The 72089-nt window shown below is 39.7% G+C and overlaps 3 protein-coding genes across 3 annotated transcripts; 2 read left to right on the top strand and 1 right to left on the bottom strand.

Annotated features, from left to right (window-relative positions):
* Window positions 1-1256: 1256 nt before the first annotated feature.
* On the bottom strand, window positions 1257-2924 carry LOC123989035 (jerky protein homolog-like). The gene is made up of 3 exons (XM_046289753.1): window positions 2583-2924; window positions 1584-2406; window positions 1257-1529 (listed from the first exon to the last, which is right to left on the bottom strand). Exons 1-3 carry the CDS (start codon window positions 2922-2924, stop codon window positions 1459-1461), a joined length of 1236 nt encoding a protein of 411 aa, XP_046145709.1. The 3' UTR covers window positions 1257-1458.
* A 32972-nt stretch (window positions 2925-35896) lies between these two features.
* Window positions 35897-63694, top strand: LOC114882243. Its single transcript, XM_046289752.1, has 5 exons — window positions 35897-35927; window positions 56931-57048; window positions 57265-58918; window positions 59009-62358; window positions 63223-63694. The coding sequence occupies exons 1-5, from the start codon at window positions 35897-35899 to the stop codon at window positions 63692-63694; spliced, it is 5625 nt and encodes a 1874-aa protein (XP_046145708.1).
* Window positions 63695-66743: 3049 nt separating this feature from the next.
* On the top strand, window positions 66744-67370 carry LOC114882311. The gene has a single exon (XM_029199202.2). The coding sequence runs from the start codon at window positions 66744-66746 to the stop codon at window positions 67368-67370; it is 627 nt and encodes a 208-aa protein (XP_029055035.2).
* Window positions 67371-72089: the final 4719 nt, after the last annotated feature.

Genomic DNA, 72089 nt, shown 5'->3' with positions numbered 1-72089 from the left:
CTCTGCTTCGAAATAAGCAACTCGCTATCGCCTCTTCTTTGTTTGAAGTCGCCCGCAAAGTGAGAGGTACGAGAAATGAGTGAGAGGTCCATGAAAGCGCGAAACCGATGTTTAGGGTAATAAATTTCACGCTTGACTGAGCATTGACATCGGTTAGTAAAAGAAGGATGAAATATATACATATAATGCTTTCTCAGTCTGGTATATTTGTTTGGAAATAAGCAACTCGCTCCGAATGATACTGACATAGTAGGATATGTATTTACTGTGAGTGACAACAATATACAAAATATACAAAACTCCTTGTCGACGCGCTAGTAAAAAAGAGTTTTACAATATATTTCAATTTTCTTTGTTTCTTCAAGAGTGGCATTTAAAACATCTTTTCGTATATTATATATCCAATTATATATATCAATAATTTAGGGAACATTTTGAATATTTGTAATTACATGTCCTGTGAATTATTTAAAACCTATTAATTGGAACAGCAATAATTATATAACATTCGTACACAGATATGTACTAATATTAAAATATGTAATCGTCAAAAGAAATAAGTTACCTCTTAGGCGGATAACCAATCGGCTGTCACTTTTAAACTATTCAACTACAAACGAAAGGAAACTCACTACAAACTACTACAAACGATTCCCTATTACATGGAAAAGACGGATTTTAAAAATATTAAAAATTGACGAAGTTACCTCTGAGGAGCATAAACAATACCCTATAACTTTTAAACTATTCAACTACAAATGAAACTTTTTTTACTACAATCAACTACAAACGATTCTCTATCACATGGAACAAACCGATTTGAAATATCTCAATGTCGGGTGCGGGTCAATTTTTCAATTTTGTTTATTTATTAATTGATCCAACTACAAACGAAAATATTTTTACTACAATCAAGTACAAACGATATACTACCATTTTCCGTACAAAAAAGTTAATTTTTTTAAAGTCGGGTGCCAGGCTCACATGGCCTAAACACTGAGGCAGTTTTTGCCGTACCTAAGTACTTAGAACTGCTTGGAATAATCCAAGGTTGTAACGGACATTCCAATCGGGATTACAGTGAAAACTCGATAAATGCTCACTTGAGTCTATTCGATAAATGATACATTTTTATCCCCACCACTAGGGGGATCCCCCTTCGACCAGCGAGTCGAAGTGTAATCGGAGACGTAGCGGCTTCCTTTAGAGATCTGTGTTGCCTTCGTCGCCTTCATTTAAATACCCCGTGTCAGTGTGACCACACTAATGCATATAAAAAAGTTTTTTATTTTATACTTTTTGTTAATAAAAATTTTACTATCATGTGGGGGAGATTTTGCTGATTAAAATGAAGCTAAACACGATATAAATCGGTTTATATTTAGGTTGTAAGATTGAGTGAAAATTAAGAAATAAGAAACATTGCAATTTCACCCTTACCTTAATATGTATGTTTTCCTATGAAGAAGTAAGATCTTGTAATTCTGTTGTTAAACAGCTTGCTCGCATGATGTGGTATTTTAAACACTGTAACTTATATTTTATTTGTTCTTGTGGTGATTGTATGTTCTGTTCGTCTTCATTATCACTGTCCTGTTCACTTTCATTGTTACTGTCTTGATTATCTGCGTCACTTTGTGGAACTTCTTCTTCCTCTATACGGCATGTATTTAAAAAGATAGCCGCTTGTTGTTGCGAAATTTGTCCATCACTAATCACCGATATTGCATCTTCCAAACCATCGTCCTCACTCTCATTTCTAAAATAACTTTGAATGTGCACAGGAGCTGGAATTATTTTATGCCAACTGTGCCGTATATTTTCAGGCGTAACTTCTCCCCATGCCTGTATCAAAATATCAATGCAATCTTTTATATTGTAATTGGCATAAAATTCATTAACCCCTCCTTCATACGTTAAAATGGAGCGGCACATTTCTTTTTGGAAGACTCTTTTAGTTTTAAGGATCACTCCTTGATCCATTGGTTGTAGGAGGGCTGTGGTGTTTGGTGGAAGATATTGAATTGAAAATGTATCATCGTCCTCAGATAATGGAACTTGATGACTTGCGCAATTATCAAGTAATAATATTACCTTCCCGGTGATGCCTTTCCTTAATTGATATTCACGGACGCTAGGCTTGAAGTGCTGTTCATACCAATCCTGAAATATTTCACGGTCTACCCAAGCATTTTTTTGCGATTTATAGCAGACTGGAAGTCTGTGCAACGAGTGCTTCAACGCTCTTGGTTTTTTATATTTGTGCACTACTAACGGTTTTATTTTATTGGTCCCGGTAACATTGGCACATAACCCGAAGGTAATTCTGTCCTTCTTCATTTTGAATCCAGCTACATTTTTTCCGTCGACAATGTCTTTATTGGAAGCGCCTTCCAAACTAATCCACTTTCGTCCATATTATACACATTCTCTATATCAATACCTTCCTGTTCTATATGTCGTTGAAAATATTGAATAAATGATTCTGCTGCATTTGTATCAGCACTTGCTTTTTCACCACACACACTCACCAGACGTATGTTATGGCGCCGTTTAAAATTTGACACCCACGACATGCTCACTTTGCACCTCGAAGACGTTGCACTACTTTGCTGTAATTCTACAGCTTTCTCCTGTAACAGCAAATCGCTTATGCGGTCGCCAAGAGCTGTTCTTTCACAGAACCACGTGTACAATTGTTCTTCTAATTCAGGGTACACTGGTTTCTTCATTCGTTGCTGCTTTTGCCCCGTTTTGCCCCTCGCAGCAAATTCGCGAATATAAATTTCTTTTTTTTGAATTCTGCGAACTGTTTGCGGATGTATACGATATTTGGCAGCAACGATCCGCACAGGTAAAGTTTTTAAATCCTCCAGCACTTGGATGCGTTGTTGCATATTCAACGTCACTTTCTTACTCGACATTGTAGCTTATACTAACTCCACAAATCTTTGTACGTCACAGGCAGATTTCAATACTTCGGCGGTCAAGAACTTTCTGCCCTCTTCTACATGTAACTTATTCCACGAGCCCTTTCTACAGACGACAAATTTTCCTACCCTAGGTCGGAACGCTGGTCTTCGCCAATCCGATGGCTTGTTACATTTTTATTACCAGCTGTTCCTTACGCCCTTGGCTTTTTCGGAATGGTAATACGCTTCGGTGGGGGTGTACTTGTTGATCGACGTTTTGGCAATGCTACGGGTTTCCCACCGGGCCCAAGGCTCGCGTCGTCCCTCGACTCTCTGTGGGTCGCCTGACCCGGCCTTGCAAGGCTGAGGAAATCCCTGGTTTATGGCGTGTACTATTTACCCTGCTATGGTCATACATAAAACTCTACGGGAAAAAAACGTGCTACAGAAATAAAACGGAATACAGCTGTCGAAAATAACTTTGCTGACCTGCGTATCATAAACCCTACTAACCGTTTCCACACCAAAACTTTCTTTTGCACGTGCGAGGTAGGCACTACACTTCAAATTTTGAAAAATATTTAAAGGGTATAGCCGGATTGGGGTACCGTTACGATTGTCGATCGTCCAAATACATATCGATTGTCGACTTACAAATAGCTTTTCCAGTGAAATGTCTCAGTGGACTAAGGGAATCGAAATAGGTATTAATGGCAGCTCCAAAAAGTTCGCTCGTATCCTTGCAAGGTCAGCGGTGGTACATTTATCGGATAGAGGTAGCTAACGAAACCTCCTATCTTATAAGTGTTGCCGTTTGTGATCATTTATGGAACAGTGGAAGCGTCCCGTTTGAGAATTAGCTACCTCCTATTCGATAAATGTACCAGTAACTCGAATCCGTCGTTCTTTGATGTTTCCGAACATAGAAAAGGATAGCGCAAGAAGGATAAAGAAAGAGAGAAAGACTCGCAAGTACAAGATTTAACTCAATATTATACCACTAAATGTTGACCGATTTATATCGTGTTTAGCTTCATTTTAATCAAGAAAATCTCTCTCACATGATAGTGAAATTTTTATTAACAAAAAATATAAAATAAACAATTTTATTCTGTGCATTAGTATGGTCACACTGACACGGGACATTTAAACGAAGGCAATAAATTCCGGTCTCAGTCCCTCTTTCGTTTTTAGCTACTGACTCTTTCTACGTTCGACGGTGTCGGCAAACTATAATCAAATTCGCGAAACGATTCTCCTATCCCATAAGAGTTGCGGAGCGGACCCGTAATAGTTACACTTATCGAGTTTTTACTGTATCTCGTCAGATATAATGTTAATAAATGTGTAACGTCCCAGCGGATCCCCAATTAAGAAAATCAGTCGTAATCTTAAATCAAGTCGATAAACGTTCAGACGATAAAACAGATCATCGATAAATTATCGACGTACGACCGCGTGTGCGCTAGCAACCCCGATGATCTCGCGGTGGGGTAACAACCCAGAGTAGGGAGGCCGCGTAAGTTGGGGAGTAGGGATGCTCGACCATCGCGTGATGGGGAATCCCAGCTACCCCAAAGAATTCTATGTTGAAAAAAGGTGCCGACTCAGCAAAGTCTGAGTATAAATAGAGGCGTGCAGCGCGAAGAAAAATCAGTTTGGTTTCGACCATCCTCAGCTCGACTTCGACTTAGGTCGAGGGCAGCTACCACTCTATCATTAGAGGAAAAGCTGCGGTTGCTCGGCGCTAATCCACTTAGGTAGGAATATAGCGACAGAGTAGCCGACGCTAAATTAAATTCCTTTCAGTAACAAATACAGGTTACTTCAGATCTGCAGACAGACTACTCGTGGTGCGCAACGTGTTAACCAGGTGTTTTTGCTAAGCCATACTCAAGTATAAAGAGCTAGCGAGGAGCAGAGCTCCTTGAACGGCCTGTATTTAACACAGCTCTGGCCAGTCCAGAAACCGATTGCGACCTGTAGTCAAAGTCTGCTCATATCTGAAAGTACTGTACAAGTTGCTTTTGATAATAATTTCCAGTACTTAGTGTACTTCCAACTTCTAGCCGCACTTATTGTGAAACTAGCGATTTTGTTTTATGTTACATTTCAATTAATTTTCACTTACCTTAGTTTTCTTGAATAAACAATTTCCATTAGCTTCTAGCACATTAGTGTTTGGATTTCACTCCTTAACCGCACACCACACGAACCTATAATCCCTAACACATAGAATACGAGTCGCCTTCTAAGGGAACCGCTCTCCCTACAAGTCGGTGCAGTGACGTACTCACTCTGGGTCGTTACAAATGTATTAACGTATGTTGATATTTTCAATAAGAAGCAGAACTGAAATAGATTTCTTGGGCCCGGATGATTGATAAACATGGTTCAGGAATTGAGATTTATTCTAGATAAAGATAAATCAAATTAAATAACATAAAGGAGGGGCAACAGTAAGGAAAAGATTGTTCAATATTTATTAACATAGTAAATGGTAGGTTAAAAACACAGCTTTTCAAATGTTTCCGCTTAGCAACCCCCTACATTAACTAGGAATACGAATTGAAACATTTAAAGCTAATAAATCAGAAAGAAAATTTATAAATGATAATTTAGTTTATTTAATCCCCCTTAGATTTCTCCTTAATGCAACGCTAATAAGAAGCTTGTGTGGAAAGAATGAATGCTTATTTACCGCTATTATTACATAATTATCCGACTTCGAAAAGGAGGAGGATACTCAATTCGATGTGTATATTTTTAACCGACTTCGAAAACGAGGAGGTTACTCAATTCCATCAGTATGTATTTTTTTTTTTTTGTGTGTGTTCACCGATTGCTCCGAGATGGATGGACCAATCGGAACGAAACCTTTTGCATCTTGTAGGGTATGTCTTCCGATTGATCCCATTGAAAAAAGATTTTTCATTTTTTCATTGTTATTGCAAAATACAGGAAGTTTTTAATGTCAAGATTGGACGATTTCAATGACCTTTTAATATGTTATCGCGGACATGATTCTGAACAACTTTTTCATTATGCATAATTAACGGAAAGTTTTAGTTTCCGAGATATTCGTGAAAAACTATTGTTACTACTACATTGAATCCTACGTATGCCTACGTGTCTCTACCGGTGCATGAGTCAGCATGCAGTCGCCGATTCTCTACTGTTTCTTATATACATGTGTACTCTTCAAGGCATGTACCGATTGCGATGAAAACTTTCACATCTAATGGGAGATATTTCCGCGATATCGCACTTGCAAAAATTTATGCAATTTGTTATTGTTAATAACTATTGTGATAACTTGTATGGAACTTGTTATCGTTAAAAACTATCGTTATTGCAATTAACCAATAAGAACGGTAAACCACCTTACGGCATCGTACAAATACTGCTCGTTCCACTAAAAAGTGTGAAATAAAATAATTTTTAACAAAAAATACAACCGACTTCGAAATACACTAAAAAGTATGAAATAATTTCTACTTCATTTATACAAATACCCAACAGCTATTAATAAAACCTCTTTACTCGTTAAATAGTATACTAAATACATTTCAACCTTTTCGGAGGCGGCGTAAAATTAAAAACTTTTCTTCTACTAGGAAGATTCAGGCGTCGATAACCTATCAAATCATTATTGGCAGCATCATATATTCGGGTATTTGTAATTTTGCACCGCCTCCGAAAAGGTTGAAATGTATTTAGTATACTGTTTAACGAGTAAATAGGTTTTATTAATAGCTGTTGGGTATTTGTATAAATGAAGCAGAAATTATTTCATGCTTTTTGGTGCATTTCGAAGTCGGTTATATTTTTTGTTAAAAATTATTTTATTTTTTTTTTAATGTATGTTCACCGATTACGCCGAGACGGATGGACCAATCGGAACGAAACCTTTTGCGTCTTATAGAGTATAACTCTCCATTGGTCCCATTAAAAAAATATTTTGCATTTTTTCATTCCTAACGACTTTTTTCTCTAAATGTATGTTCGCCGATTATTCCGAGACGGATGAACTAATCTTAACGAAACCTTTTGGATCTTCTAAAATATGTGTCCCCATTGGTCCCGTTAAAAAAACATTTTATATTTTTTCATTCCGAGCGCTTTTTATTGCAGAAAAACGTACTATTTCATGTATGTGCGCCGTACGTTCGCCGATTATTCCGGGACGGATAGACCAATCGTAACGAAACTTTTTGCATCTTGTAGAGTATATCTCCCACTTGGTCCCGTCGGAAAGGCATTTTGCATTTTTTCATTGCTAACGATTTTTTTTGCAAGAACGTAATGCTTGATTTACATTTTTCACCGATCACCGCGAGACGGATGGACCAGTCTAGTCGGATCGAAAATTTTGCATCATGTAGAGTATATCCCCCGATTGGTCCCGCAAAAAAATTTTTGTATCTTTTCATTCCTAACTACTTTTATCGCAAAATACGTAATACTTCATTTATATCTTCCTGCGTTCATGCTGCAGAGAATGTACCGATAGCGATGAAACCTTTCACATTTAGTAGGAGGTATATCCGCGATGATCCCACTTGCAAAAATTTATGGAATTTGTTAATAACTACTGTTATAGCAAAAAATCCATTTCTTCATGTTACTCTGCAAGGAATGTATCGCTCGTGGTGAAATCTTTCATATTTAGTAGTGTAACGACCCAGAGATAGGCACGTCACTTCACCGACGTATAGGGAGAGCGATTCCCCAAAAAGGCGACTCGTATGAATGTATCAGGGATTATAGGTTCGTGTGGTGTGCGGTTGAGGAGTAAAATCCAAACATTAATGTGCTAGACTAAAGATATTATATATTCAAGTAGGTAAGTAATTGATAATTTAATATGCTAGATCTGAGTATAATAACGTTAGTATAACAAACAATAAGAAATTATAATTAGTACGCCATAGATAATAAAATACAGTGAAAAATATATGATTAGTAATTAATATTAGAAATTAGAATTAGTAATTAGAAATAGTACGCGCCTTAATCTATGGATACAGCCAACACTCTGTACAATCACCAACTACGCTAAGTATTGGAAATTATATTTCAGTGGCTTGTACGGTACCCCCAGACACGAGCGGACTTTGCCTACAGGTCGCAATTGATTTCTAGTCTAGCCAGAGATATGCTAATACAGGCCTGCTCAAAGAGCTCCGCTCGTCGCTGGCTCTTTACACTTGAGTATGATTATTATTTATTTTATTCCCATTGCGGGGTACAAACGCGGACCTCCGCTCTGGTTACAAATTACGCTATCCCTTATTTCTAGCTTAAATCTAAATCTCTGTTGAGAGAGAGAGAGAGAGAGCACTCACTCCATTCACTCCTCACCCATTCAATTCTGGACCCCCGTTTCCGCTGCTCGCCCTTTCTCTCATCTCTTCCACTCTTCTCATCCATACCTCCCCTTCTCCTTCCTCCCCTAACACCTCCGCCACCATTTCCTGCCACCCTTTATCTTTCCCCCCTTTCCGCTGCTCGCCCTTTCTCTCATCTCTTCCACTCTTCTCATCCATACCTCCCCTTCTCCTTCCTCCCCTAACACCTCCGCCACCATTTCCTGCCACCCTTTATCTTTCCCCCATTCTGTGCATTCCTCCCATATATGCTCCCACGACTCTACCCCTCTCCCACATATCCTACATCTCCTTTTTTCCTCCTGCTCCCAATACCTTCCCCCCTTCATTCTACTACCTAACCTAAAACCCGCTATCAATTGTTTTTACTCAGGTACGCTGGCACACCTTTCCCTTTTACTATCTTGTACCACCTATTGTACCTCGATTCCCTAATCCTTTCCCACCTTTCCTCTTCTTGGATACTCTTCTCCTTTCTTATCAGCTCTTCCCCCCTCAACCGCCCTTCTTCTCTCATCTCCTCTACTTCCTCTACTATCCACCCTTTTCTCTCATAAAACTTTCTCCTTTCCTCCTCCCACCCCTCTAACGCCCTACCTTTTTTTGCTCTTTCTCTTACCTCCATCCAGCATCTCCTCGCTAGATACCCCCCTTTACCTTCACTCAACTTCCTCTCATATCCCCATGCCCTCATTCCAGCCCTTCCTGCTAATAGCTCCCTCTGTAATTCCTCTCTTACCATATACCCTGGCACAGATCTTTCTACTCCCAACACCCATCTTAAATACCTCTCTTGTATCCTCTCCATTTTCTCCCTCTCTTTCCATCCCCATATTTCCACCCCATAACTCATTACTGCCCACACTAATCTATCAAATAGCCATATTCTTCTACCCCAGTCTTTCGCAAATTTCCTTTTTTCTATCCCCCACACTTGTCTCATAGCCACCGCACCTTTCCTCATTCTCTCCTCCACATGCTCTTCTTGCTTCCCGTTCGCCGTCGCCACGTACCCTAAATACTTTTTCCCACATTCACCTGTAGCTTTTTCTCCTCTATATACCTTTCCAGTCTCGCCATTAACCCTTTCATCCCATCTTCGTCTTCTGCCATCACCGCTACGTCATCCGCATACGCCAGCGTGTAGATCTTTTCGCCTCCCAACCTCAAATCACCATCTCCCTTTCTTCATTTCCTCCTCCATGTCTGCTAGCAACAATGTAAACAAGATTGGGCTCAAAGGACAACCCTGCCTTACCCCTTTACTCGTCCAGAAGCTCTCCCCTTCCTTCTCCCCCACCCTCACTTTACTCTTCGTTTCCCTCAAAACCTCCACGCATCTCTTCACTAGCCCTTCTCTTACCCCTGCCTTCCTCACTGACCTTGCTAACACCTCTCTATCTACTGAATCGAACGCTGCCTTCATATCCACAAATAGCACCAGCATCTTCCCTCCCTTTTTAGCTAACTGTCTATTTATCAAATAATTCAGTACATAGATGTTATCCATTGTCCCCATTCCCTTCCTAAATCCTGTCTGGTTTGGGGGAAGTGCCCCTTTCTCCTCTATCTCTTTTCTTAGCCTTTCTGCCAAAACTGCTGCATATATTTTATACGCCGTTTGCGTCAACGTCACCCCTCTATAATCCTCTACCTTTTCTCCTTCTCCTTTCTTAACTATGGGCACTACAATCCTCTCCGACCAGCCTTCTGGCTAACCCTTTCCTCTCCATACCCTATTACAAATTTCCCATATTCTCTATCTTACTATTTCCCCTCCATACTTCCATACTTCATTCGGAATCCCGTCCCCTCCTGTTGCTTTCCCCTCTTTCAACCTTTTTATTACAACCTATACTTCCTCTCTACTCAATTCCTCCTCTTCATCCTCCTCTCCCCCTCTTCCCTCCTCACCTCTAACCATCCAATTAACTCCCCCTAATACACGTAGTTGTACAATAAAAGTAGTTTTCCCACACCTCTATCTCAATCTCCTCATTCACTCTCTTCCTACGTTTTCTTCCTCCATTGACAATCTTCCATACCTCTCCCTCTGTTCTTACCCCTTCTATCTCTTTCTCCCATCTCTCTTTTTCCCTTCTCTTCTTCTCTTTGCACAACGCGCCTAGTTTATTTCTCGCCCTCCTAAATTTTTCCCCACTTCCCCCTTCTCTTTTCCATGTTATCAATTCCTCTTCAACCTCTTTCTTCATCTCCCTACATTCCTCATCCCACCACCCTTTCCCTTCCTTTTTCTCCTTCTTCTTCTCCATCCTTTCTAACACCCCTATTATTTTTCTCTTTATATCTCCCCATTCTTCAACTGTTTCCTTTCCCTCACCCTCCCCATCCCCATACTTCTTCGCAAATTCCTCCCTTCTTTCTTCTGTCCACCACCCTTTTCTCCTTCTCCCCCCTCTTCCCTTCCCCTTATTCTTTCTTTCTTCCCTTTTTCCTCCTTCTATCCATACCACCACTGGTTGGTGATCCGAATCCACTTTCTCCTCTACTACCACCCTATCCACTTTTTCCCTCGCCTCCCCATTACCTATTACATAATCTATCACCGATTCCCCGTTTCCTGTGTACGTAAATTCTCCTTCTTCGTCGCCTTTTATGTCCCCATTCATTATCTGCCACCCCAGCTCTCCCAAAAACTCACACAATCTCTTTCCCTCTCCATTCACTTTCTTGTCCTTCGATCTTCTAAACTCTTCTTCTCTTTCCCCCTCTTCTTGTATTCTACCTCCTTGTCCACCCGTCCTAGCATTAAAATCTTCACCTATTATGACCCTTACCCCCCTCTCCTTTTCCTCCATCCATTCCCTCAGCCTTCCTATCTTCCTCTCCAGATCTTTATTCACATACACTCCTATTATTTTCCATACATCCTTCCCTAGCCATATTTTTCGTGCTACTATTCCCTCTTCCTCCCCTTCCTTTTCATCCTTCTCCATTCTAATTCCTTCCTTCACTCCGATGATCATCCCTCCCATCGCGCTTCCCTTCTTTCCTCTCCTCTCTGCATATTGTACTTCCCAAACATACCCTTTCGTCGCCCTTCCTTTCACTATCTCCCATTCCCTTCTGCCCATCCACGTTTCACACATAATCACTACATCCCATTCTCTGATTCCCTCCCAAAACCCCCTGTCTTTATTCTTCAAACCAGCCACATTCCAAAAAGCCACCTTGTACAAGCTCCTATTCTCTCCTATTCTTCCTTCTACTCTTCTTTTCACACACTCCCCCTCCTCTCCTCTCTGTTTTGTACCCCTCTTTACTCGTTTCCCTGATCCTCTATCCATTTCTCCTCTATTTCATCCCATCTTCTCACTCTATTGTTTAGCCACATCCTCATATATCCTATTTGTACTCTCTTTCCCTCCCTCCTCTCCCTTTCAGCTTCCCGCTCTATCTTCCATCTCGCCCTTCTCTGCTCCGTCGTCAGATCATCTTCTATTCTTTCGTGTCTCCCTTTTAATTCCCTCTTTGCCATCATTACTTTCCTCTTCGCCATCATTACTTTCCTCTTCCCCTCCAGTCCCTCTATCTTCACTAGCATCATACTTCTTCCTTCCCTATTCACCCTGCCCACCCTCTTTACTTCTTCTATTCTTTCTTTCACCCCTATTATCTCCTATATCTCTTCTGTAACTTTTTTATCCTCTCTTCCTTCCACCTTCACTCCATTTACTATAATATTCCTTCTTCTCTCTACCCTCTCCTTTTTGTCTAATCTTATTACTAATTCCCTCACTTTCTTCTCCATCTCTTTCCTCCCCTACTCGTTTCCCCCCATTCCTTGACTCTCTTTCTCCTTTCGTTCCAGCCTTTCCATTTTCTTTTCTAGCACTTCTATTCTCCCCAGTAGTTCCACTCTTTCTCTTTCTCAACTCTTCCTCATCTCACTTACCATAGCTGTTTTACCAGTTCCTTTCTCCCTTCCTCCATTTCCTTCCCTAATTTCTTTATATCTTCTCCAATATCTTTTCTTATCCCCTCTCTCATCTCTCTTAACATTCTCTCTAATTCCAATTTCTCTATTCCCAACATTTCTGGAGTTCTCTCCACTTTTCTACTTCTTTTAAAAATCTCCTCTTCCATACCCCTCTCTTTTCTTTTTCCTTTAATCAACATATCTTCTATATTCCCGAAACTCCTCTTCCTCCCCCTACTCAACCACTCCGCCTTCGTCTGTCTTCCTCTTCTTTTACCGTCCTCCACTTTGCTCCCCTCCGTTTTTTCATTCCCTGCCCTACCTGTCTCGATTAATTCTCTCTCCATCTTCTTCCCCAAAATTCCTTACTGCCGAGACTTTACCAAACTACTTTAAACTTTCGCGCGCCCTACGTATTTCCCGCGCTCTCCACCACACGCCGCCACTGTCGCTCAGCGCCACTCACCCGCCACCTATCCTTCCTACCCACGTGCACGCTGCTAACCCTAACCCTACTATACTCCCACTTAATTTTCTTCCTCAACTGCTTACTCCCTTCACTACTTTTCCTACTCACTCAACAGCACCTTGCAAACTCTATCCACTACTCTTCCTCACCACCTTTTCACTTCTATAATTCCGCTACTCAACACTGAAAACCTCTGCACAACTTTCACACTGACCATGCATACAGTCACCGGAAACGGAAGTCTCTTTACATTTGAGTATGTGACTTAGTATAAGCACGTGATCAACACGTTGCGTACCATGAGTAGGGTGTCCAAAGATCCGAAGTCTCGCACGTCACCACCGAAAGAGAAGGACCAAGCTTACTCTTGCGCTCTATAGTTGCCTAAGCAATTCAGCGCAGAGCTTTCCTCTACTACCAGAGTGCTGTCTGTATTCGACCGAAGTCGGAGAAGATCTGGTCTGATACTGCGTGGAACGCCTCTATTCATAGTCAGATTCTGTTGACTTTCGAGCATCCCTGCTCCCTAATCTACTCGGTCTCCCTATTCTAGGTTCTCACCCCACCGTGAGATCATCGGGGTTGCGCTGGCGCATATGCATTAGCATGTCGATCATTTATCGATGATTTAACTTACCGACTAACTTACCGACTATTTCATTAGTCGTCCATTAGTCATCATTAGTTATCCATTAATGAAAACTATTTATTACAAAAATATAATAATACAAATTACACTAAATATTTCATCTTGTTCAAAACTTAAACTAAAAATTAATTATAATAACAAAAATAAAAATGGAAAAAATGCTGGCTCTTCTTAGCGGGACGTTACAGTAGGATATACAGGGTGTTAATAGGTGTTAATAACAAAAAACACCGACCAATCCGTGCGCGTATAGCGCGCAGTCCCAGGGACTGCACTGATTGGTACGAAAACCGGGTCTGACGTAGATCGCGAACGAACGGCTTGGCACCCCGTTGGCATAGCACAATAAAAAAACTGAACTGGTAGAACATCTTTAGTCCTTTAAAATACGAAACCTAATCTCTTGTCGCCTGTCATAATGTAAAAATGGAAATTCTAAGCATTCTAAACAACAAATAGAAATGATTGAAATGGAATAATTAATAAACGTTTGTATTGGAGGCTACGTTAATGATGAAAAGTTTCATAACAATTTAAATGAAACTTACCCATTTGTTTCTAAATTAACCTGCTACACTGAAAGCAAATAATTCCCACTAGGTCACTGCATCGATTCTGAACATTCGACGAGGAAACACCTCGCCTATTATTCATACCTAAGTGCAATAAATGAGGGGAGTTCACTGGCCCGATCATGAAAACAGCTGTTCTACCGAACGTGTTTCCTCGTTTCCCAGTGACAATTATCTGCTTTCAGCGTAGCAGGTTAATTTAGAAACGAATGGGCAAGTTTCATTTAAATTGTTTTCAAATTTGCAGTACAGTCAAACTTATCCACTGTATCCATTTACAAAGGAAAAAAGGCACTTTCTGAATGTAGCAGACGGGAAAAAATAAGAAGAGCTCGATCGCTAGCTGATAATTTTTCGTTGGACGAATTATTGAATGCAACTAAACTGAAGTTCTGGAAACGCGGCATGCATCGAAGAGCACTTGCACTTCGTTTACAAAATTGTGAATTAAATAGTAATAAGAATATAAAAAAACAGAAGATGTTTATAGCAGAGAAAGCATTAAGTATTTTTATTATGGCAAAGGGTCTAGCCGTATAAGAATAGTGAATCGACTCCAGCAACAATTTCGGTTGATATTTATACCACATAATGCCTTTTGCTTAAACAACAATTGTGTGCAATTTCAACCCCCTACCCCCTCTGATAAGGGAGATATGAGGGTAAAACCCCAAAACTTTACTATTTGTTTTCTCGGAAACTATTTAAGATATTTGAACACATTAAAGTGAAAATAGTAGGTATTCATTAGCTGTATTTCATTTTTTTTTTCAAAATTTTTATCCGATGATTAAGGGTTGAAAATTAATAAATAAATTTTTGGAAGTGATTTTTATAAACAATCCGTTGAGTGACACCCACCTAAAAACTTAAGAATAATTCTTCACTATTTAACTATTATCTGTAATAGTTTCAAAAGTGTCCGATTGGTACATCATAGTTAAAAAAAAATAAAACCAATGCAATGCCCTTTCATAAGGCAAAGCCAGGCTGAACGTTAGAGGCGCTCAACCTAACCGACCTATAGGGGAATACGTTGCGCCGCGCCGCGCCGAACCGCCACGTTTCTCATACCAGAAACAGCTCTCAGAAAAGTATGAACTCTTCTTTCCCTAAACTGTGTGTTAGTTAACAGTTATTTATTTAAATAATATATTAACAATTTAAATTTTTTAATTAAATTGTCTGATCTTAACTTTTAACGTCCGTGTTTTCACGGTGTTCCTCGTTTTAAGTACATATGTGGGAGCCCTAAAAAGAGCTGATTGTGTTGTACGTTACAAATGGCCCCTTTATATAAATGCAACTAAGGTGTTTCTCGTTTTTAAGCCCTAAAAAGAGCTGATTGTGTTATGTATCGCCAGGTTGAAGTAGATGATTTGAAAATGAATACTCGTAAACTTAAAAAAAAAAACACGCTTGTAAATAAGTTTTAATCTTCGTCGCTATTTTCATCAATAACTGGAATAATGTTAGTTTTATCAAATAAGTGAGTTAAAATTTATAACATAATTAACCCTTTTCAGGGCGCCCATATACTTAAAACGAGGAAGACCTTAGTTACAACTATTCACAGGTGCCAACTATAATTTAATTAAAAGTAATACGTACGTGAAAAGGTAAAGACGGTAATAGTTATAGAAGTCTATGTTCTTTACAACGTTGAATAGAATGATATTGCAGTTATTATCTGTGATACCTTCTTCGACTATTAAACGGACAACTAATGGCATCTAACATAGTGCCATTGTTCAAGACATGATATAAATCTGTGATTTAGGGCTCTCACATATTTAAAACGAGGAACGCCGTGAAAACACGGACGCTAAAAGTTAAGATCAAAAAATTTAATTAAAAAATTTAAATTGTTAATATATTATTTAAATAAATAACTATTAACTAACACACAGTTTTGGGAAAGAAGAGTTCATACTTTTCCGACAGCTGTTTCTGGTATGAGAAACGTGGCGGTTCGGCGCGGCGCGACGCAACGTATTCCCCTATAGGTCGGTTAGGTTGAGCGCCTCTAACGTTCAGCCTGGCTTTGCCTTATGAAAGGGCGTTGCATTGGTTTTATTTTTTTTTAACTATGATGTACCAATCGGACACTTTTGAAACTATTACAGATAATAGTTAAATAGTGAAGAATTATTCTTAAGTTTTTAGGTGGGTGTCACTCAACGGATTGTTTATAAAAATGTAACGTCCCGAAATTATTCGCGAGCACGTTACTGCACCGACGCGTAGGGAGAGCGGTTCCCTATGAGAAGGCGACTCGTATTTATATATATTAATTATAGGAAGGGATTATAGGTTCGGGTGGCACGCGGTAAAGGAGTAAAATCCAACGCTAGATTCCTTTCTCAAAATGATAATAAGTGAGTGTTTATTCAAGAAATTAAATGTGGTGTCTTGTGTATAATATAAAAATAAAAAAAGAAAGTAGGTAAGTAATATAAAAGAATATTGAACGTAATTAAATATTGAATTTAAATAATGAATTTAAGTAATTAAATATTGAATTGAATTAATGTAACAAATGTTGCGCCCTGTGTTTGAAATACAAAAGAAAATAATGGTATTAGTAATGTACAATGAGTACGCCCTGGATTGAAAAATACAAAGAAATTAACAATCGTGTTTGTGCCTAAATCGGAATACAATAAAAGAAAATTAGATTATTACAAAAATAATTCAACCTAAAATACAAAATACAGTAAAACCTGGATAAATGCAACCAACATTGGGACCCAGTGGTTGCATTTATCCAAGCGAGGTGTCGAATCTCGGGTTACACGCGACGACCAGCCAAGCGTGAACGTAGAAAGGGACAGACAGTGGCTGAAAGAGAGAGGTCCGATGATCAAAGGAAAGAGCCGAAACGTATCGGTGTGACTAATACTAATTGAAGTATAAAACTTTTTTATTTTTGACTTTTTTTTATTGAAACTTTTACTAACACATTGGTGAAATTTTTCTGATTAAAATGGTACCAAACACGATATAGTTTCAATTATAATTACTTGCTAAAATTGATGTTAAAGGTTGGCGAAAAGCAACAGAGATCGAAATCAAAACCAGTCGCGGTGTCGGCTCTGGTTTCAAAGGTTTCATTTATCCAGGCACGGTGGCGATTCTGGGCATTTAATGTTGCATTTATCCAAGCGAGGTGTCGATTCTGGGCATTTAATGTTGCATTTATCCAAGCGAGGTGTCGATTCTGGGCATTTAATGTTTCATTTATCCAAGCGAGGTGTCGAATCTGCGTCTGTACACATGTTTTCTATTCAGCCGACATGCCGACTCTGTGTCCGTACATATGTTTTCTATTCAGCCGACATGCCGATTCTGTGTCCGTACACATCTTTTGTATTCAGCCAACATCATTTATATTCAGTCGTGGTGTCAATTCTATATTGTTTATTCTATTACTATTGTTTATAAATATAATTCAAACTATATCGTGTTTGGTGTCATTTTAATCAGAAAAAACTCAGAAATGCGTTAGTAAAAGTTTCATTAAGAAAAAGTTAAAAATAAAAATGTTTTATCGTTCAATTAGTATTAGTCACACCGATATTACGGTCGGATCATATTACACGGTTTCCTCGTCGAGCGGCTCGGTTCGCCTAGGGGGATCCCCCCAAGTGGAGGGGATAGCGATGTTGCACTTATCCAAGCATTCTTTCGTTGCATTTATCCAGGTTTTACTGTACAGAGTAAATAAATCGATTAGTAAATGCGGTTCTAGATACGATTATAAAACTTGAATTTATAATTTAATATAATTTAATATAATTTAATACAATATAAATGATTCGAAAGAATTGTCGGGAAATTGGCCAAGATCCGTTCCGACGCTGTAGGAGTTGGCTCGTTCGGCCGCAGTTCGGTTTCTGGGCAACTTAGCCGTCAATGAACAGGCCGCTTCCAAGGAGCTTCTGCATTCGCTCGCTCATTAAGCTTGGTAGCGAACTCTGCAAAACGGTATCGTCGCTCTAGAGCCAGTGTACTGATAGGCCGCATCCAAGGAGCTTCGGCTTTCGCTCGCTCGTTAAGCTTGGGTGCCAACCTGACACGTAGGAGAACCGCTGCGAACCGATAGTTGAGCGCCCCGGGTCTGACGCGGAACCTTTGCCGCTTTGCCGACAAAAGAGTCTAAGATTACTGAATTCTATATAAATCGTATCATAGACCCGTCTCGGACTACGATCAGAATCGAAGTGAAAAATCTTTGCGCGGCACGCTCGTATTTATACCGGAGAACTGCTGACGTAGCAGTTTTTTCTACCTGTGTTTTCGATACCGGAAGTGTTCGGACTTTGACCGGTGCGTACGTGACTCCGTGCGTATCGCTATCTCTGTCTACGCGCTATTGCCGTCTCTTTCTACTCTGCGCTTGTTCCTATCTCTTTCTATTCGCTATTGCTATCTCTCTCTATTTATTTCGCGCGCTGTGTCGATCTTTTATCGACGCGGTAGAATTATCGACGCGGTAGAATTATCAACGCGGTAGAATTATCGACGCGGTAGAATTATCGACGTATATTCTGAAGTATATAAAATATTTGTTAAGCGTAAATATTAATAAATATAAGATATAATTATTTAAATCAATGTCGTACAAAATAAATAAAGATGAACTGTTACATGTTTGTAATTATAAAAAAAAACGAAAAATGAACAAATATTTTAATAAATATTAATTATTGAACTTTTTCTTATTTATTCCTCTTCCTGCTGGATGTTACAGCCTTCCCCCTGTGTTAGTCTCTTGTCCTCAAGAGACTCTTTGGTTGTCGATCGTTTTTCGGAGCAGAATTTGCATAAACACCTTTCTTCGTCGTTTCTGGGGGATGCTGCCAGATTTCCAAAATATTTGAGGATCCTTGCATGTTTTCGTCTTGGATCCTTTTTATCTGTCTTCTTATAGGTTTTCCAGTTTATTTCCGGGATTTCGATGAGGGTTAACCTCCATGGTGTGTCTGCTTCTTGTTTTTGCTGTGTTGGAGTCTTTGGAGAATTTTAAGAATAGTTAGTAAAGATTATTGAATAAATAAAAGGATACTTGTACCTCGTTTAGTTTTTTCAATGCTTTTCTTAAGCGTTTCAACTGTTGTCTTTTACCAGCACGTCGTGTCATTTTTGTAGTTGGAAATTTTTAAAATCAAATATGGCGTTCGCGTAGGTGGCGCTTTATGCCTTCTTTCTTTCTTTAACCTATTTTTTCTGTCTTTTCTCTTGTGGGAAGGACCATAATGGCGATTGAGGTTTGAATGATAAAAAAAACTTTTATAGGATAAATGGTTATAATTTTAATTATATGCATTGTTATTTTACATTATTATTGTTGATGGAACAGTTCTTTCAAATAGATTATTCTTGGTTCTTCGGATGGGAGTAACGTTCCTTCAAAAAATGCATCTTTGTCATCATTGTCCATATTCCTGATGGACAATTGGCATGTGTTGCACGCTATTGCTGGCTGGAAGTCTGCAAATTCCCATTTGCAGGACATGCAGTACGTTTGTTTGATGACGAATTCTTTGACGATAAAATGGTGGGTTCCGAGATGGATCCACTGCTCGCGAGCTTCTGGTCGAACATGTCTAGCACAGTGGAAGCATAGTCTTCCAGAATGTAGGGTGTAGAGGTGTTGGAAGGCTGGTGTGCTATCAGTTATGCACAACGCATCAATAACTATGGCTGGTGCACGCATGTTTCTTTTCCTATAAATATTATCGTATTTAATATTTATTTTTCCTGAATTTTAATTATCTAATGCTTACTTCTTTATTCTTTTTCACTTTCTTCACAATTTCCTTCTTTAGCACTTTTCTTTTTTTTTTTCTTTGCTGTCAAAACTCGTCACTCCGTTTTACTCGGTGGTTGCTTCAATACAATATGTACAGTGGCGTTCTTTTTGGAGTGCTTCCACTTGCTTCCAACGGTTTTTTAGATTTTCGTTAGTGCGCATGCGCGTGTTCATGAATCTAGTTGATTTTTGCATCGATTTTCACGTTTGATCTATGTTGCTGATTGGTAGATAGGCCCTCTTTAGCCTATCTTTATGAACGATGCGCTTTTTATTGGGTCCTATTGTCAATTCTATGTTATTTGGTTCTATGTTTCGAAGTATAGTGTATGGTCCAGTGTATTCTTTTTCAAATTTGTTTCTTCTAGGCGGGTTTAATAGCATAACTTTTTCACCTGTTTCGTAATTTATTGGTCGAATTTTCCTGTCGTAGTAGTGTTTTTGTCTGTGTTTTTCTTTTTCCAAATTCGATTTTGCTATTTCGCGTAAATTGTACAGTGTTTGAATTAGTTTTTCAATATATTCGGGGTATGTTTTTAAACTATCAATCGGTTTGACACTTGATGGTTGTCGAGCTTTCTTTCCGAAAATTAATTCATGTGGTGTAAATTTCGTTCCTTCGTGGATGCTGGTGTTATAGGAGAACATTGCTTGTGGTAACCATTCATCCCACTGTTTTTCCTTTGAAATATAATGTTTTAAATATTCTATTAAAACGTGATGACTTCTTTCGAGTGACCCATTTGATTGAGGGTAGAATGAAGATGTTCTGTATGTTTTGATCTGGAATGTTTTGGCTAATTTCTTCATTAATGAACCAGTAAAACATGTACCCTGGTCTGTAAGTATGGCTTTTGGACTACCAAATTTGCATATAAAGTTTTCTGTAAAAGCTTTTGCTACTTCTTCAGATGTGGTTGATATTAAAGGTATTGCAGCTGAATATTTGGTTAAATTATCCTGGATGGTGAGTATATAACTATTTCCTGATGTAGTAATTGGTAGTGGTCCTAATATGTCTAAAGATACTTTGTCAAATGCATCAATAGGGGTGTCAGTGATGACCATAGGTTCTTTGTTTTTCATCCTTACTAATTTTACTTTTTGACAACTGATGCAGGTTCTAATATAATCAGTGATTTCTTTTTTCATGTTCTTCCAATAATAATTATTTCTTATTCTATGGTAAGTCTTTTTTATTCCTTTATGTCCTCCTACTGGGCTTTCATGGTTTTCTTTAATGATCTGTATTCTTTCTTCTTTAGGTGGTGTGATAATGGTTCCTTTACATAATGTGATGGAAATGTTTGATTCTGCAAAAATTACTTGTAGGAGTTTATGTAATCCTTTTAATTCAGGTATAGAGCATTCTTGAATTTGTCTTTTATGGAATTCTTGATAAAGTATTTTTAGTGTTTTAGGTAGGTCTTCTCTTGATTGTGTTACTAGGCCAAATATTTCTTTATTCTTCTTTTTTAAATGTATGATAATTTCTTCCTGTTGAGGTATGTGTATTTTTATTTTTTCTTTTTGTAAAAATTCTCTTGATTGATTGTCTATTGGTTTTCCCTCTTCATTTAGGAATACAATTACAATCCCTTTCTTCATCCAGAGGTGGTCAGTTGTCTCTACTATTTTTGATGTGACTGGTAGGTTGCTGATCACTTTTGGTGGTGTTATTTTATGTGTGGTAAGTTGGTCTTCTTCTTTAATAATTTTAATGGGAGTTATAGGTGCTGTAGATGTACTTGCTGAATCAGTTTTTTCTTCTTTTTTCAGCTCTGAAAATTCTTCTCTGGTTCCTAAAGATGCTCTTTTTGTTCCTGAAGATGCCTTTTTTATTTCTGATAATGATTTTTTATTTCTGAGGATGCTTTTTAGTTTCTGAAGATGAATCTATTTTGGGTGGCTCTCTATATATATGTTTGGGTAGAGTTATTCCCTCTTCAAAATCTTCAATTTCATCACCAATTATTATTGGTTCATGTCTCCTTTTAAGTGGTTTAGGAGGTTCAGAAATTAGTTGTTTTTTAGGTAATTGGTGAATTTCTACTGTGATTTTTTTCTCGTTCGGTCTTCTCTTTTTATATTGTTTGTTTGTAGAGCTTGATGTTTCCTTTTTCCTCTTCCTGTGTTGTTGATCTTGGAATTCATCAGTATCGCAATATTCTGATTCACTGGAAGTAGTATCTTCTTTTGGACGTTTTTGATGTTGACCGCTGCTTGTTTTATGTGGTCTTTTGTGGTGTTGTGTAATTTTTCCCTTTTTTATTTCTCTCTCAGAATCAGATGAAGTATCTCGCTGGCGAGTAGAATATTGGTGTGTTGTTTTCTTTCTTACAATACTTCTTTCGGATTCGGAGGAAGTATCTCTTTGTCGTGTGGCATGTTGATACGATTGTTTTTTCTTTTTTGTCTGTCTGTTTTGTTCTGAAGATGTGTCTCGGCGTCTTGTTGGATATTGATGCGTTTCTTTCTTCTTTTTGACTTCTCTGGAGCTTGATGATGTTGTTGGTCTCGGTCTTGTAGGGTGTTGATGCGTTTCCTTTTTTTCTTGTGTTCCCTAGAATCGGATGTCGTCGATGGTCTAGGACGTGTAGGGTATTGGTGGGTTTCCTTTTTCTTTTTGTACTCCCTAGAATCGGATGTCGTCGATGGTCTAGGACGTGTTGGGTATTGATGCCATTGTTTTTTCTTCTTAATTTCTCTTGATTCGGTAGTTGAAGTAGTTGCTCTAGGTCTCGTAGCATACTGGTGCCATTGTTTCTTCTTTTTTACTTCTTTTGAATCTGTAGTAGAGTGTTTCCGTTTTGCTTGAATTGGTAGTGTTACAATAGGATTTCGGGATAATGCGTCGGCGTTTATGTTTTGTTTTCCTGGTTTATATTTAATTTCGTAATCGTATTCGCTTAGTTTTAGTTTCCAACGCATTAATCTTGATGCGGGATCTGTTAGATTATGCAGCCACGTTAATGGTTTGTGGTCTGTTATTAGATAAAATTTTCTTCCATAAATATAGGGCCTAAAATGAGTTACGGCATATATGACTGCTAGTAATTCACGTTCTGTAGCAGAGTATTGGGTTTCTGCCTTGTTTAAAACTCTTGAAGTATATGATACTGGTTGATCTTTTCCGATTTCGCCTTGGCTTAGTACTGCTCCAACGGCGATTCCAGATGCGTCCGTAGTGATGTTGAATGGTTTTGTGAAATCTGGATACTGAAGAATTGGTTCCTCGCATAATTTATCTCTGAGGATGATGAAGGCTTGTTGTTGCTGTTGCGTCCATTCGAATTTTTGTTCTTTCTTTGTTAAATCGGACAAGGGTTTAGCTATTTTTGAAAAATTCTTGATAAATCTTCTGTAATATCCGCATAAACCAAGGAATTGCCTAATATTTTTAACTGTTTTTGGAACTGGAAACTCTTTGACCGCTTCTATTTTCTTCGGGTCAGGCTTCACTCCATTTTCTGTGATAATGTGTCCCAAATAGGCTACTTCCTTCTTTAGTAGCTCACATTTTTCCGGCTGGAGATATAGGTTTGCTTCTCTCAGTCTTGCCATAAGTCTATTAAATTTTGTTTCGTGTTCTTCTATTGAACTAGCATATATTACTATGTCGTCAATATACACGAATGCTTCAACCCCTTGTAGTCCATCCAGAACGTTGTTCATAAGCCTTTGGAATGAACCTGCAGCATTCTTTAAACCAAATGGCATTCTCTTAAATTGGAAGTGTCCAAATGGTGTCGAAAATGCTGTTTTGTGTTTATCGTCTGGATGCATGGGTATTTGATGGAAGCTAGACTTTAAGTCGAATATTGAGAAATATTTTGCGCTTCCCAATTGATCTAAAATATCGACTATATTTGGCAATGGATATGCGTCGCTAATGGTTTTTTCGTTTAATTTTCTGAAATCGATAACTAATCCCCATGATTTATTTCCTTGTGTATCTTCTTTTTTTGGTACTATCCAAATTGAAGAATTGTAAGGTGATGATGAATGTTCGATGATATCTTTCTCTAATAATTCATTGACTTGTTTATTTACTTCTTCTTTCAGTGCTTGCGGGTATCTATATTGCTTTATATTAACTGGAGCTTCGTCGGTTGTAATTATTCGATGAAAAATTTTGTTTGTAGCTCCAAGTTCATCTTCGTTTAAATAGAATCGATCAGCGTTGTTTGAAATTAAATTTTTTATGCTTGATTTTTCTTCTTTATTTAGATGTTCCAGGCGAAGTGATGTAAATAGTGTGGTTATGCGTTTAGTAGAGTCTGATAGTGTTTCTTCTTCTTCTTCTATTTTGATTTCTTCGTATGGTTCCAATTGTACGGTAGGCATTTCAATTTTAATTTCTTCAGAAGAGACATTTGTTGCATGAAGGAAGGCTATTCCAGTTCTGTTTGTTACGACTGCGTTTCCCATGTATAATTGTGGATGTATATCAATTTTTGGTATAAAGCCCGTTGTTTCTTTGTATTTTCTATTTGATAGGTATTGTTGTCCTAGTTCTTGATGGTATGGTGATTAAAGGTTCTTGGAATGGTATAATATAATTGTTGACTATGAGCATAGATTTGGCATAGTCAATGTTCGCTCCGCTATTCTTGAAGAATTCCGTTCCTAGTATTCCATCGTGCGCTATTGGAAGGTCCTCCACGACGTGGAATATGGACTCTGTATCCAGCGCTTTTACTTCGATGTAGCCTAGGGTTGAAAGATATCCTTCGGTTATTCCATTTAATTCGAAGATAATATTTGTATTAATTATCGCTTTATTTGATATAATATGTTTTTTTATAATATTTATATCTGATCCAGTATCGATCATTAGTGTTGCTACTCCTTGATGAAAATTTTCACTTATGAGTTTGATGCTTGGAGGCTTTTCTGCGTAATTTGCTTTTAAGCACAGGTTTGTTTCTTTACGTACCTGTGGTTCTTGAGTTGTAGTTTGTTGTTGTGGTTGATTTTTGATTTTTTCTTGATATGCTTTTTTCCTGCATTGTTCAATGGTATGGCCAATGTTTTGGCAATAAGCGGATATTGGAGGTTGTTGTCTTCTCCAGTTTGCGGTGCCTTGGTACCAGTTATTAGGAGGTTGATTTCCCGGGGTTTTATTTGTCGGATTTGCCAAAGGTTGGTTTGCCGGATGTTGAAAAGCCGGTGGTTGTCCCAGTTCCTTGGCGTTGATATGAAGGATTACGACCCATATTTTGAAGCTGGTTTACCGGGGTTTGGTTTTGTGGAACCCGGTTTGGTTGCATCCATTGATTTCTTGGCTGATTGTAATTATTGTAGTTGTTGTAGTTGCTGTTGAAGTTGTTGTTATTATTGTTGTTGAAGTTGTTATTGTTGAACCAGCAATTTTGAATCGTATGTCCCGGGCGCTGGCAATGCTGGCAATATTTTGGCTGCCACTGGATTGATGATACCTGCTGCCTTTGGAATGAACGGCTACTGCAGGTGTTGGTGCTGTGGCCGTATCCAAAACAATTGCTGCATTGAACGGCCTGGGTATATCCCTCAGTTATCTTCGTTCTCATCATGTTTTCTTTGTATTCCGCTTCGCCTTTGATAGCTGCGCTAATTGCATCGTCTAAGGTGTCGAATTCGCAATTTCGCAATCGACTGAAGATTTCTGGTTTCATCCCAGTCAGAAATGCTTTGACAGCATTGGCTTCTGCAGATACATTATATTGCTGCGTATGATCAGGAACTTCGATTTCATTACAGTTCTGAATTTGCAGCAGGATACTGGAGACTCGGCTGCTATAATCGACGACTGCTTCGTTCGCCATTTGAGCCATCTTCGACATGTCTCCGTATAGTTGTATCGATGAGTACAAAGGAGCAAATCGTGATTTTAACACCGTAATTAGCTGTTCGATTGTATTGTAGTCTCCGCTCAATACTACTCTCGAAGCTTGTCCATATAATTTGTTTTTAATTAACTGGACTAGGCCGTATTCGGCGTTTGGTGAAATCATTCCTCTAGCATTAAGGCAATTCTTCGTGAATTGATATACGGATATGTTGTGGCCATCGAAAGGTGGCACTATGTCCGCTGCATCCCTTATGCTAATTGGTCGGTTGCCCTCGACTGGTACATTGGCTTCGTTAGCCATCTTATAACTATTTATTAATGTGTATATATATATACATGTGAATATTTTTTTTTTTTTTTATTTCTATGTATGTATCCTTTTTTTTTTATTTATATATATTTTTTTCTTTTTCTTGCTTATTTATATATATATTTTTTTTGTTTATTATATATATATTTATTTATTATTATTATTTTTTTTTCCCTGTTTTTTTTTCTTTAATTTATTAATATGTACTTATATAATTAATTATTTCTATGCTTATCTTCTAATTTGTTTTAAGAAAGGTTCCAACGTCCGCTAAGAATTGTATTCTATTGCCACACTGTCGAACAGAAAATTTATATGAACCGAACTGACTCGACGGATTCTACCTGTTTCAATGACTCGACCAATCCCACCGCTGTCACCAAATTTTTTATCTAATATACTACGTGTAACGTCCCGAAATTATTCGCGAGCACGTTACTGCACCGACGCGTAGGGAGAGCGGTTCCCTATGAGAAGGCGACTCGTATTTTTTTTATATTATATATTTAATGGAAGGGATAATAGGTTCGGGTGGCACGCGGTAAAGGAGTAAAATCCAACGCTAGAATTCCTTTCTCAAAAATAATAATAGTGAGTGTTTATTCAAGAAATTAAATGTGGTGTCTTGTGTATAATATAAAAATAAAATAAAAAAAAGTAGGTAAGTAATATAAAAGAATATTATTGAACGTAATTAAATATTGAATTTAAATAATGAATTTAAGTAATTAAATATTGAATTGAATTAATGTAACAAATGTTGCGCCCTGTGTTTGAAATACAAAAGAAAATAATGGTATTAGTAATGTACAATGAGTACGCCCTGGATTGAAAAATACAAAGAAACTAACAATCGTGTTTGTGCCTAAATTGGAATACAATAAAAGAAAATTAGATTATTACAAAAATAATTCAACCTAAAATAAAAATACAGAGTAAATAAATCGATTAGTAAATGCGGTTCTAGATACGATTATAAAACTTGAATTTATAATTTAATATAATTTAATATAATTTAATACAATATAAATGATTCGAAAGAATTGTCGGGAAATTGGCCACGATCCGTTCCGACGCTGTAGGAGTTGGCTCCTTCGGCCGCAGTTCGGTTTCTGGGCAACTTAGCCGTCAATGAACAGGCCGCATCCAAGGAGCTTCTGCTTTCGCTCGCTCGTTAAGCTTGGTAGCGAACTCTGCAAAACGGTATCGTCGCTCTAGAGCCAGTGTACTGATAGGCCGCATCCAAGGAGCTTCGGCTTTCGCTCGCTCGTTAAGCTTGGGTGCCAACCTGACACGTACGGAGAACCGCTGCGAACCGATAGTTGAGCGCCCCGGGTCTGACGCGGTACCTTTGCCGCTCTGCCGACAAAAGAGTCTAAGATTACTGAATTCTATATAAATCGTATCATAGACCCGTCTCGGACTACGATCAGAATCGAAGTGAAAATTCTTTGCGCGGCACGCTCGTATTTATACCGGAGAACTGCTGACGTAGCAGTTTTTTTCTACCTGTGTTTTCGATACCGGAAGTGTTCGGACTTTGACCGGTGCGTACGTGACTCCGTGCGTATCGCTATCTCTGTCTACGCTCTATTGCCGTCTCTTTCTACTCTGCGCTTGTTTCTATCTCTTTCTATTCGCTATTGCTATCTCTCTCTATTTATTTCGCGCGCTGTGTCGATCTTTTATCGACACGGTAGAATTATCGACGTAAATTCTGAAGTATATAAAATTTTTGTCAAACGTAAATATTAATAAATATAAGATTCTGTTTAGTTATTAAATACAAATATAATTATTTAAATCAATGTAGTACAATAAATAAAAATGAACTGTTACATGTTTATAATTATATAAAAAAAAACGAAAAATGAATAAATATTTTAATAAATATTAATTATTGAATTTCTTCTTATTTACTCCTCTTCCTGCTGGATGTTACAAAAATCACTTCCAAAAATTTATTTATTAATTTTCAACCCTTAATCATCGGATAAAAATTTTGAAAAAAAAAATGAAATACAGCTAATGAATACCTACTATTTTCACTTTAATGTGTTCAAATATCTTAAATAGTTTCCGAGAAAAAAAATAATAAAGTTATGTGGTTTTACCCTCATATCTCCCTTATCAGACGGGGTAGGTGGTTGAAATTGCACACAATTGTTGTTTATGTAAAAAGCATTATGTGGTATAAATATCAACTGAAATTGTTGCTGGGCTGATTCACTATGCTTATACGGCTAGACCAGGCATGGGCACGAATCCGGCTCAAAGAGCGCGTCTGACAGCGACACTGTTTGGGAGCGTGCGTCACTCTACTGATTCGCTCTTCCGAGATGGTGGGGCAGCATTGTAGGGGAAATCGAGCTGCGGCGGTGAGGTTATACGAATGTGTGGCGTTCGCCAGAGAACGGAGATACTACGGAGTGGGGATATTTCTCCGCCGCTCGGTTCGGTTCACGCTCCGCTTTGATCTCGCCGACAAGCTCCGGAGCGCCGGCGAGCGCCCCATTTACTACTAGCTGCCCATGCCTGGGCTAGACCCTTTATCCAAATTCCAATACATCACAATTCGGAACAAAGCTATAAAATGTAACAATAATCAGTCGCCATCCTATTATAAGTTGCTTCAAGAAAAAGATAACTGTTATCTGTTGTGGGATTGAAGAATTTTATCAAACACTTTATTATATGTAATATCATTTATTATACGTAATAAGAGAAAAAAATTAATGTAGAACAAAACTTATACCGAACTCTTTACAAATAATTAAAATAAAAAATGTAAGTCGCATTATGCTCATGAAAAACTAAGACGTAATAAAACATAGTTTTAATGCAAAGAAAAAGTTAATACGTAAAAGCCTTTCGCTTTAGCGGGAAAACCCCAACGTTCCTCCCTCTTCATTCGTTCAGGCTTGCCAACCTCTCCATCACCAAAATCGCTAGCTATCGGGGCATGAATTTGCTACGCGACATTCCCATCATTATCCGCCAACAAATGAAATAGAAGTTTCCGAAACATACGCCAGAATAAAATTACAAAGTTTATTAAATCATACAATTTCTCGCATATTAAAAAGTTTAAATAAAATAATTGAAAATGCAGAATTAGAATTAATATGTAAGTGGGGGTGCGATGTAGCAGCAGCCCTACCGAGGTATAAGCAATGTCAATGCGTAGATGACAATGCTATTTTCGTTTCGAGCTTGGTACCTCTAAGACTGCAAACAAAATTAAATCGTGATGTAATATGGGAAAATTCCACCCCATCTTCTCTGTGGTTTTGTCGATCAATCCGATTTGAATATATTAAAGAAAATGAAGAAATGATTGAAAAAGAAATTAATAGCATCCGCATCGAAATAGATAATTTGACACCGTTTAATGTAAACAAGGTTACAATAGAACATACTATGGCATTGACTATGGTCGACAATAAAGTCTGCAATGCAATAACAAACACAGCCTTTTCAATGAGGTGTTATATTTGTCAAGCAACTCCAACCCAGATGAACAACTTGGAACTGATGAATTGTAGAATCTGTAATAGCTACAACTTTAATTTTGGAAATTCAACTTTAGATGCATGGATTCGATGCCTAGAATGCTTACTCCACATATCATACAATTTATCATTTAAAAAATGGAGTGCGAATACCGAGGATCAAAAAAAAGAACAAATTCAAAATGAATTTAAAGAAAAGATAGGTTTGTACATCGATCATGTGAAGCAAGGATGAGGTTCATCCAACGGTGGTAATACGGCTCGTCGATTTTTTTTCTAATGTACAATTTTATCATCACAAATAACTGGAATTGATGCAAAATTAATTAAAAAATTCCATATTATATTACAGGTATTGATTTTCTAAAAAACTTGCAAATTTTTAATATTATACGCAGAATACTGCCAAATATTTTATGATAATCATAATATTGACTTGTAATAAATTAATGCAATATTAATTTAGAAAATCGATATTTTATTGTAGGTAATTTCATCATTGCATAAAATAGATATAGAAAAATTTCGACAATATACGCAAGAAACGGCAAAATACTATGTGGAAAAGTATAGCTGGTACTATATGCCACGTTCCGTTCATAAATTGTTAATGCATGGAGCAGATATAATTCAGCATGCGTTAGTACCAATAGGACAACTTTCTGAGGAGGCTCTTGAAGCACGTCACAAAGATTTTAAACAAATTAGAACAAGAAACACTCAAAAATGTTCCAGAATAGAAACAAACAAAGATATATTATATCGCCTTCTTTTGAATTCGGATCCATACATGACCACTATTAGAATTAAATCAAGTACTAAAAAAAGTAAAGAATTAGATTCAGAAGCCTTAGAATTAATAATTAAATGACAGGAAATATAATAATATTGATAATAGGTACTAATAATAATTGTAACAATAATGGCGATAATAATAATTGTAACAATAATGGCGATAATAATAATAATAATAATAATAATAGTCCTTAATCTGACATTACTACATTGTCCAGCTTAAATTTCGCATCCATAATTTTTACGAATTAAAAATTATGAGGCAATGTCACACCTTACGTCAATCCGGACCACTGTGCGGCGGCCTGATATTGGAGATTCCCGGCGAAAGCCGAACGGAGAGAGCAGCGGCTTTGGCCGGCCGCCTTCAAAAAGTCTTTGGGGGCACTGAAGTCCAGGTCTCTCGCCCTGTCAAAATGGGCGAGTTGAGGGTCTCCGGACTCGATGATTCGGTGTCCCCGGCGGAAGTTGCGGCGGCTTTGGCAGCCGTAGGGAGGTGCTCCCCAGCCAAGATTAAGGTCGGGGAAATTCGGATCTCCCCGGCCAGGCTGAGGACTGTGTGGGCAAAGTGCCCCTTGACGGCGCTTGGCAAAATTGTTGCCTCCGGGAGGATCCTGGTCGGATGGTCTTCCGCCAGGTTCGAGGCGCGGCCGCTGCAGAGCTACCGCTGCCTTGAAAAAGGTCATGTGAGGCAGCGGTGCACTTGTGAGATCGATCGGTCCGACCGCTGCACGGTCTCCCATGCGGTGGCGATGTGTCTGGCGGGTCTTGTCCCCTTCAGGTACAAAGCGGAGGCCTGCGCCACTATACTTTGGCGCTTGCGCGGCCTCCGCGACGCGGAGGAGGATCCGCCGGACGCGACGGTCGATAAGGAGTGGAGACACCAGGCCCCGTAAGATGCCCTGGACCGGTGGCGGTGCGATATTATCCAGAGCGGTGCCGCCGGCCAGCGAGTGGTCGGGGCGATCCTGCCACTCATTCAGCAATGGCCGGACCGCGGCTTTGGACGGGTCATCTTCAGGATCACGCAGATACTCACCGGGCACGGTTGCTTCGGTGATTACCTGTGCCGGATTAGTCGCGAGGCGACAGACTTTTGCCACCACTGCGGGGCGGGGCGGCGCGGGGCACCGCGCAACACACGCTGGAGCACTGTATAGTGTTTGCGCGGGCCCGTCACGCCCTGCAGTGTGAGTTGGGAGTGGATCTCTTCTGTGAGGAGGTCATCACCTTGAAGGAGGAGGACGGGGCGATGGGCCTTGATAATTCTGCCCACCGCCCCCAACAGGACGAGGGAGAGGAGCTTCGGCTTCCTCCCAAGGTAGATGTAGTGGGGGGAGGCCTCGGCCTCGGCCTCTCCCAGGGGGATAGGACGAAGGGAGGGTCTTGCTCTTCTCCCCCATCGCGGATCGGCGGCTCCACCAAGGAGCCGTAGGTGGCCGGGGCTGGGGCCTCGTTCGCCATTGCACGCGGCCCGGGGAGTGGCCGGCGTCGGGTGTGGTCCCCGGGGTCGGTGGAGTTGGCACACAGGGGGAGGGTCAAAGGTTTGACAGAGGTCCCGGCGTCCTCCCTAACGCCTAGTGCAGGTCACCGTGGGGGGTTTAGCCGGTAAAAATCCGGCACTCCCCCCAGCCCCTCCCCAGGGGGACTGGGGCCATCTTTGGAAGATTTCCCCCTCGAAAAAAAAGGTTAGTTAGGTTAGATTAGTTTTTGACAGCATCGATGGCTATATCTGGAAATGGCTTGGAAAAGGTAGTGTACGCAAACAAAAGATGAAATATTGTCGTAATTTGATTAGTATTCGGACCAAAACATTCTTCGCCAAATTACATCTGAAACTATGGCAAATTCTTGGGTTTGTTAATCTCTGGGTACATAACGTCCCATTGTTTGTCATAGGAAAGCAATGTGAGATAAGTGTGCCAACAGTAACAGATTGAGCATCATTTTGTCGAGAAGTGGTATATGAGGCAATGATTATCAAGAAAGAGAAGATTGGAGAACCAGGTAAAACTGGTAAGTATTACTCGAGAAAATATCGTGTTTTTATGGTAAATTTTTTCAGTTGAAATAGACGAGTCGAAATTCGGTAAACGTAAGTATTACCGAGGTCATCCTGTTGAAGGTTAGTGGATGTTTGGGGGCATAGAGCGCAAATCTGACAACGTTTTTATGATTTTAGTGGAGGACAGGAAAAGCCAGACATTGATAGCCATAATAAACGAATGAATTGAAAAAGGAACGACCATAATATCTCATTTCTGGAAATTCCTCTTATTCGTGAAAATATCGTATTTTTATTTATTTTTGTATTTTTATCAACTTTAATATTTTTGTTGATTTAGGAGCTCATACAAATGCAATTGAAAGTTCTTCGAGGTACGCGAAGGGTACAATGGGGCCAGGAACTCGAAAAAAGGCCATGTTTCCATCACATCTAGCGAAGTACATTTTCATGAAAATGTGCCGTTATCAAGAGATGAACCAATGTGAAACTTTTTATCGAATGGCGGGTGAACTCTATTCCCCACTAAAGTCTGAAGTGGAAAGGAGCGATGAAGAGCGGTCCATTGAAATTGATGACACTGATGAAAACTTTGCCTAAAAACTAATGTTGTATATGTTTCCGCGGATTAGTTTTTTGATTAAAATTCATTTTGAATCTAGTTTTATTGGCGAAATTCCCCAACTCTACGCCGAACGGCGAAGTTGGCAACGAAAATACTTCGTTGGTGCGTCGTTACCGATAGCGGCAGCACCTCTCGGGCCCACTTTGTCCACGCTGTCTCCTCTCCACGCGGAACCGGTACGATTGACGCCATGATCGATTCTTGTTCTTCTTGTCCGATCACTTGGCGTGAGAACACGTGTTTTGCAGTCCACGCTATTTTGTGCAAGTACGCAGTTTTTCTTTCGGCCCAGGCGACGCTGATAGTTCAGCCTGCGCATTTAGTTGCCTTTTACTTATTGATTAGTTTAGTTTACTGTTAGCCTTTCGCCCACGCAATGTTGTGTACCTTAAGTGGTTTTTCGGTCCTCGCAAACCATTGGTGTAACGCCTTGTAAATACTTTGACTCGTATTTTCTGTAAATATTTCTGACCATTGTAATACTCTTGTCGTTGTAAATACATTTATTATGATCGTTACGCAGGTGTGTGTTATTTCTGACCGCACTGACCACGCTAAACACGCAAACTAGTTTTATTAATTTTATTCATAAAAATTGCCATTTTTTTGTGGGGGATACACTTAAGTTATTCCCAATTTCTTATCAATTAACCCAATTATTGAATATTAATGATAATAACCATATTTCACAATAGAGGAAGAACAAATATTTTACTTTTTTGATGTACCTCATCTATTAAAAGCAACTAGAAATAATTTATATCGACACAGTTACCTATATGACGGAGATAAAATTGCTTCATGGAAACATATCGAAGATTTTTATATAATAGATAAAAAAGCCCAATTTAGAGCGGCTTCTAGATTGACAGATAGTCATATTAATCCAAATAATTTCGAAAAAATGAAAGTTAAAGATGCAACACAAGTATTAAGCCATTATATGTCGGCTGGTATAAACAGATTTGTTAGTACAAATTCCTTGTCTGCAGCGGCTATTTTTACAGCAAAATTCCTAGAAATATTTGATAAATTATTCGATATTTTGAATTCTTCGAAACTGTCCAGCAGCAATTGTAATAAACAAGCATACACAAATGCAAATGGGCAAGTTACATTTCTGAATGAAACAATTCAGTTTTTGCAATGCTTAATGGGGTAGACACGGGTGATAGTAGCGCGTTGACATTACGGGCAAAAATGGGGCTAAACATGGGTTTACGCGCTTCCGCTATTCGTCCTTGTATGAGAACATTTGGGGCTGGGTGAAGGCTTATTCGAAAGAGGAAGGTCCAATGCACATCGCTCAACTCATGTTTCAGTGGGATTATGTTGATGTTTAGTAATATAAGCGTCCAAAGTAGAGGTAACAAATCGACAAAATGCATTCGCGGAATCGAAGCATTTTTAGGCCACTAAAAGAGTGCTGTGATTGAAATCATGAGTTGAGCGGTCTAACCATAACCCTTACCTGTAAATTAAGATCTATTTTGTCTTCATTTGTTGCGAAATAAGGACGAATAACGGATGCCCATAAAAGCATTCTCACAGACCAATTCCGCCATTTTGTGGATAATACAGAGCAAGTCATGTGACAAATTCAGTTCAGCTAGTTGTTAAAAGGTGGCGTATAAGGAGAACGTCTGCTAACGTTTTATCATGGCAAAAGACAAGCGTTAGCTTCATGTAAAAGTATTAATTCTGTTTATGCCTACATTTCTTCGTGAATACGTTTACTAATTTGGTTAGTAAAGCAAGCAAGGAATGTAACTTGTAACCTATGTTCTTTTATACATAAAAACAACCAATTTAAAAAAAAATTTGTTTTCAATATGCTTTTATTTTACTTATTTTACTTTATGTTTTTTATTAGTTTTTGTTTTTTAAATACACCTATATATTGTACTGATAATATTTATTTTCTTATATTCTAATTAAGGTATGGGTAGAAAACAATAAACAAATCATAGTACTCTTTTTTTATCTTTTTTATTTAAAAATGATAATCGGAGCATTATTTTTTATTCCCACCCCCTCCCCCATCTCCGTTTCCCACCCCTTTCTCCTCCAAAGTCCTGTCCTCCCCTCCTTCTTTAATTATGCGATCTGTAACATGAAACATAATCATAATTATTATAGTACTCATATGGGTGTTGATTCCACGCTTAGAAATCGCAATTATACGTGTTTACTTACTTCTTTTTTATATTCTTGTTCTCTTTTCTCTACTGGTTCTATACTTTTCTCCTTGCTGCTTTCTCCTCCTCCTCCTCTGTTTATTTGTTCCTAAATATACGTATAGTAAATTAACTTCTTATTTCATACAGTAAGGAAGACACGAATGTGCAGTGATTGAATTCACTAAAATATGTATTTCTATCGTTTTAAAAAATAACAATTTGCCGAAATCGTGAAAAAAAATTGTGAATGGTAATTTTTCAACTTTTTTATGTGAGTGTATAATGAAAATTTAAAATATGTCTTTCGTAAATTCAGATAAGTTATGTGTATGCTAAAAATTTCATCGAGATCGGTAAGTAATTAAAATTTCCAAAAATCGCGACTTTTCATCTAACAATAAGAATATAACTAATCGCAATTCACACAATACATAGAAGAATAAAAGTGATGGAGATAGTGAGCGTGAAGGTACTTACGTTATTATCTCCCATTTCTCCTTCTTTATCATTTTGTTTTTCGGATGGTGAACATTCCATTTTATCCTAAAAATATGCACAGTAAATAATAAAAACTTCTTATTTGATAAAATAAGGAAGACACGAATGTATGTGTGTCTTGAAGGTACTTACCATCTTGGATTTCTGATGCTCTCTCTGATTTTCTTTTTTTTCCGCATAACGGTGAACACGTGCAAGAAAGCAATAGAGTTTTCAATAGAGTTTTCATTTGTTGTGTATACATATTTATAACTTTTGAACTATTTCATTTTTATACATTATTGTGCTAATTGTGTGAATATGGAACGAAAAGAAGAAATTGAAAATGCAAGAAGCAGAACGCATTTGAAAGGGAATAAGAAAAATCGGAGTTATACCATATTTGCAAAGCATGTATCTAAAACTAAAAAGTGGCAAGAAAGGTAAGTTACGTTTTATATTATAGATTTGCATGAAGTCATTAGTTTGCGATGCGGTAATATCATGGTATTTTATAATATGTAATGCAATATTACATATTCCCTTCTCTCATTCTCTCCCTTCTTTCATTTTTTATATTGGAGCTCTCCTTTGCGCGTTCGGCGCCTACCACGATGGCGCGTACCATCGACTCCATTCCTCGGGCCCCTCACCGCTATTTGTCGCCCATTCACATGTTTTCAAAATAATTATTAGTATTGTAGCGACTCTCCAGCGAAATTTCGCGTTGATCGTGCGTACGAGAACGTTCGCGACAAAAGACGATCTCGCCGTTTTATTTATAGTAATAAAAATCATTTCTCTAATATTGACCATTTTATTTTTATTTTCAATATTGTACCATGAAATTACTAGATCAATTCTAATTAAACTGTAAATTTACGCATTATAACTTGAGCTTCGCTCTTGTCCGCCGTCCCGCGATGCCCACATTTTTTTTATCATTGTTACGGTTACAATGTCTGTTATAAATTATCGTTTCTTATAAACTTGGATTGTTATAAATCAGAGCTGGGCAAGATTTTCACTTTTCAGCTGATTTTTAGCTTGCTCCGCCAACCGCTATTCCCCTTGCCAAGCCGGAAAGCATACCTGCTTCTGTTGTAAATCGGTCAAGCAGATTTGAAAACCGTTTTCGGCAATCAAAAATCTATAACTTCGGTTCTATTGGAAATATTTTAATTAATTTTTGGGAAGTTTTTGCCTATATTATGGTACTTAAGTTGTACCAATATAAATCATATTGAACTACAGGGTGTCAAAATATTCACGTATAAAGTGCAACGCGTTCAATATCTTTCACTTGTTAGACATATTTTATGTCATTTAACAAAAATTTGACTCAAAACTGTTAATAAGTTGTGACCCTTTCGCGGATTCACTCTATAAAGTGGGGGGTGTCGCGATATACAAATATGTTGGGCGCCAGCCACTTATCGTGGCAACCAAAATCGAAAAGGGAAAGGGGTATGGGGCGTTCACAATGGAGGTGTCTCGGGCACTTACGTCCGCACAGTTTCGCGGGGGAATACGCGAGGAGGAAATAGTGCGGGACGGGAAGGTGCAGGGCTGGGATGGGTCCGCACGGGGTTCTTTACGTTACTCGTAGCTTTACAAAAGGACACGGGGGTCGATACAGAAGGGGTGGCCATTGCCAATACTCCGACAATACAAGAATTAATAGTCGAAGGGCTTACTGAAAACGCCTCATACTCAACTCTCACAACTCGCTTTGCCAAACTCGCTATTACAATCACCACTCGCTTCTACTCGTTTCAAGATCTTTATACTCGCTTCTAGGACTCGTAATACAATGCTAGCCTTAGGCTCATTGACGGCTCGTCGCGCAGCGCGATGGTCGTGATTTGTTTGTCGAGCTTATAAAATTGTTGAAATATAAATAAACCGGTGATTTATATGCAATTCAAAAAATTATATCGCCTTTCCTTGCTTATTTCGTTCATTCTGTTCTGGTTAGTTTGGGTTCTTGGTTGGTTTGGTTTGGTTTGGTTGGTTTGGTAGGTTGGTTGGTTGGTTTGGAATGATTTGGATGGTTTCTAGCGACTGCTGCTGTTCATCTCGCTAGTAATCATCGGCTGAATTGCCATCCCCCCTGTATATAAGGGTGTTTCCATTAGAACTGGCACATTTTCATGACTGTTTGTGCACTAAACAGCGACAGAACTAATGAAACAGCTATCTCGAGAACCAGAAGTTTCCGCACTTCCGGAATCACTTTTTTGCATGCAGCAGACCAAGCGGAAGCTATTAGTATGAAAACGGAAGTACTCCCATAAAAATATAATAGTAACAAGCTCAAAATCAGGAAGACTTACAAAAGAATTATATAAATCATTTTTAAAATCAGTATTACAACCGTATATAAAGGAAGAACAATTTTTGTTGTTAGTTGACTCATAGGGAGGACAAACTAATTTAGAAATTTATGACGAGTTTTATGTGTCTGATGAAGGAATCTGTACAGCTACAATTAAAATTATTCCACCCAAACCCACACCGCTAGTTCAACCGTGTGACGTGTATTTTTAGCGCCAAATAAAGAATTTTTTGAAAAAAATTAAAAACTGCACTTATCTGTTAGAAAATGACAAAGAAATTTCAAGTAGGGAAGATGCATTGAAGATACACTCCCTTATTCATCACCAATTAAGTGCACCAATTTTTGTGCCCATGCTAAAAATGCATGGTTCGCATCTGGACTGACGACAGAAAGGGAAATTTTTGAAAATATCAATCAGGTCCGTTTTCCAATAGAAATACAGGAAAGCAAATGTGCATGCAATGAAACTACACTTACGAGATGTGCAAGATGTTTTTCTCATTTATGTTTTGTTTGCTTTTACGATAAGTATCACTGTTGTAATTAATAATAATTGTGAGTACTACATCTTATTGTTATTCTTAACCCATTCTATTTCGTATGTATCGCATGGCATTTTTATCTTATGCTTTTTTTGTTTTCAGGCGCAGTCAACGAGGTATGCTTTGATTTAATTATTTATTATATTACTTTTTGACACAATTTTTATTTCTTGTTTGTCATCAATAGTATCATTGCATATATATTTGAAATTCAATTAATTGCAGTAAATGAATCGAAAAAAAAAATTAGATGCCACGAGGGGATTCGAACCCAAGCCTTCTGAGTATGTGTCAGGTACGTTGCCACTTCGCCAGTTCGTTTCTTGTCGAAACATTTCACTAAATCTATATTTCTCTGTATAATGAAACTTCAAATACAAATATCTAAAAAACTATTGAGAATCTACGCGTATAATGGTATATATTCGTAAACAGGAGAACGAGATCTATAAGTGTACGAAGTTTCAACTAAATCTGAGACCCGAAGTGCTTGCCTACTCCTTGTTAGATACAGTCGGTGAATTTCCTCTTTAAGGCCCAACATGAACGAAAGATGAGTTACGAATAGCTAAGAAATTATATGATACAGTTAGAAGCAGGGAGATCGGCTGGATGCCCAAGCCAACCGACGCGACGGCCCTGGCGGCTGGCGAGCCGTTTAGGAAGCCTGTGCGGTGTTTCAACTGCGGCGACATTGACCACATAGGACGCAAAACAATATCGTTTTCTTCCAATTCATAAGGAAGAAATACAAAAACAAATCACTTCAATGTTAGAAAATCATGTAATTCAATCATCTGCCTCTCCTTATAATTCACCGGTTTGGGTGGTTCCAAAAAACCTGGTCCTTCAGGTAAACCACGTTGGCGTATGGTCATAGATTATCGTAAGTTAAATGAAAAAACAATTAGTGACGCTTATCCGCTTCCCAACATCACTGATATATTAGATTAACTTGGAGCAGGTAAGTATTTCAGTATTCTTTATCTGGCATCTGGCTTTCATCAGATCCCCATGGATCCCAAATCTAAGCAAAAAACCGCTTTTTCAACTCCTTATGGGCATTATGAATTTAATAAAATGCCTTTTGGTCTTAAAAATGCCCCAACTTCAAAATTCGATTATAATTGGACAGGATCGTTTAAAATAACAAGAATTTATGATGATCAAAATGCAAAATTAGCAGTTGCAGCAAATAAATTTGAAATAGTTCACACAAGCGTTGCTAACAATAATTTATTTAACGATCAGTAACTATATATATATAGGAAATCCTTCCAGAAACTTTGTCCTTTGTTCATTCATTCATTATATGGAAGTATCATGAATCAGTTATAGGTGGACATCAAGGTGCTCGTAAACTCTTTAAAAGACTTAAGTCAGATTATTTTGGGCCAGGAATGCTTGGGGATGTTAGTGAATTCACGCGTACTTGCTCCAGTGAAATTTGATCCCTGATCCGTATGAATTGCACGAGGGCAACCAAACCTACTTATGAATTGAAGAGCTCCGAACAAGAAACGGTCAACTCGATTTTCATTTAACTATATGTTTGGCTTGTTGTGCGATTCGGGGCAAGAAACAGTCGAATACATCGACATCATTCGGAGCAACAATCAGTCACAGACAACTTGACCCTCTGTTGCACGGAACGTGGTTTAATGGAATCATAGAAGACAAACAGTCAAGTTCCACGTGTGTTTTGTGCTTTCACATTCCTTATTAGGAATTATTATTATTAGTAATTAATTAATAATTAATTAATTATTGACCTCATCTAATATTACTCCCACATCTTATTACAATTAAGGGTGTAGACACGGGTAATGCAACGAGGTGACATTACCGGCAAAAATGGGCCTATTAATGGGTTTACGGGAATCGGTTATTTGTCCTTATATGAGAACACTTATGGCTGGGTGAGCGCTCATTCGAAAGAGGAAGGTCCAATGCAGGGGGTTCACCGATGGTTTAACGAGATTGTGTTGATATCTAATAATATGAATGTCCAAAGTAGAGGAAAAATCGAGAAAATACGTCCACTGAATCCAAGTATATTTTAGGTAACTATATGAGTTTTGTGACTAAAACGATTTGTTGACCCCGCTTCATTGAACCTTCCTCTTTCGAATGAGCCCTTATTCAGCTCAAGATCTTCTCATATCCCACAAAAAGTACATTACATGTAAAAAATAGGTAACGCCAAGTAGATTAGGCACTATATGGTACATATTTTGTGAATTTTCTAAAAAAGTAATGGATATCATGCAAAACCAGCCAAGTATTGAGTTATATATATTTTTCAAAATATTTATACTTGGCGTTTGGCTGCCTCGTTGCGATTCTAGAGAAGAATATTTGTTACATAGATGTGGTAGGTTAAATTAGGCAACATATATAAATCCGGCCGCAGCGGCCGCAGCGTGCCGTAAGACGGCCGGCAACACTTTCCTAAGACAATAGTGTTGTTTAAATAATATCAAAAGCGATGCCGGCCGCTTCGCGGCGGTCGGATTTAGGTGTGTGGCCCATTCTAACCTATCACACCTATATATGGTTTTAATTATAATAATAATAATAATAATAAGTTTAATTTCAACGAACCGTGGGTATTACATAAAATGTCCGGGCCATTTGTGAAATACCTGCCCATTATATACATTGCCCAGAAGAATGTGCAACAGACATAATGTCCGGTCATTTTACAAAATGCCCACGTAGAACACATAGCCCGTAACACCTTTCACATCTAGTAGGAGATATTTCTACGATGATCCCACTTGCAAACATTTGTGGTATTCTTTATTGTTAGTAACTATTGTTGTTGTAATTATCCAATAAGAACGGTACACCACCTTACGGCAGGCTACAAATACTGCTCGTTCTACTAAAAAGTGTGAAATAAAATAATTTTTAACAAAAAACAAATCCGACTTCGAAATGCACTAAAAAGTGTAAAATAATTACTATTTCATTTATACCAGTATTCCACAGCTATTAATAAAATCTACTTAATCGTTAAATAGGATACTAAATACATTTGATTTCAACCTTTTCGGAGGTGGCGCAAAATTAAAAATACCCGAATATACAATCCTGCAAATAACGATTTGATTGCGGTATGGCAAACTTGATAATTAATAAGTCGTAAGAAAACAAATTCGAAACGTTATAGATACGGCAGAAAACATTTGTAATTGTAACGATTGTATCAGAAGTTGTTAGCACTTCTGATGTACATGATACTGCATTTCACGAGAGACCATACTTAATTCGCGCAGCTCACTAGGTCTAGGGAGATTTTTAATAACGTGTGTTATTCCCCTCTACAGCTTGCTTCTTACTTTCCGATCATATAAATAGTGGACAGAAATATATGACGTACGATAACTGATAAGCGATGATGACATGGTAAAGGTACACGATACAATGAAGTTCCTATTATTTTTCAAAGAAAAAAATTATATGATCGTCAAGAAAGAAGCAAGCTGTATAGGGGAATCACACATGTTATTAAAAATGTCCCTAGACCTAGTAACCTGCGCGAGTTAAGTATGGTCTCTCGTGAACTGCAGTATAGTTAATCGGGAATGGGTATGTTGATTCCCGTTGAATACTGTTTACTTGAAATTATCAAATGGGTTATTTGTCACAGGTTACCGACGCCTGAGCTAGGATCTTCCTAGTAGAAGAAAAGTTTTTAATTTTGCACCGCCTCCGAAAAGGTTGAAATGTATTTAGTATCCTATTTAACGATTAAGTAGATTTTATTAATAGCTGTGGAATACGAGTATAAATGAAATAGTAATTATTTTACACTTTTTAGTGAATTTCGAAGTCGGATTTTTTTTGTTAAAAAATATTTTTACACTGTATATGTAATTTCTCAGCAATACTCCTAAAGTTATGGCAAGCAACGAAAAGAGGTCGTGGTTACAGAAAGTATTTTACATGTGTAATAGTAAGATGATCTTGGGTTATGATACGCATGTAAACTGAATAGACGGACTGTTCATTATTTTCATAAGGTATGATCAGAGATGGATATTGTTTGAAATAATCTTGTGATAGTTTGTGGTGATAATTAACATTTACATTATTTAAAATAAAATAAATTGTTACTGCTCTTCTGTTCCCATGGAATAAAGAAGATTACTTATAAAGATTATAATTTGTACGTAAGTGAAGAAAATATTTTATTCAAAATAATTTGAAAAAGTATTGTCATTTCTGTCGCAGTTTTGATGATTACCCAGCATCGTTAAATACATATGTAGATGCATAGGCGACCGATGTACATACTACCGTTTTGAATTTTGTACGCGCCGCCTTGACGCGGCTGATGCCGCGCGCCGTCGCAATACGATCTTAACGTGTTAGAGTATCGTACGCCATGATGTTGAACAAACGCGAGTATCAGTAACGGCGCATGTGCGTAACGTAACCCACAGCGCTTACAGCACCTCTAGCAGCAAAAATGTGCAATCCATGCTGACGTAGGCATTTCGTAGGTGATAATGAATCTGATCGAAATTTATCGATACAAAACAAAATTAATATCTCATAAATAAATGCACCGATTGAGGTGTTATTGGGCTCAAAAGAAAGAGAAAGACAAGCCGAAGCAGATTGTGTTATTAGAATGAAGTTAAGTGTTGTGAACCACCAACAGAGTCAGTGTTACTACACTTTACAGTGCAGTGCGACGCCGGAACTCGCGAGATCGTATTATCCGCGAGTACAATTGCTATTTCATGCAATCGTGAACCACTAACAGAGTCAGTGTTACTGCGCCACGGGCTAACCGCCGCCTTCTTTCGCGCCGCCTTCTTTCTCGTATGAACTGTTAATTTTGGCCGCCGACTTGTATTTGCCATCACACATTGATGTTCGCATTCATTTCTCCTATCTTCAATCACTTCAATCGTGAGAACATTTTCACTATTACTCATTGTCACTATCACATAACAATATTCACCTATCACTTTGATCACTTCACACTTTCAAAGCTTTGAAATAAATTCAATGATGCTATCTATTTCTTGCTTCGAATGCAACTGTCGCGAAAACGTAAAATGCACTACGGAGAAACATAGGGCACCATGGTGGGGAGTGTTTATAAAAGGACTACGAAAAATAAACAACAATGACGTCAATATTTATTAAAAAAAAAAACATTTCAAGTTGTATTCATTTATAATATTATGATTTTAAATTATTAAAAAAAAATATAACATGAAAATAAAAATTCAATCCGTAAAATTAGAAATTAGGAAAGGGTCTATTTTATAAAACAGTGAACACGGTTCTGATCCCCACCAACATTCGAGTGGTTTCAGCATCAACGACAAAAGACAATCACATTCCAAAATGTCAGAAGAAAACGTGCGTATAATCGGCCAGGAGAATATTATATCAATAATATTCCGTTATTTATATATAAATTACTTTCTTTATAGATGCAGATAGACGAAGAAAAGAGAGAGAAAAGAAAAGAAGAGAGAGAAGGAGAAAAAGGAGAAGAAAAAAAGGACAGAAAGGAGGAAAAGCCGTCGACGTCGCAAGTAAGTAAAAACGTTGATTTATCTATGTAATGAATGTGGCAGAATTAGATTTTCGTGAAACGGAAATCATTTCTACAATAGTAGCAAATGAATTTCCACGATTATTTTTTGTTTTTTAATAATGTCACAATCTTACATAATCGAATATATAGTCCGGTACAATTATATTAAAATTCATTATTATATTTCAGATTAAGAAGATGTTAAAAAAATTGTTGTGCAGCGAACACCGCGGCGGCCGCGGAGGAAGAGGCGGCTATCGCGACGGCAGGGGCAGAGGGCGACGAGGGGGCCGTCGTGGAGGAGGAGAAGGATATGTATTTAACTTTTATAAATAAAAAATAAAAAAAATTACACATCTCTTTATTTTTTATTCCCTTCGTAGCAGATCTCCGGCGAATAATAGCCGATGTACACGGTGCGAGAAATCTCGTTCGTGAAAAGCGTTCGAGGCTCGCATCTCGAAACTAGCATGCATGAAGGTGTTGACACGATTCGAGATATAAATCGAATGTACCAACGCGTTTGATTCGAGCTCAAGGTTTAACCGTTTATTAACTGACGGGACTTATAAGTTTCGTCAGTTTCCTGATGGTACTGTATTAATTTAAACGCTTTGAGACCCATTGGGGCTTTAAAGTCCACTCCAGCCAATAAAAAGAGACTATAAATTGTGGTATAGTTCAGACATGTCCGGGTATATTTACGAGTTTCAAGTGGATCGAGAGAAGAAGGATGAAATAGATAAAAAAAAGCAGTAATCAAAAAGTTAAAATGACAGAATGCACATGGCCTGCCTGGCCTATCGTTCTTTCCGAATTCATTTTCGCGCGAGTCACGAACGAGAACTCGCCAAATTTCCAACATGTTGGAAACCGATTCGAGCTCGTGCGTGCTAATATGCGTCCACGTACGTAAAACGTGTACACGATACGAACTCGCAGGCGAGTAGCATTCGAGGGCTTCTCCAATTTTTGAAACAGGTGTGTTTCCGTGGCTCTTCGTACGAGATTTCTCGCACCGTGTACATCGGCTATAATCGCGTCAGACCCGCGGGTGAGAATATTCACGACGCGACAGACAAAACCGATGTCGTTTTGTGCGACAAAACACAGTTCGTCTCGCCATCTTGCTTTCTCACTCGCACTCGCACGTATTACGCTGTCCGCGCGATCAGTTATCACCGGCGAGCATCGGCCGCCGATTATTTGTTTTCTATTTATAGGACGCGTTTAGAATTAGTGCAAGAGTTACTCAATATTTGTTGCATTCTCACTACCTCCGCTTCACCTTCTTGAAATTATTAATGTCCTGTAGTTCTCATTCCTATAAGTTTTATGGTCGCGTACGTTATGTGTATTGGGATCCGGAAAATTCATCGCCCGCAATTCACCGCCGCACAGTGGGGCCGAAGCCCTGAAAACCTGGCAAAAATTGAAAATATGGATATTTGAAAATTCGCGATTTTCAGACATTCAATTATAGTTGACAACCTATTTTTATAGAATCAAAAGCAAATAAAGACATTCGAAAGTCGATGTCGATATTATTTAAGTTTAAAATTGTGCATTGCTAGTCAGTTTAGTAATAGAGAGAAAAAGAAGTCTTCCTATAAGCGTATTTCTTTTGTATACGTGACAGTATTTAAAATCCAAATTAATATGGGTTGTTCGTCTTAATCTTAAATAAAAGATTACACATTATAACATTTAGAAAATATTGTAATATGTAAATACAGTGGAGTCTTCTGTTGTTTTGAAAGAAACAGCAAAATGTATATATATTCCCAAACTTTTAGATAGGTTCCCAGCGCGTCCCAACAAAACTTTTTATTTTTAAACTTTGGAAATTTATCTGGCTTATATAATCCGAAAAAAAAGATTGCAAATTTTTTTGCACTTTTTAAGCGATTACATTTTTCTTGCGCGTAGTACATGCCACCGCGTAATGGGTTTACACACAATTCTAGCTGTGAGTAAAATATTTTTGTTACTATTTCTTCCTCTAGGCTTGTATATTCTAAAAATGCTTCGTATTATTTATTTATTTTTAATGAGTGCTCGTATCTATAGCAACAGGAAGAAATAAAACACGTGAGTTTAGTTCAACTGTTTTGTTTAATTATTCAGTTACGAAAACACAATCTAGTTTCATACACTTTGATCAGAATATAAGTTATTATTTTACTGTTGTATTTCTTAAGAGCAAATTAATATGGCTAGTACATCAGAAAGTAAGTGTTACGCGCCATAGTATACCGCTCGTGGATCTGTAATAGCAGTTTAGACAACCAACACCAATACGATCTTTTTGTCAACGATAACAATCATATTGCAATTTAACTGAAGCCTGTTCAATATACTCAGCCTACCTGGCAAGGATTAACAACTGAAATACCGAATAACCAACCGTTTATTATACGAATCTAGAAGTACGGTCGTTACACGTTCAAGATAAAACATCTGTTCTTTAGAATACGAAAACCTTCAGACGGTAATTCAAGCAGCTACATTTTTATTATCTACAACCGTTTAAGCATGCATTTACAAAACCAATATTTCCAATCGAAAACTGACCTTCAATCCCTCAACCGTCCTACATCATCATAAAATAAAGGTTTCGCAGCTCCGACTCCTTCGTACCACGGTCAGAATTCAAAAACCAACAGACAATGCAACCAACCAGCCTTAAAACATACCGATCCAGGGACCAACAGTTCGAACAACGGGATGTCTCCACACAGCTTAATTGCCGGCCGCATGTGCGACGCAGGCACGGGAATACCCGGACACCTGGACAATTTCCGCAAGGCTTCGAAGACTCTCGGGTCAACATCGTCCAGGTCACTTTGCAATTTTCAGACCTACCCTACCACACTGGACTTGCCCCTTCGGACCGAACAGCCAACCGGTGCTGGTGACGATTGGAAATTCGACCGATTGGTCCCCTGGTCGAAGAGGCCCATAGGAGCCTCCCACATCCAACTTCTTAAATAAGCGAGAATTCTCCCGCCGACTCACATTCAGTTTGAATTCTCAGAGTCAGACATTCTGCTTGACATCTTAATTTACGAATCTTGACGCATTAAAGTATCTTTACATCACGATCAGTCTACATTTATTACAACCCTAATCCGCTCTGTCTCCTTAACCGGTCGCAGGGCAGTACGCGATTCGTGGCGTCGGTCAAACCGTAGCGAGGACTTACGACCCTCGTTGACGCGGATCTTATCGAAACCGCTAGTCTCGTCGTGGACGCGTGCTCGCAAAACAGTAAGTACAAGAATACATATTTAGATGCAGCAAAATTTCTTTAAATGTTTTAAGTGTTTCCCGAAGGAACTATCTTTTTTTAACTTCAAACACCTATTTGACTTTAATAATATAAAATAAAAGGTGCACGCTGTCGCACATTTGTGAGATATTATTTTTGTATAGCTTTTCTATTTTACAGATTCGCGTTCAAATAATTGTATTACAATAACCAGGATGGAGCTGTTTAATATGTTTAAGTCTTCTGAAAAAAGTTCATTTAATGGAAAACTGGAAAACGTGTATCGGGAAATTGTAAATCGCACAATGTGTCCACACAATAAGGAAGCTTCTTTAAAAAAATCGTGGTCTCGCTTCATATCCACATTTAGGAACAAATGGACTGATTCTTACCGAATTGAAAATAAATTTTTAAAAGCAAATATAAGTTGGTTGAATGGTGTTGTAACATTCAAAAACTTTAGTTCCGTAACATCAAAAGCAATTGGTGGTCACCAATTGTTGTTCCGTGATTGTTCGGAGCGAACAAAGCGTTTTAAAACAGAGGATTTGAGGGCTACGCGAAGTGTTGACGAGTTGACATGGGCAACACAAATGAGTTTGCGATTACAGGGACAAACAGAGACGTTAAAATTAGTGAAGGAATTAACATCTTCCTCACCTTCTCGTGCAAAAGAATACAAAAGAGCGATGAAGAAGTTTGAAAATAATACAGCACAAACGATGTCAGCAGAAGAAGCGTTAGCAATGATAGTTGACAGTAAACTCACTCGTCATCAATATAACATTATAAGATCGAAAGACAAATTACGATTTCCCTCGTACAAAATTGTACAGAATGCAAAAAAGATGTGTTACCTAGACAGCAATTGCATTAGTGTTTCGTCTTCGCCTGCGGAAGTAAAACTGCAAGCTCTGCTCAACCATACCGTTTCAAGATTGTTGTCTCTCCAAATCGATATTTAAAAAAATCTAAACTTGGAACAACTTAAAAATCTTATTATGATAAGCAAATGGGGCTTCGATGGCTCATCTGAAAATAGCGAATATAAACAAAAATTTGACGATGAAGAATCTTCCGATTCAACTGTGTTTATGACATCATTAGTACCAATCCAAGTGTGCTACAGTGAATCCGTTGCAACGGATGATAATATCATTATTTGGCAAAATCCCCGGACATCATCAACCCGTTTTTGTCGGCCCATTCGATTCCAGTTTATAACCGAAACAAATTCTACTATAGTAGCTGAAAAGGTCAACATCCAGAAACAGATAGACGAGTTGCAGCCTTCAACATGTAATTTGGATGGAATGAATGTTGTAGTTAAACATAAGCTTCTGCTAACAATGATTGGCGGAAAGATATGCAACGCGTTAACAGAAACAACATCAACCCAAAAGTGTTATTTATGTGGACTTACGTCAAAAAACTTTAATAACCTTAAACTAGTTTATAGTGCAACAGTGAACACAACTAATCTTGAGTTTGGTCTCTCTGTGCTGCACGCATGGATTAGGTGCTCTGAGTGCCTGCTGCATCATGCATATAAATTACCTATAAAAAAATGGCAAGCCCGAGGTGAGGAGCATAAAAATATTGTAGCAGCGACGAAGAATTATATACAACAACAATTCAAAACTAAATTGGGTTTGATCGTTGATAAACCTAAACCCGGATTCGGTACAACGAATGACGGTAATATCGCAAGAAGGTTTTTTGAAAATCATGAAGTGTCTGCAAATATTACTGGCGTTGATAGTGACATTATACGTAGAATTAGTATTATAATGAAAGTTATTTCTAGCCGATATAAGATAAACATTAATAAATTTACAAATTATACGAAAGCTACAGCAGAAGCTTTCGTAAAATTATATCCGTGGTATCCTATGCCTCCGACCGTTCACAAAACATTAATTCACGGTGCGGAAATTATAACCCATGCTTTACTGCCAATTGGGCAACTCAGCGAAGAAGCCCAAGAGGCCAGAAACAAAGATTTTAAATTATTTTGCAATAAACTTTCGCGGAAATCGTCTCGACATAATACCAACGAAGACATTTTCCAATTTTTATTAATATCTTCGTCACACTGCGTGTGATCGCATTGGAGTCTCGACGAGAAGTGCTCGTCCTGCTGATCGGCAGGCACCTCGCTCGGTGTTCCCGGCAGCGAAGGGGAACCTTACGCGTGCGCGTTCGCACCTCAGCACGGTGGAAGGGCGGCGCCTTAGGCCCCTACATTATGTGGCGATCGGTGGGACATTGATCGGTTACAAGCTGTATACTATACATGGATTCAAAGACAAAATATCGCTTCCATTAGTTTATGCCTTATTGCCTAACAAGTCTGAAGAAACGTATGTGTCACTACTACAACAGCTGAAAGTATTGTACCCAGCTATGTCCCCGCAATCAATAACTATAGATTTTGAGACGGCGCATGATGAATGCTTGCAGAAGAGTTTTTCCCGACGCTTTACAACGGGGTTGTTTTTTCCACTTTTCACAGTGTATTTTTCGTTCCATTCAGAATAATGGATTGAAGCAACGTTATGAAACTGATGCTAATTTTGCTTTAAATATGCGAATTTTGGCATCAATTGCATTTGTGCCCACTCATAATGTGACGACCGTTTTTGAAACTTTGTGTGAAAATGATGTGTTCCCTCCAGAATCGCAAGAAGTTGTTGATTATTTTGAGGATACATGGATTGGACGCCTTACTAGACAACATCGTCGACCTCCGAAGTATTCTTATGAAATGTGGAACGTACACCAGCTTGTTCTTAAAGGATTACCGAGAACAAATAATTATGTTGAAGGGTGGCATAGGGGATTCGAGGAGCAAGTCGCTGCCCATCATCCCAACATCTGGAAATTTATTGATTGCATTAAAAAAGAACAAAGTATTAACGAAATGCGCATTGAACAGTATTTAAGTGGAAGTGATCCAGGATAAAATAATTTTTAACAAAAAACAAATCCGACTTCGAAATGCACTAAAAAGTGTAAAATAATTTCTATTTCATTTATACCAATATTCCATAGCTATTAATAATATCTACTTAATCGTTAACTAGGGTACCAAATACATTTCAAAGTTTTCGGAGGCGGCGCAAAATTAAAAACTTTTCCTCTACTAGGAAGATCCTAACTCGGGCATCGGCAACCTATGATAAATGACCCATTTGATAATTTCAAGTAAACAATATTCAACGGGAATCAAAATACCCATTGCGAATTAACTATACTGCAGTTCACGAGTGACCGCACTAACTAGCGCAGCTCAATAGGTCTAGAGCGATTTTGAATAGCGTGTGTGATTCCCCTTTACAGCTTGCTTCTTACTTTGCGTTCACATCATATTTTTTTTTTCGAAAAATAATAGGAATTTCATTGTATCGTGAAACTTGACAATATCATCACCGGTTATCAGTTATCGTACGACATATGTTTCTGCCCACCATTTATATGATCGCAAAGCATAATAAGAAACAAGCTGTAGACGCGTTATTAAAAATCTCTCAAGACCTAATGAGCTGCGCGAGTTAAGTATGGTCTTTCGTGAACTGCAGTATAGTGCATGTACATCACGAGTGTTGCCAATTTCTGGTACAATTGTGACAATTACAAATGTTTTCAGCTGGACCTATAACGTTCCGCTTTTTCTCTTACAACTTATTAATTACCAAGTTTGCCATACCGCAATCAAATCGTTATTGGCAGCATCGTTTGTTCGGGTATTTTTAATTTTGCGTCGCCTCCGAAAACTTTGAAATGTATTTGGTACCCTAGTTAACGATTAAGTAGATATTATTAATTACTATGGAATATTGGTATAAATGAAATAGAAATTATTTTACACTTTTTAGTGCATTTCGAAGTCGGATTAGTTTTTTGTTAAAAATTATTTTATTTCACACTTTTTAGTGGAACCAGTAGTATTTGTAGGATAGTGTAAGGTGATTTTAGGTTTCTGTTGCTTAGCTAATAACCATAAACCGAAAAAAAATTGACCGAATTTAAGTTGTTAATAAACAACAAAGGGTATAGCCGGATAAGGTAGTCAAAAGTGCCCCCAAAACAAATTAGACTTGCGATGAACCATTCGATAGGTGATAAAAAAAACCAGTCTCTGCCAAGTTTCAACCCTGTATCTCATCTGGAAGGGTAGTTACGGGTAAAAATGTGATTGTGAGGTTTTTGGCCAAAGTCTCCTGTTTAATGACATTCGAAAATTCTGAAAAAATCTACTTGTGAGGCACATATTACAGAATTTTTTTAGATTTTTATATTGAAAACTAAAGCCGTGAAAAATCAAAAACGTCAAAAAATCCTGAAAATTGCGATTTTGTATTGAAGGAGATGAGGTCCTACGATCATATTTTTTTTAGAAGTGTTGTGACCCTTTCGAGGGTTCACTCTATACAATTCTTAACAATACGAAATTCTTTCCTACGAACGTTGGGCGCCAGCCACTCGCGGTGGCAATCGAAAATTAGAAAAAGGGGGCAGAATGGGGGTCGTAACAGGGGATGGGACACGGGCACTTTCGTCCTTAGAATATCGCGGGGGAGTACGCAAGGAGGATTCGTCGAGGGTTAGGGAAGATCTCAGGGTGAGGAAGGTTTTCTGGAAGTTCGTCTACGTTACGCGTGAGGATTCTTTTAGACGGGAAGGTTAGGGGTTGGACAAAAAAGGGTTTCACAAAATGTAACGTGGGATAACCGGCGCGATACGCGGACACGCAAGTTCGCAATCGAAGGTCACCGTTGCCGAAACTCAGGCACTTTACAAAGTAATCGCAAGGGACTCACCAGAATTCTCACTTTCACACTTTTCAAAATTTTCTCTCTATAACTCGCTACTATTCGCAAAATCGCTCTCTCTGTACAAATCGCTTTCTTAGATAGCCCAGGGCTCAATGACGGCTCGTCGTCGCTGCCGCGACGACGGGACCGTCGCGGGATGATTTTTGGGGAGGGGATGGGGAATAGGAAGGGGGCCTTTTCTGGCAACGGAATAGATTGGTTATCCAATCTCCTGCTGTGGCGGGCGGACTGAAGTCTTCGGGCTCAGCGACAGATGGCTCCGGGTGGGCATTGTATCTGCTTCTGGGAAACTTCGTCTATCTTCCGAAGTCCCGCGTTGCTTTTCCTCTCCGGGAGGGTGGAAGGTCTGTCGCCGGCCTCGTAGCTCCCTTTTGCGGGTGATCCTTGTTGTCTGTTTTCCGTCGCCTCTATCGGCCCGACACCGGCGGGCGGGGGAAAGGGGTAGGGGGTTAGGAGGGGTAAGGGTCATTTTTAGGGGGGATGGGAGGGGGGAGGAGCGCGGCGATTGTAACGGGGGGGCACAGGTGTCACCACGTTACAGTGTATATTATTGATACTATCATCCTCAATTTTTTTCAGAATTTTGGCAGAGGTGCGTCATAGTTAAACAAATTAGAAACCGACTTTTTCGCTGTTTTTTGCGTGTTAGAGTTACTTATTCGACGAATTTTCGTTTGTTATTTATCAAATACATGGTATATACACTGTTCAATGTTTTTACATGCAGTGGAATAGAATAGGAATTAAACTAAACAAACGTAATTCATAAAAGTACGTTACGTCCGTTATATTTCAGAAGATTGAAGGTATTTTCAACGGTGTCGGTGGTCCAGCGGTAAAGCGTGTGACTGCTAAACCGGTGGAGACTTCTTTTCGTAGGTTCGAGTCCGCTTAGACTCAATTTTTTTTTTTTGGAAACACATTTTTTCAAACTTCTACCTACATAATAATCATTAATATACTTGTTTACAAATGTTTCAATAATATTTTTTAAATATTTTTATCTGTAATGTACATAAATACCATTTAGAATTACTTTCTATTCTACCGCTTCTCTTGTCATGTATTTTGTCAGTTACAGTATTGTTTAATATTTTTCATTATCTTTAACAATTCTGGATAAGTAGTTTGAAAAAACTGGATAAGTTTGAAATAATGTATTTCCAAAAAAAGAAAAGATTGAGTCTGAGCGGACTCGAACCTACGAAAAGAAGTCTCCAGCGCACAGTGGTCCAGGAACCCGCTTTTCGTGGCCAAGATTAAAAACTTCTCTAAATCCACTTTTGATCAAATATAATCAATATAAATATACTAAATATAATTAATAGAACTAAAATACAACTAAACAAATGCAAAAATATTATTGTTTTTAATTTTTTTATTCTAATTCAGTATTATCTACATATCTAAATACCTAAATATCTAAATATACGTAAAATTGATTCGTTCTGTTCTTGATCTGAATCCTCTTCGCTAGTTACGTCTTGTGATAAATTAGATCAAATACATATAACAAATTAAAATTATGTTCTAACCAGTCTAATTGCATAGAATCTTAAGAATAATTATATTAAATGGAAACTACACGCTACACTATATTACACTTTGATATATAAACACAAAACTAAAGAATACGTTTAATAGTACATAACTATAATAAAATTATACTGAATTTACACTTTTTTCTACTGATGTTTCGCCTAGCACGTTGACTAAAAGACTACGGCGATGAAGCTGAAATTCGTTTCCAAATGATTATTATCTCGTGTTTATAAGAATTAATACTAACAAGAGATAAGAGCCTCGCAAAGAAAACGTTTCGTATTACTCTAGACCAGGCATGGGCAGCTAGTAGTAAATGGAGCCGGAGCGCTCTCTGACGCTCCGGAGCTTGTCGGCGAGCTCAAAGCGGAGCGTGAACCGAATCGAACGGCGCAGAAACATCCCCACACCGTAGAATCTCGAGGTTACGCAGTCAAAGCATGCATATGTGACGTTCTCTGTCGAATGCCACACATTCATATCACCTCGACCGTCGCAACTCGATTTCCCCTACAATGCTGCCCCACCACCTCGAAAGAGCGAAACAGTAGAGTGACGTGCGCTCCCAAACAGTGTCGCTGTCAGACGTGCTCTTTGAGCCGGTTTCGTGCCCATGCCTGCTCTAGATAGAAGTCACTTTGGCCCGAGCGATACGTATGCTGTCGCGGTGGCCGCAACGTTAGAATATCTAGCCCTTTGCACTCCGTAGGCGTCGCTATTGCGCCAGTGCTATCAGTGCACTAACTCCGTAAAAAAACACTCTGGTGCAAAGGGCTAGAGCGTTCATTTATTGAAATTCGTATAACTTTAAAAGTTGAGGAAGGTTGAACCTAAAATTTATATAATTCTTTAAAGAAATGTTTAAGCTTTCTTATGAAACAAATCTGGTAGCTAGCACTTTTAAGCATTCTTTTAAAACCATCCGCAAAGTTTCAATTGTTGAAAACATTGCACTATTTATACATAAGTTAAGGAACACTTCCGACGCAATTGAATAATCAAAATAGAACTACTAATATGCATAAAGTTGTTCTCAAAAACTATTATTTGATGATCTATAATGAATACTTACAAAAATTAGTTTCACTTCGAATTTCCGAATTTTGACTTTAGCATGTTGTACACGGTAACACAATCGTCCAAAATGAAAATGATTTTGAATTTCCTAGTTTTAAAATGTTCTTAGTTAGTTTGAAAACCAATTTTGTCAAAACATTAAACTTGAAAAATTGAATTTTGGCCACGAAAAAACCGGTTTCTGGACCACTGTGCAGCGGTTTAGCAGTCAGACGCATTACCGCTGGACCACCAACACCGTTGAAAATACACACCTTCGCAAAATTAGAGGAACACCCACTTTTTACGTAGAAATTATGCGAACTTCAAATGGACGTAACTTCGGTCCTAAAAGTTGTATTGAGGAGAGCAACATAGCAGGTAAAAGAGCAAATGGTCCTCTTTCGAAACCTGTTTGAGGAATTTTCAAATTTATTAAACTTTTGAAGTTATGTAGCTTCGAAGAAATATTAACAGTAATTGTAATTTTTTCAATTGAATTTCTATGTCTCTGTCGGCTCAGCAGAATTTTTTTTCTTAGCTGTAACAATTAGACAAGAAAATCTGTTTCTTTAGCTTTAATTCCCTCTCTTCAAACACCTTGTGTGATTTTTTTGACCGAGTTATTCAAGTTTAAAGTAAACAAAGCAGCGGTTCTCATACGTGTTTGGTTCGCAACCAAGCTTAGCGAGCGAGCGAAAGCAGAAGCTCCTTGGATGCGGCCTACTAGTACACTGGCTCTAAAGCGACGACACCGTCTTGCAGTGTTCGCTACCAAGCTTAAAGGGGTAGACACGGGTAATGCAGCGAGGTGACATTACCGGCAAAAATGGGCCTAAAAAGGGGTTTACGGGAATACACTTTTCGTCCTTATATGAGAAGGTTCACTGCAGGGCGGTCTGGTCATGGTTCAACGAGATTGTGTCGATATTTAATAATATGAGTGTCCAAAGTAGAGAAAGAATCGACAAAATACATCCGCAGATTCCAAGTACTTTTTAGGTCACTAAAACAGTTCTGTGACTCAAACGGTGACCAGACCGCCCTGCATTGAACCTTCCTCTTTCGAATGAACCCTTATTTAGATCAAAATCTTCTCATATAAGGACGAAAAGTGTATTCCCGTAAAAGCATTCCCACAGACGAGTTCCGCCATTATCTGGATAATACAGAGCAAGTCACGTGACAAATTTAGTTCAGCTAGTAGTTATAAGGTGGCGTCTAAGTAGAAAGACTTGTAGCGTTGGCTACACTCTCACGCGTAACTAAACTGTCTTATCCGTCGAGGGAAAGAGAATCAACAGATTAATGTTTTAACTCGTTTATTTCAGAGTGCACTAGCTGCTAATTCTTATAATTAATTGTTTTAAACTAAACTCGAACTGCGAACAAAATGGACCGAACAACGAAGGAAAGGTGGGAGTCGTCGCTTGGGACGACTACCGAATTCCCGAAGTTCGATTCGTTGGTAGAGTTCGTCACCGCACGCGTGAGGGCTGTTTGGAAAACAGCGGGGAACTGAATTTATGATATGGTCAAAATATTCTTAGTTTTCGGGCCCGTTAGTCCCTTGTAGTATTTTCTTTAGCAGGCCGGCCTGCAGCCAGGATGTGGCACTTAGGATCCTTCAGCTTATAGAGGTCAGCCATTGTGCAGTTTTTGCTTGACGAATATATCGTAAAGTCACTTTCCAAAGGGTCGCCTAGTTAGGGTTTTTATTACTGAGCCACGGTAACGGTCCTTCACCACCAGACCACCAAGCCGACCCAGCGGAATTTTCCCGGCTGTTACAAACGACGGAGTCACCCCCGCTCCAGGGACATATCGCGCTTCGGGCGCACTGGAAGGGGTGTCTCCGGATAGGTCAGTTCCACCTCAACAAGAACCGCCCTTAAGGCCCACTCGACGAGGATGGAAGGAGAGCGAGTTTTGCTAAAGGCCATCGTGGCAGATTTTTGCTCAGAATTAGCTTTTCCTTCCAACAGACACATTGTACGCCAGAGCAACCGACCAAGGATAGTTTTGATTAAATTTAGTAAATCAATATCAGTGCATTTTTTCCCACATCAGTGGGTGGTCCTTCAACCAGTCCTCAGACGGCACGAAGTGCAATATTCAAGAACGTGCAGATTAGCGAGCGCGGTTCTAAACATTGGTCCTTCGAGCCGGATACATCGGCAAAGTGAAAGGATTACAACTCATCAGTCCAGCTATAACAGCGGATTCGAACACCATCAGGCTGCTCAGAGGTCGATGATATAGAAGAAGAAGCACATTGGGTCTCAATCAGGAGACACAAAACTACAGATTCAGGACGCTGTGATCCAGCCGGATCAACATCATTCGTGGTCCACGGTCAGCATACCAGGAACGTCAACCATCGTGGAGGCGATCGACGTCAGCACAGAGTAGTATCCCGTCTTACATTGAGTCCTAATTTTCCTACTTGTGTCAGTAATTCAGGATGGATGCTGAGTTGAGAGCGTAGTCAGCGAGCGCGGTACAGTTAAGGCTGCGCTTACGCGATTTAAAAACTTCTTTAATGAGTCTGCGAGTAACACTGCGATAGGGTCACTTAGGAAGCGATTAGAAGCGAATACAAAATTGTTTGCGGCTTTTGATAGAGTTCAAACCAAGATAGAAACTCTTGTAGCAGGAACCGAAATCGAATCGTTGCACGAGTCGGAGCGTCAGCTTTTTGAGACTTCATATTTTGATTTAATTGATGAGGTAGAGACTTATATTGAGAAATCTGGTGCAAATCAACGTCGCGATACACCAGTTAGTTCTATATCCAACAACGCACCATGTAGTATTAAATTACCTACAATTCAGTTACCCGTGTTCGATGGCGACTATAGTGATTGGGTGAAATTCCGCGATACATTCACATCAGTAATTCATCAAAACGAGACCTTATCAGATGTTCAGCGATTTCATTACCTGAATTCGTCGCTTCAAGGGGTCGCGGCTCGAGTCATCCAATCGTTGGGCGTATCAGAGGCAAACTATAAGGTCGCGTGGGAATTCTTAACGGCTCGTTATGAGAATTCAAAGGATCTTAAAAGACATCATGTCAACGCGTTAATGGATTTAAAACCAGTTCAGATACAGTCAGAAATTGCATTGCGTCAGTTCATAGATGATGCTTATAATCACAGAAATGCTTTGCGATCACTAGAGGAAGCAGTGGATAGTTGGGACACGTTTCTCGTTCCCCTCCTATCTAGGAAGTTAGATGCAATCTCCATTAGGGAGTGGGAAAAGAAGATTTCTTCTGACCCTCAAATGCCTTCCTTCGTACAGTTTTCAGAATTTGTTGAAGAGCGATCTAAGTATTTAGGAAATGTTGCGATCCATGCTCAGGTAACAGCGCCGAGGGTTGATCAGCGACCCCGAGCTTCAGGTAGTCAGAAGTCAAGCACGTTAGTTTCACACGTAATCAATACAAACGTATGTGGCGTTTGTAAGGGAAGCCACCCAATATATCAATGTGATAGGTTCAAGGGGTTTGACGCGGATGAAAGGACTAAAGCTGTTCAGCAGGCCCAAGACTGTTTTAATTGTTTACAGTCCGGACATCGGGTCAAGGCGTGTACTCGTACTCATTGTAGAATATGCGGTAAAAAACATCATTCATTATTGCATCGCGCTGATAGGCATCCAGACAAACCCGCGAAGTCAAATGATATTTCGACCGCAGAATCAAGTAATATTTCGAGCATAGAATCAAGCGGTAGTTCGACCATGGAATCCAAATCCAACGAAATACCTAATGTAGTAGCACACGTAGCAAGCAGTGCGTCGAATCATACAATGCTGTCGACTGCGATTGTTCATGTTAAGGGCGATCGTGGCCACGTCCATGATTGTAGAGTGTTGTTGGATTCGGGGTCTCAAGCGAATTTTGTCACGAACGCATTTTGTAAACGAGTCGGCTTCCCACCGATTCCCATAGAATCAATTGTAACTGGTTTAGGAAGGGTTGTAAATTCAATCACAGGTAGAACGAAAATGACAATTCATTCAAGACATAATAATTATCAGGCTAGCTTAGATTGTTTGTCTATAGACACTATTACAGCAGACATGCCCAGTCTTCCATTGTCACGGGAATTGATAGAACTTCCGAATAATGTAGCACTTGCTGATCCGGAATTTAATACTACCCGCCCAATAGATATGCTCATCGGAGCCGGCCTGTTTTGGGCATTGTTATGCATCGGTCAGCATAAGTGCCGCTCAGGTATAATTTATCAGAAAACGCAACTCGGTTGGGTTCTCGGTGGCGCTTTTACCTAGCCAAACCACAATCGGTCGGCGACCAGCGTGTGTCACTTAGTTACGTATAATGACCTCCGATTGCAGGTAGAGAAATTCTGGGCTCTAGAGGAGGTAGATGTACAGAGAAAAAACTTTAATGACGAATGTGAATCGTATTTTAGACAGACGACATATCAGGACGTAGATGGACGTTACATAGTTAGTATACCATTCAAGAATAACGTTAGGGATTTAGGCGATTCGCGGCAACAGGCCGTGCGGCGCCTCTATTCGATAGAAAGGAAATTAACACGGCAGCCAGACTTGAGACAGCAATATGTTGATTTTATGAAGGAGTACGAGATGTTAGGTCATATGTCCCGAATTTCAGAGTGTCCTGATAACAAAGAACCGACATATTATCTTCCACATCATGCCGTTTCTAAAGCGACCAGTACCACAACGAAGGTTCGCGTCGTATTTGACGGATCGGCAAAATCCTCATCAGGGCTATCATTAAATGATACGCAGTTAGTGGGACCAACAATTCAGAGTGACTTAGTTTCAATTTTAATCAGATTTAGACAACATAAATATGTCCTTTCTGCCGAGATAGCCAAAATGTATAGACAAGTTTTAATTAATCCAAAGGATAGGCGGTTTCAGAGAATTTTATGGCGATCGGATCCTCGATCTCCGATCAAGGAATTCGAATTGAACACAGTAACTTACGGCACTGCTTCCGCCCCTTTTTTAGCAACACGCGTACTACAGGAAATAGGTCTAAAATGTGCTCACACTTTCCCAGAGATCAGCAGAATCATAATCAGTGACTTCTATGTGGATGATTTGCTGACGGGGGCACAAAGCGCGTTAGAAATTCAGAAATTGAAAACTGAAATTACAGGAGTGTTGTCTCAAGCTGGTATGCATCTTCGTAAGTGGGCATCTAATTGTCCAAACATCCATATGGCTTCGGATGGTGTAGGCAATAGTAAAGAGATCACAGCAGATAAAGATCCGAAGACATTAGGTCTATTGTGGGCACCAACCACTGACGAATTAGGCTTCACAATTATGCCTACTACTAGTAGGCGGGTGACAAAACGAAGTATATTATCGGAAATTGCTCAGATTTTTGATCCGTTGGGTTTAATCGGTCCTATTGTGGTTACAGCAAAATTGATTCTTCAACGTTTATGGCAGGTACAAGTAGGTTGGGACGAATCCATCCCTCAGGAGTTGTTTTCTCGATGGTTGGAATATCGTCAAGATCTCGAAAGGGTATCATCTTTTAGAATTCCGCGTTGTGCAGTCTCAGTTGAGTTGGACACTACAATACCGTTAGAAATACACGGATTTTCAGATTCTTCAGAAAGGGCCTACGGTGCGTGCATTTACCTGCGGTCCCGAAATAAGACAGGTCAATGGGTAATAACTTTATTGTGCGCCAAGTCTAGAGTGGCACCTCTTAAGTCGATTTCCCTTCCGCGGTTAGAATTATGCGGTGCGCTATTATTAGCACAGTTAGTGGAAAAGGTTAAAGTCGCATTGAATTCGGTGAACGTTAGAGAACATCTGTGGACAGACTCAACAATAGCGCTTGCTTGGATTCGAAGTTCACCACATAAGTGGAAAACCTTCGTGGCCAATCGAGTGTCAGAAATCCAAACGCTCACAGAGAGTGGCCTCTGGAGGTACGTATCGTCAGGAGACAATCCTGCTGATCTTATTTCGCGAGGCGTTAAACCAACAGCGTTAGCGCAAGCGAAAATTTGGTGGTCGGGTCCATCATGGTTGAGTAAGGAGTCAAACTTATGGCCCAATTTTTTAGATGAGTGCACAAACCCTCCAGAAGAACGAACGGTTAAGAGCGTGATGGTTAGTTTAGTGAATCAGCATAATAGTATTTTTACTAGATTTTCGAGCTATACGCGTTTGCTTAGAGTGACTGCATATTGTTTGAGATTTATCAAGAATGCACGACTTAAACTTGATGAGAAAAGAGTCATCTCAACAGTTCCAAATATGGATCTGTTAACAACAGATGAATTAAGACAGGCACGAACGTTTCTTGAACGTCTGGTGCAGAGGGAGGCATTTGAGAAGGAAATAATAGCTTTACAATCACGTCAATCACTTCCAAAGTCGACCTCTCTTCTATCATTGAACGCATTTTTAGACGATAAAGGTTTGCTCAGGGTGGGCGGAAGATTACAAAATGCCCCGATAAGTCAAGATAGAAAACAACCCATTATATTGCCATCGAAACACCCGTTCACTGATTTGATTATTATACACGAACATCATCGATTACTGCACGCAGGTTGTCAGGCAGTAATCGCGTCATTGCGTAATCGTTATTGGCCCCTGGCTTGTAAAAATAATGTAAAGCGAATCATACGAGGGTGCATAAGGTGTTTTCGTGTAAACCCGACAAACGAAGTCTATCAAATGGGTCAGTTACCCACTTCTAGGGTAACTCCGGCAAGCCCTTTTTTCACCTGCGGGGTCGATTATGCAGGCCCATTCTACACAAAGGAAAGGGTCAGAAGTAGAGTTTCAGTAAAGGCATACCTGTGCATTTTCGTGTGCTTCGTTACCAGGGCCGTACACATAGAATTAGCCACCGATTTAAGTACCGACGCATTTCTTAATTGTTTTCGACGATTCATTGCGCGACGGGGTCGGTGTCAGTATATCGTATCGGACAACGGTACAAACTTTGTTGGTGCACGTAATGAGTTAGACGAGCTTAGAGTGTTACTCAGAAATAAAGAACACAATAGAAAAATAACGAACGCATTAAATCAAGAGTTTATAGAGTGGCGGCTAATTCCCCCACATTCACCACACTTCGGTGGTTTGTGGGAAGGAGCGGTTAAATCCGCGAAACACCATCTCAAACGCGTTATCGGAGATCAGAAATTGACATTTGAAGAATTGTATACATTACTGACGCAAGTTGAATCCTGTTTGAATTCTCGCCCACTTTCTCCACTTTCCTCAGACCCAACAGACTTATCTCCATTAACGCCCGGTCATTTCTTAATTGGCACTGCTCTGAACACCTTGCCAGCTCAAGATCTACGAGATGTCCAAACTAACCGCCTCAACAGATATCAATTAATCCAGCAGATGTTACAGCACTTTTGGCAACGTTGGCAAAATGAATGTATACATCAGATGCAACAGAGATACAAGTGGCAGCGGAAGTCCACTAGCAAGTTAGCGGTGGATCGGTTGGTTCTCATCAAGGAGGATAATTTGCCGCCTCTTCAATGGAGTCTGGCACGCATCGTTCAGCTGCACCCAGGTACAGACGGCATTGCGAGAGTGGCAACTGTTAGAACCTCCACTGGAACGACCAAGCGACCTGTCACAAAGCTGTGCATCTTGCCTATGGATTGTGATGCGGACCACACTAAAGATACGACATTATCAGGGCACTGTCAGTGAAGTACACGAACTATAATTAGCAAATACGCAAATTTTGTGAACCTTGTGTTACCTGTAGTCTAGTATATACATACCATTGTTTATCTATATTTAGTTTGCGTAGTAGTATAACAAATGTATCATGTTAGTGTTAGAATTCAATATTTCATTTACATTATATAGAGATAGAATGTTGAACATGCGATACATGTTCAAGGTGGGCGGCATGTTTGGAAAACAGCGGGGAACTGAATTTATGATATGGTCAAAATATTCTTAGTTTTCGGGCCCGTTAGTCCCTTGTAGTATTTTCTTTAGCAGGCCGGCCTGCAGCCAGGATGTGGCACTTAGGATCCTTCAGCTTATAGAGGTCAGCCATTGTGCAGTTTTTGCTTGACGAATATATCGTAAAGTCACTTTCCAAAGGGTCGCCTAGTTAGGGTTTTTATTACTGAGCCACGGTAACGGTCCTTCACCACCAGACCACCAAGCCGACCCAGCGGAATTTTCCCGGCTGTTACAAACGACGGAGTCACCCCCGCTCCAGGGACATATCGCGCTTCGGGCGCACTGGAAGGGCTCCGGATAGGTCAGTTCCACCTCAACAAGAACCGCCCTTAAGGCCCACTCGACTAGGGTGGAAGGAGAGCGAGTTTTGCTAAAGGCCATCGTGGCAGATTTTTGCTCAAAATTAGCTTTTCCTTCCAACAAACACATTGTACGCCAGAGCAACCGACCAAGGATAGTTCTGATTAAATTTAGTAAATCAATATCAGTGCATTTTTTCCCACATCAGTGGGTGGTCCTTCAACCAGTCCTCAGACGGCACGAAGTGCAATAATTCAAGAACGTGCAGATTAGCGAGCGCGGTTCTAACCAAGGACCGTAGAATCACTCAGCGAGGACCAAGCAAAGGCGGCTCAACCAAAACCAACACCCGCAAGGCAAACAGCTCAACCCGCTCAGCTGAGAAGACCAGCTCACACCGCAGTAGCTGCAGCTCAAGCTCGCCAGTCAGCTCCTCGAACCACCGAGAGGCTCTACTCGGAGCGACCATCGCCCTTCGAGTGCTGCGATTGCTGCAGAGGGCAACATTATATTGTTGCGTGCGCACTCTTCAGAAGCATGACGCCCAAGCTGAGAGCTCAGTGCGTGGAAAACAAGCGCCTGTGCTACAACTGCTTGGGCAGGCACAGCGTCCGCTCGTGCAAATCAACCCAAAAGTGCAAGCATTGCGGAGATCACCATCACACGATGATCCACGACAGCGAGCCGAAAACGTGGCCGATCAGCAATCAAGCTCAAGCCGGTTCATCAAAGCAACCCTCCTTATCCGCTCAGACCACCGAATAGGAACTCGGTGCAGCCGTCAAGTCGCCAGATCACCAGACACTCCTTGCAACCGCTCAAGCTCTGCTCACCACCTCAACGACAGTTCATCAAATCCGCATCTTAATAGATCCCGGTTCCGAAATTTCGTTCATCTCCGAAGAACTCACCCGTCTGCTCAACCTTCGGAGACACAGATCATCCATCACAATCATTGGTGTTGGTGGAACAAAATCAACTGAAACAAAGGGTGTGGTCACTGTCACACTCCAATCAATGCATTCACAACAGACTGTCTGCATCCAGGCTCACGTACTCACAGCCGTATCGACAATCCTGCCATCGTTCTCAATGAGAACTCCGGATTGGCCTCACATTAGAAAACTAAGGTTGGCGGACAATGATTTATTGACACCACGACCAGTCGACTTAATCATTGGAGCGGATTTCTACGGAAGGATCATCAAGCCAAACATCATCAAAGGCTCACCAACAACACCAATTGCTCAACTTTCCATCTTTGGATGGCTCGTCATTGGCCCAGTGAACGAATCACACTCAAATACTAATTGTTCACATTTTGCAGTTGCTCACGACGATCAGAGCAATCTGCAAGAGCTACTCACCAAATTCTAGGTTCAAGAGGAGTCACCTATGGACATTCCAAGCACGCTCACTCCAGAAGAAGAAGAATGCGAATCACACTTCTGTGCGACTCACTCTCGTGATCACACAGGAAGGTACATCGTTCGCATTCCACTTAAGGCACCAGCATCGCTCTTAGGCAATTCACACAAGATTGCTCAAAGATGTCTACAAAGCACTTTGCGACGACTCTCCAAGGATGCAACATACAACCAGCTCTACGTCGAGTTCATGAAAGAGTACGAAGAATTAGGACACATGGTAAAGGCTCCAGATCATCAACGAATTTCACCAAGAGAGGCTGAGAACGTTGGGCCTGATGGGGAGATGACCTTGGCACATGATGCTTCGGCATCAGGAGGGTTGAGGGTCACTTCTGACGGTTCAACACCTCAGACCTCTGCTCATCTTCAACCATATTATTTGCCTCACCATGGAGTTCTACGTCTCGACAGCTCAACAACGAAGCTCAGGGTTGTATTCAACGGTTCAAAAGCTATGACATCAGGCAAATCAGTCAACGATCTAATGTATACTGGTGCTAATTTGCTCTTGAATGTTACAGATGTTCTAATTTGGCTTCGCCATTATCACCACATTTTTGCCACAGATATCACTAAAATGTATCGCCAGGTAGCAGTTCACAAGGATGATTGGGATCTCCAGCGAATTCTTTGGATCGATGAAGACCGCAATGTCATCCCTTACCAGCTCACAATTGTCACGTATGGCACAAAGGCGGGTCCCTTCCTGGCGACACGAGCACTCATGCAACTTGTTCACGATGAGGGTCATCGATTCCCTCTGGCAACGCCTTCGCTCACACATGGCAGATATGTGGATGATATCTTTGGAGGAGCAGACTCAATATCGGAACTTGTGGAGGTCGCTCAACAGCTGATTGCATTGTGCAACGCGGGCGGATTTCCACTCGCAAAATGGCATGCGACTCACCCCGAATTACTGAGGGCTGTTTCGTCATCCACACAATCGTCAGCTCCCATATCATTTGCACTACCAAATTACTCGGAATTCAATGGATGCCTCAAACTGACGCATTCGGCTTCTCATCAACCTTGACTGATCAACCAAGTAAGTGTTCAAAACGCCTCGTATTGTCCGAAGTGGCTCGGATATTTGATCCATTAGTTTTCGTCTCACCTGTAATAGTACGAGCAAAAATGCTATTACAAGAACTCTGGCTACACAAAATCAATTGGGACGACCAATTACCGTCTCAAATTGTATCACGATGGTTCATCATGAGAGAAGATCTCAAAGGTTTGGCCAAACTAACAATTCCAAGATGGTTCAACACATGGAACAATTCAACTGTAGAAATTCATGGATTCTCTGATGCCTCTCAACTTGCCATGGCAGCAGCGATTTATAGCACTGTTAGCTCTCCGTCCAACAACTCAATGACGTCACTTGTCTGTTCGAAGACAAAAGTTGCACCACTGAAGAGGCTCACAATACCAAGACTCCTATTGGCAAAACTCACAAAATATGTTCAGTCAACGCTCAAGGTGAGGATCAATGCAACGCACCTGTGGACGGATTCTCAAGTTTCGCTCATATGGATCAAATCGCAAGCATCACGTTGGAAGGATTATGTTTGGAACAGAGTCATTCAGATCCAAGAACTCACTTCAAATGCGCATTGAAGGCATGTTCCAGGTACTTCTAATCCAACCGACTGTGCTTCCCGAGGCATTTCGACAGATCAACTCCAACGATTAGAGCTTTGGTGGAATATCCTCCATGGATAGCTCGAAATCAAGATCATTGGCCAGAGCAAAAGGAATTCTCAACTTTAACCAGCGAGCTCGAAGTGAGACCCAATGTCTCACTCTTTGCTTTAGCTCAAAAGCTAAGTTATCATTGGGATTTCATTTATAAATATTCATCTCTTATTAAGCTGTATAGACTGACTGCACCTTGTTTCAGGTTTGCCTCACGGCTTAAGAGAAAGCCCGAAACTCCTCCATGGTGATCATCATACCATCCTGCGACATGGAGAAGGCGCAGCTCTTCTGGATTCAAGCGACTCAACACTTGTATTTCACCAGCGAAATCAAGACGTTCAACTCAGGCTCAACCCTGGCTGCAACTCACCCCTTCAGTCGCCTGACCGCCTTCATCGATTCACAGGGAACAAGACGCTCACCTGTCGAAGATCATCATTGAAGATGCTCACAAGCGAACATTTCATGGAGGAACGCAGTTCACGTTCGCATACATTCGACAACGGTACTGGATCATCGGTGGCAGAGCTCCTGTCAAATCTCACATCTTGAGATGCGTCGTGTGTGCTCGTCAGAGGGGAATTCGTGCTCGTCAGGTAATGGGTCAACTACCTCTCTCTCGGGTCACACCATAACGACCATTCGCTCACACCGGTGTCGACTATGCAGGACCGATCACAATGAAGAATTCAAAGGGAAGAGGCTCGAAAACAATCAAGGGATGGATCTGCGTGTTCGTATGTTTCTCCTCATCAGCTGTTCACCTCGAGGTTGTCAGCGATTACTCAACCGAGGGATTTCTGGCAGCCTACAGAAGATTCTCGTCACGAAGAGGGATAGCTCACAAATTGTACTCTGACTGTGGTACAAATTTCATTGGAGCCCAGGCAGAGCTCAAACGCCTGTTCACGTCAAGTTCACAGGAGCACCAACAAATTGCATCGATTCTGTCAGCAGACAACACTCAATGGATGTTCAACCTACCAGCTGCTCCTCGCATGGGAGGAAAATGGGAAGCTGTGGTGAAATCGATCAAGTATCATCTCAGGAGAACGATTGGTGAGCTCTTACTAACTTTCGAAGAGTTTTCCACTCTCCTAACACAGATCGAAGCGGTGCTCAACTCAAGACCATTGGAGCCGCTCAGTGACGATCCCGACGACATCTCTGCGCTCACCCCAGGACACTTCCTCATCGGCTCAGCACTCAATACGATACCAGAACCATCACTGCTCGACGTTTCACCAGGTAGATTGTCGAAATGGCAACTGATCCAGCAAAGGGTCCAACACTTCTGGTCTCAGTAGTCTCGACACTACCTGCAGAGACTTCAGTCAATTTCAAAGTGGCATCACCCGTCTCACGACATCAAGACAGGCTCGTTGGTGCTGCTCACAAACGAGCATCTTCCACCAAGCAAGTGGCCACTCGCAAGAGTGATCGAAGTTCACCCCGGCAAGGATGCTCTCACCAGGGTTGCAACGGTAAAGACTGCAACCACGACTCTCATCCGACCGATCACCAAGCTTGTCATCCTGCCTGTTCACCATCAAGCTGAGCTCACCCCTGCAGAAACATCATCAACGAGTTGCTGATGGCGGGCGGAAATGTTTGAGAATCCGCTCAGCCATGATGGCGCTCACGGTCGATCGATTTATCGATCGGGAGTCGACCATCTAGGTAACGCGTGAGCAGGGGTCTTCTCGCCGGCTCGCGCGCAACGACGCCATTATTGATCAACGATCACTAGAGTTCACCACGTGCTTACCAGTTCACCGCTCAAAAGTATTGTTCAAGTGCGACTCATAAAATATTGAAGATCAAGGCAGCTCAAATCGACCTAAGGAATCCGCAGCAACTGTGCAGTATAACCGGATTGCGAAAGGTAACACTCATTTACAACAAATTCATTGTGCACATGAGTCAGCCAACCACGTGCGGATCACGCACGCGTTCACGGGCACCATCACAGCAGCGGGCTGAATTAATATAATTAACGGCGCTGAGAAGCTCGCTGTTTGCATTTTGTAAACGCATTGTTCAATCACGACGATCAAGGTGACAGATCAATTCTATACTTTGTATGTAACAAATTCATGTAAAATCATTGTGATGTTCATCGAGTTCAGACAGTTCATTTTTTGTGTGTATCAAATTCACAACGAATCATTGTAACGATCAATTATTTGTATTTGTCTGCTCAGCAATTAACTGTCAGATCAGCGTGTTCACATCGCGTTTTATTATTGACTCGAATAAATCAATTTGTGAAACCGACCCAGCAAGTGTTAAATTATTTTTCCAGCGCAATCCTTCCGGGATCAACACCAATTCCGAACAGTCACCAATTGTAGCGTTGGCTACACTCTCACGCGTAACTAAACTGTCTTATCCGTCGAGGGAAAGAGAATCAACAGATTAATGTTTTAACTCGTTTATTTCAGAGTGCACTAGCTGCTAATTCTTATAATTAATTGTTTTAAACTAAACTCGAACTGCGAACAAACTTAACTAGTTATCAAATGATTGACTTCGCACAAAGAAAACTGCGGAACTATTCGCACTTTATCGAGATTTCCAAAGAACTACGATGTTTTCACTTCGACGGTTCGTGTGGGAAGAAAACATTTTCCTTCTCTGGGAAATATCTTGCGCGCCCCGTAAGTATGTGGCTCCTCTTTTTGTCTTGTGCAAACTTACCGGAAATGCACTTTCCGCGTCGGTAAAATAGGTACTGGAATCGTAGCCAGAATCAAGCGTTAGATTGATTACGTCACTCGAACTGTGCTCTGAAGGCAACTGAAAACGGCAACAACGCCCGAACGCTGAGTGAGACGTACTACAGTCATGCTGTCCTTCTCTCATTCTGAATGTTAAGATTGTCCCTTTTCGCTAAGTTTTGACTGCCGTCCGCCTGGATTGTTCACAGCGCCCCATAAAAAACCCCGCCCCATTCAAACTATATCGTGTTTGGTATCATTTTCATCAGAAAAATTTCACCAATGCGCTAGTTAAAAAACAGTCAAAAATAAAAAAGTTTTATAATTGAATTAGTATTAGTCACACCGATACGTTTCGGCTCTTTTCTTTGATCATTGGACCTCTCTCTCTCTCCTCCACTGTCTGTCCCTTTCTACGTTCACGCTTGGCTGGCCATCGCATGTAATCCGAGTTTCGACACCTCGGCTGGATACATGCAACGTCTGGGTAAAATGCAATTCTATTTAAACAAACAGTGCATCTGCATTTTTTTAGTGCATCGTTGCATTCACGAAAAAAATGAAGTCATAGAAAAATAAACATTATCATATCATTGAACTTTTACATAAACAGCCTTTTCCTATCTCTTACCAATTTCCAGATATAACCCGTCCCAATTGCATGACGTCTCCTGTATATTTTTATTAATTAAAAAACATTTATTTAAAAAAGTTAATAACCTTTTCTAAAAAGTATTCTCAGATAGCACGTTCCTTCGGTTCTTCAGAGTAGGCATATGTTCGGGATTGGTGTTGATCCCGAAAGGATTGCGCTGGGAAAATAATTTAACACTTGCTGGGTCGGTTTCACAAATTGATTTATTTGAGTGAGTAGGTAAAATGAACAGACTAATGTAATTTTGAAATAAACCGTCTAAATGATTTCGCAATACAATGATCCGTCGTGAATTTTGATACATACAAAAAGGGGGGATTGATCTGATTGTGATGAACGATACAATGATTTTATATGAATTGACACAAATGAATCATTGACTTGATCTGTCACCTTTGATTGGTCGTAATTGTACAGTGCGTTTACAAAGTGCAAACAGCGAGCCTCTCAGCGCCGTTAATTATATTAATTCAGCCCGCTGCTGAACCATCAGGTGCCCGTGATCGCGTGCGTGATCGACACGTGGTTGGCGGCTCGCGTGTTCGATGAATTATTTGTAGCTGAACAATACCTGTGAATTCTGTAGCTTGCACGATTGCTGCAGATTCGTGATCTAGGTTTAATTCTCAGCTAGCGTGCGCGCAACACGGTCTAGGAAGGCAACAGCGCCTCAAGTATTTTTACAAACACATTCAAACGCTCATCTCGCCAGAGGCATCGCGACGATACGCCTGAAGAACGAAAGCGAAACATTGGCGCGCGTTTAGAGTGAGATGTACGGTGATCATGCTATCCTTCTTCCAACCCAAATGATAGAATTGTCCCGCTCCGATAAATTCTGACTGACCAAACGCGTGGGTTTTACATAGTGCACCGTAGCACCCCTCGCTGCTGAAAAATATATACCTACTCTGAGGAACCGAAGGAACGTGCAATCTGATTTCTTGCATCTTATTTTAATTATTTTTGGAAAAAGTTATTAACTTTTTTAAATAAATGTTTCTTAATTAATAAAAGTATACAGGATACGTCATGAAATTGGGACGGGTTATATCTTGAATTTGGTAAGAGATAGGAAAAAGCTGTTTATGTAAAAGTTCACTGGCATGATAATGTCTATTTTTCTGTGATTTCATTTTCTTCGTGAATACAACGATGCAATCAAAAAATGCAAATCCACTTTTTATTGGAATTGCATTTTTTTTTTACTTGTGTCAACTCCTTGAAACATTCTGCATAAAAAAGTACTATGGTACTATTAGAACTAATAAATGGAAGGACCTCCCGTCTATACAGTAAAAGTTGAATATGTGCAACAAAGATTGGGACCCAGACGTTTCATATAGCAGCCGAAGTGTTGAATCTCGGATTATATGCGATGGCCAGCCAAGCGTGAACGTAGAAAGGGACAGACAGTGGAGGAGAGAGGGAGAGGTCCAATGATCAAAGAAAAGAGCCGAAACGTATCGGTGTGACTAATACTAATTCAATTATAAAACTTTTTTAGTTTTGACTGTTTTTTACTGAAACTTTTACTAGCGCATTGGTGAAATTTTTCTGATTAAAATGATACCAAACACGATATAGTTTGAATGGGGCGAGGTTTGTTATGGGGCGCTGTGAAAAATCCAGGCGGGCGGCAGTCAAAACTTAGCGAAAAGGGACGATCTCAACATTCAGAATCAGAGAAGGACAGCATGACTGTAGTGCGTCTCACTCAGCGTTCGGGCGTTGTTGCCTTTTTCGCTTGCCTTCGCAGCACAGTTCGAGTGACGTAATCAAGCTGACGCTTGATTCTGGCTACGATTCCAGATCGGCAGCCTTTCTACTTAGACGCCACCTTATAACTACTAGCTGAACTAAATTTGTCACGTAACTTGCTCTGTAGTATCCAGATAATGGCGGAACTCGTCTTTGGGAATGCTTTTACGGGAATCGGTTATTAGTCCTTATATGAGAAGATCTTGAGCTGAATAAGGGCTCATTCGAAAGAGGAAGGTTCAATGAAGGGGGCTCAACAAAACGTTTTAGTCACAAAACTGTTATAGTTACTTAAAATGTACTTGGATTCAGCGGGCGTATTTTCTCGATTTTTCCTCTACTTTGGACACTCATATTATTAGATATCAACTGTTGGAGACCGGAGTTGCAGGAATCACGGTGCAACAAAGATACTTCCGTAAACTAGTTTATTGTAACAGACGGATTGGTCGTACAGTTGACTCTGACAAAATGCGCTCGTTTCCCAAATTCTGCATCTATTTATATATTATGAGAATGGCAGTGTGGAAGGGTCAAAGAAAGGAAAGGACAAAGGTTGTAGGTGACTAACTGTAGAAGGCGAGGCAGGATGAGTACGAGGATGACTGATTGTTTATGGGAGATATAGGAGATAGGGAGTAAACGGAGTGACTGTAGATGTGATTTTTGTCCTTTGCAGGAGATAGGGAAGGTGGTATCCAACACCTCCCCCCTTTTAAGAAATTGAATGCGGCAGAATTCAATTCGTAGCTTAAGTTCTAACTTATGAACTATAATTTGCATGTCGTTAATCCTACATTACATACAAATTTGCATTTTCATGATCATATGCGTAGAACCTACATAATAATGTTTAATATTTATACAGACATCTGGGGAGGTACAAAATA

This window comes from Osmia bicornis, unplaced genomic scaffold, assembly GCF_907164935.1.
Source record: "Osmia bicornis bicornis unplaced genomic scaffold, iOsmBic2.1, whole genome shotgun sequence".
Classification (NCBI taxonomy): Eukaryota; Metazoa; Arthropoda; class Insecta; order Hymenoptera; family Megachilidae; genus Osmia; species Osmia bicornis.
This window is presented reverse-complemented; position numbering and strand designations above follow the sequence as displayed.

Coding starts and splice junctions, on each gene's coding strand:
- LOC123989035 (XM_046289753.1), bottom strand. CDS start 2,924: ATGTCGAGTAAGAAAGTGACGTTGAATATGCAACAACGCATCCAAGTG. Junction 2,407..2,582: donor CAACGTCTTCGAGGTGCAAA/GTGAGCATGTCG, acceptor TATGGACGAAAG/TGGATTAGTTTGGAAGGCGC. Junction 1,530..1,583: donor AAGTGAACAGGACAGTGATA/ATGAAGACGAAC, acceptor AATATAAGTTAC/AGTGTTTAAAATACCACATC.
- LOC114882243 (XM_046289752.1), top strand. CDS start 35,897: ATGTATCTAAAACTAAAAAGTGGCAAGAAAG. Junction 35,928..56,930: donor ACTAAAAAGTGGCAAGAAAG/GTAAGTTACGTT, acceptor GGTCTCAATCAG/GAGACACAAAACTACAGATT. Junction 62,359..63,222: donor ACATTATCAGGGCACTGTCA/GTGAAGTACACG, acceptor GTTCTAACCAAG/GACCGTAGAATCACTCAGCG.
- LOC114882311 (XM_029199202.2), top strand. CDS start 66,744: ATGAAGAATTCAAAGGGAAGAGGCTCGAAAACAATCAAGGGATGGATC.